This window comes from Cavia porcellus, unplaced genomic scaffold, assembly GCF_034190915.1.
Source record: "Cavia porcellus strain 051 isolate PalLab524CR breed Dunkin Hartley unplaced genomic scaffold, mCavPor4.1 scaffold_29, whole genome shotgun sequence".
Lineage (NCBI taxonomy): Eukaryota > Metazoa > Chordata > Mammalia > Rodentia > Caviidae > Cavia > Cavia porcellus.
In genome coordinates this window covers 26,906,221-26,978,309 of record NW_026947512.1, presented here as the reverse complement: position 1 = coordinate 26,978,309, position 72,089 = coordinate 26,906,221, and the positions used below count along the sequence as shown (strand labels likewise).

At 34.1% G+C, this 72,089-nt stretch overlaps 2 protein-coding genes across 2 annotated transcripts; one reads left to right on the top strand and one right to left on the bottom strand.

Annotated features, from left to right (window-relative positions):
- Positions 1-33,845: 33,845 nt before the first annotated feature.
- LOC100733621 (coagulation factor XIII B chain) lies at positions 33,846-63,766 on the bottom strand. The gene is made up of 12 exons (XM_063239899.1): positions 63,491-63,766; positions 54,671-54,871; positions 52,841-53,026; positions 52,127-52,303; positions 51,593-51,769; positions 49,718-49,897; positions 49,448-49,633; positions 48,080-48,262; positions 47,148-47,348; positions 46,104-46,286; positions 36,282-36,495; positions 33,846-34,685 (listed from the first exon to the last, which is right to left on the bottom strand). Exons 1-12 carry the CDS (start codon positions 63,552-63,554, stop codon positions 34,652-34,654), a joined length of 1,986 nt encoding a protein of 661 aa, XP_063095969.1. The 5' UTR covers positions 63,555-63,766; the 3' UTR covers positions 33,846-34,651.
- A 6,134-nt stretch (positions 63,767-69,900) lies between these two features.
- On the top strand, positions 69,901-71,587 carry LOC100733340 (keratin, type II cytoskeletal 8-like). The gene is given in 2 exon segments (XM_023567194.2): positions 69,901-70,129; positions 70,132-71,587. Coding segments are annotated over 2 exon segments (1,398 nt in total). The 5' UTR covers positions 69,901-69,954; the 3' UTR covers positions 71,355-71,587.
- The last annotated feature ends 502 nt before the right edge of the window (positions 71,588-72,089 follow it).

Sequence of the window (72,089 nt, the reverse complement as noted above, 5' to 3'; positions counted from 1 at the left end):
ATCAATGAAATAGACAAAAGTGGAAGTCAAACACTGGATATTTCTAAAATTATAGTAATAGAAGTGAAAAACCAGTAGAAAAGGCTATAGAGAAAATCTCTCAGCCACAATAAGAAATGTGCTTAAAATAAAAAGTATTAGAGGAGACAGATAAAAGAATAGATTAACTTAAAAAATGATGGAAATTTAAAAACCCAACGCAGGAAAGAAACAGTATCCATGAAACAGATCCAAACAGAAATCCAAGAAGATTGAAACCTTCACTGGAAGTAAATGCAACAGATTTAACAAAGCTGAGGATAGAATATCAGACCCTGAAGAGCGAATTGCAGCTAGTGATGATGCAAAGAAAGATATCTTAAAAATCAATGCAATAGCTATAAGATGAAACAAGTAAGAATAACATTAAGTTTGACTGGGATCAATGAAAAATGGAGACAGCACAAATGCCATTAAAAGTCTCCACAGAAATAAGGGCAGAAAACTTTCCAAGTATACATAAAAAATTGACATACAAATAAATGAAGCATATAGAACTCCAAACAGCCATGGTAAAAATAAACTACATCAAGACATATAATAACCAAGATTCCAGAAATTTATCACAAGAACAAAATAGTAAAAGCTATTAGAGAAAAAAACAGATCACCTATAAAGGAAAGTCCATCAGAATCACAAGAGATTTCTCAACACAAACCCTCAAGTCAAGAAGAGCTTAGAGTGAAGTATTTCAAATCCTGAAAGAAAATAACTTCCAACCCAGATTGATATATGCTGATATATAGAGAAATATATGATGTATGGAGAAATAAGATATTTTCCCAACAAAGAATAACTGAATTCATGATGATGAATTTCTTCAGTTTAAAAGCCATAAAAAGTACTGAAAGCTATTCTAAACAGAGAAAAAATGATCACAATCTCAAAAACAACAGCAGAAAGAAACCACTAGGCAAGACAAGCCATTAAACACAGGAGGGCAAAGCAGGGTACAAGCAGCTGAAAAGTATCATGACAAAAATAAGCCAATGCACATCAGTTATAACCATCAACATAAATAGCCTCAGCTCACCAATTAAAAGAAACAGACTGGCAGAATGGATAAAGAAACAAGATTCAATGATATGCTGTATATAAGAAACACATTTAGCTCAAAAAGAAATTCAGAGATGGAAGGTGAAAATGGAAAACAATCTTCCATACAACAGGAACTCAGAAAAAAATGAGGGGTAGCTCTTCTATTTGCAGACAATGTGAATTTCAAACCAATAATGATCAAAAGAAATAAATAAAAACACCACATAATTGTTAGAGGAAAACTTCAATCATAAATATACCAAATACAGGAACACCCAAGTACATAAGATAATTACTAATAGACATGAAAATTCAAATAAGCAGTAACACAGTTTTAACAGGAGACATCAATGCCCCATTGTCACAAAGAGATAGATCAACTAGACAAAATATCAGAAATGAAATGTCAGAACTGAACCAAACCTGTGAACAAATGGACTTCGTAGATGTTTTCAGAGTATTACACCCAATATCATCAGAATATATGTTCTTCTCAGCTACATATGGGATATTCTCTGAAGTAAACCATACAGCAGCCCACAAACACAATTAAGTAAATGCAAAGGAATTGAAATTATCCCACATATATTACATGACCATAGTGAAATGAAATTAGAAATTAATAGCAAGACAATTACAAAAATTCTATGAATACATGGAAATTAAATAACAACCTCCTAAACAGCCAATGGGTCACAGATAAATTAAGGAAGAAGCTATATAAGAAGGCAGATACAATATACAGAAATTTATGGGCTGCAATCAAGGTAGTCCTAACAGAGAAATTTATAGCAGTGAATTCTCACATTAGGAAAACAGAATGAGCACAATAAACAACCTAATGTTACACCTCAGGCTTCTAGTAAAAGACGACTAAGACAAGTCCATAGGCCATACTAGGGAAGAAATTATAAAGATCAGAATGGAAACTAGTACAGTGGAGATTAAGGAAACAATACAAAGAATTAAGGAATCAAACAGTTGGCCCTTTTGAAGAATAAATAAAATGGATAAACCCTTAGCCAACTTATCAAAAAAGTCAATATATGAAAGTGTCAAATTCATATATTGAGGAATGAAAAGGTTCAAACCTCCACAGATCTTATGGAAATTCAGAAGATCATCAATATCTACTTTGAAAATCTTTACATTCAGAGGAAGGAAAGCACAGAAGAAATGGACAGATTCCTAGATATGCATGCATTACCAAAGCAATATCGAGAATGTATACAAAATTGAATAACTGAGTATTAGTTAACAAGATTGAAACTGTAACTAAAAACACATCACCAAAGAAAAGTCCAGGTCATGATGGATTCACTGATGAATTCTAAAAGAAAGTTATAAAAGATGTAATGCCAATACTCCTCCAAATCTTTAATGAAATTGAAAAGGAACCAGTCTGCTCCTTGACCCAGGACCAGGTACACTGCTGCACCACACTTCCTGCATGCACCATAGATGCCTAGACTGATGCCACCAGCCCACTCTTGGCCCAGGACCACCTACACTGCAGACCATGCTTCCCATGTGCCCAGCAGATGCCCAGACCCAGGATACATGCTGGCCCCCTGGGGACACACCCTATCTGCTGGACCTAATACTGCTGTTGACTTTCTACTACCACCCTTTCTCCCAGAACCTTGGACTACCAGCAGATTAACCATGCTAGCTTGATGGGAGATTCAGTAACTGCCTCACCCAAACAGAGGATCTCAGCAGGCTCCAGTGCATGTGGTGAGTATGCCCCTAAAATAGAGATGTACAGTGGGTAAATAGGGCCAGTAATAAAGCTCCCTCCAACTAACTGTAAGACTTTGGTGATTCAGGCAAGAGTGTGGATGGCTCTGTCCGGCACACAGAACATCAGACAGGGTGAGGAGTGTGCCAATAAGGACTCCCTCAATTTGGAGAAAATCAAAAGGGCTTGTGAGACACACAGGCACACAATAGGGACATAGTAGGGGCTCAGCTGACACAAACACTATAGACAGGGAGATTTGGTGACTTGGAATAACCTGAAGATAAAGTTATAGCAGGAACTAAAAGTTAACCTACATCAATACTCCTAGGCTTGTCAGCCCAAGAAGAATATAGAACTCATCTACATGCCCTAACGGGGGAAGTCAGGTGACTGACTCATCTCTTAATTGTGGGACTCAACAATGGGACAAACATCAACCTTACAGTAGAACCCCAAGATACATACTACCAACAATTGCACTAGTGGGACTGAAGGTCCAAATATTAACCCGAAAGGGAAAAATGGCAAAATGAAAAAGCAAAATGCAATCTCAAACGTCTAGTAGACCAAGAGCAAGTATAGGAGACATTGAAATAGAGGACTTCAAAAGTAACACATCAGAAATTTATTAAAAGATTGCAAGTGCATTTTGAAGAAAACAAGACATTTTAGCAGCCATTGCTGATTTAATATCGTCTGGCTTTAAAGACCTACCATGCTTCTGTTCTTCTGTTTCCATTGGTTCTATCATATTGTGTTTTATTGGATATTAATATGTGTGATAGTATAAACAAATTTTCTATGGAAAATGAGATAATAAAGTAGCCATTGTTCATATTCTGTTGTTTGGTTCTGAATGCCCTGTAATACTTTCATGTTCTTGAATGGTATTATACTATTTTGTTATGTTTGATACTATTGTATGTGAAGATATAATCAACTATTTCAAAGAAAGAGACATTATGGTAGCTACTGTTAATAACCAGTTGTCTTATTGGAAATGCTGTATTGTTTACATTATTCTGTTCTGATCTGCTTTGTTTTGTGATCTTTTGTCTTAATCACTTAAAAATAAAAAATATTTCTCAAAAAAAAGATAGCAAGTGCAATAAGAAAACAACTCTATTAGGCTATAGCAGAAATCAAATTAGAAATAATCTTGCATGTAAAGACAGAAATAACAACCTTAGTAAAGGAGTTACTCAGCACAGCTAAAGAAGAAATAGATTTTTTAAAAAGTACAGGAGCATGGGAAATTGATTGAAACTTTGAATGAACAAGTAGAAAACAAGAAGAATTCATGAGGCAAACTCAAAGAGACATCCAAGAAACAAAAATTTCTATTGAAAGCTGGCAAAACCATTTAAATAAAGCTGAGGATAAGATTTCAGACCTTGAGGACAAGATCGCAATTAGTGACCATGAAAGGACAGAACTTTTATAAATAACAAAGCAGCTTTGAAATGACAATCCCAGAAGCTTCAAGATGATGCCAAGAGCAAAAATATAAGATTAATAGGCATCAGTAAAGATGCAGGAGACAATGCAAATGACATAACTAAAATATTCACAGAAAATTTCCCAAACATGGGTAAAAAATCTGATATGCAGGTAAGTGAGGCATATAGAACACCAAACAATCACAACCCACATAAATCTACACCCACACATAAATAATTAAGATTCCAGACATACAACTAAAAACAGAATACTAAAAACTGTTAGAGAAAAGACACAACTCACTTATCAAGGAAAGCCCATTTGAATCATAGCAGACTTTTCAGAATAAACCCTCAAGTCAAGATGAGCTTGGGGTGAGGTATTTCAAGCCCTGAAAGAAAACAACTTTCAACCAGACTGATGTACCCAGAAAAACTTTCATTCAAATTTAATGGAGAAACAAGGTATTTCCATGACAAAGAACAACTGAAGAAATTCATGTCTACCAAGCCAATCCTAGGCAGAGTATTGAAAGACATACTAGAGAGAGATAAAAATGACCACAATTTCCAGAACAACAGAAAGAAACCATCAGGTAGGACAAGCAATTGCACAAGAGGTAAAAGCAGAAAGCAAACAACTAGAACATAACATGACAAAGTCGAGCCAGTACATATCAGTGATATCCATAAATGTAAATGGCCTCAATTCACCTATCAAAAGAAATAGGTTGACAGAATGGATCAAGAATCATGATCTCACAATATGCTGCATACAAGAGACACATTTGACCCAAAAGGAAACTCATAGATTAAAAGTCAAAGGATGGAAAAGAGTATTCCATGCGACAAGTACCCAAAATAAGCAGGGGTAACTATTCTATTTGGAGACAATGTGAACTTCAAACCTAAAATGATTAAAAGCCATAAAGAAAGTCACTACATACTCCTTAGCAGAAAAATTCAGGAGGAAGAACTAACAATTATAAATATATATGCACCAAATACAGGAGCACCCAGATATATAAGACAAATACTAATGGACATGAAAAACCAAATACACAGGAACACAATAATAACAGGGGATCTTAACAGCCCATTGTCACAAAGAGATAGATCAACTAGATAAAAAGTCAGCAAAGACATAGAACTGAATCATACTTGCAAGCAACTGGACTTAGTAGATGTTTACAGAGTGTTCACCCAACCACATCAGAATACACATTCTTCTCGGTTGCAAATGGGACATTCTCCAAAATAAACCTATATTAAACCATAAAATTAAGTAATTGCAAAGGTTGAAATTATTCCATGTGTAATATCTGACCGTAGCACATTGAAATTGGAAATTAATGGCAAAAGAAATTGCAAAACTTGCATAAATACATGGAAATTAAATAATAATGTTTTGAACAACCAGTGGGCTACAGATGAAATTAAAGAAGTAAAGCAATATCTACAATTCAATGAAAGTGCAGAAACAACATTCTGTAATCTGTGGGATGCAATGACAGCAGTATTAAAAGGGAACTATATAGGAATAAATTGTCACATCAAGAGAACAGAATAAGCACAAATAAACAACCTAGTGTTTCATCTCAAGCATTCAGAAAAAGAAGAGCAAGTTAAACCCAAAGCTGATGGACTTCCAAGAGAACATGGTGGATAGATAACAGCAGCCACACATGCTATCAGAGATAGCCAGCTTAGATTCTGGGAACAGTGCAGTGTGGGGAATCCTAAGCAGGGGGAAATATACCCTGTTGACCCAGGAATGAACTAAGCTGAGAGAAATCAACTGGAAATGCAATCCTCATGCTATGACTAGAACAGCTAAAGTCTCAGTGCTGCAGCTGGAACCCATGCCTCTGAAAATCATGGCTTGAATTTCCTGCATCTGAATCAGCACAGCAGGGATAGAGACACAAAAGCTCTGAGAGTGGGAATCAGCAAATCAAATTGAGAGCAGAGCTGGCAGGGAGCTCTGCACCAATCTTCTGTGAGTGAGAGGAACTGGAACCCTTCCAAAGACTAGGAGGCTCCAACAGAGGACATTCTGGGACCAGGCAGACTAGCCAGAACAGGATGCTGCAGTGACTTCAGTTACATATTCCCCTCTCAAATGGGATTGGTGGGGAGTGCTTGACCTGGGTGATGCCACGGATTAAGACCTAGTAGGCTAGCCCAAACCAGGTCCCTGCACCTGGCAGTGCACCCGAATGCAGTGAAGCATTCAGCAGTTTGACTGACCTGGAGGGGTAGGCCCAGCATAGGCTGCCCAGGTCTGTGTCTCCCTAGTACACTGCAGTGGGCTGGAACACCTAGCCGGCGTGATTTAAACAAACTGTAACCAACAAAGAAAGAAACTGGGCCTCCTGCATACGCTTGTATGGAAGGAACAAAAAGTATGGGAAGAGGGTGCAACAAGAAAGGGTCGTCAGTCCCCAATCCTGAGAACACTGACCCAGGAAAAGTAAATGCAAAGAAGAATGAGGAAAGAAAACATGTAATATCAGGCATGGCACCAATAGACATAAAGCAATATCTCCAGGACCTCATAGACAAGTTCAAAAGTGAAGTATTTAACCAAGTAAAGCAAGATATAAGTAGAATAGTTAGAGAAATGCTAAGCACCTCTCAAGAAAAAACAGATGGTCAAATGGAAGAACAGAAAAAAGGGGAGAATTGTTTTGATGGAGAAAATAGAGAAAATGTAGAATACATGAAGCAGGTTCAAAGAGATTACCATGAAACTAAAAACTCTATTGAAAGCTGGCATAACAGCTTGAAAGAAACTAAGGATAGATTATCTGAACTGGAGGACAGATTTGTAATGTGGGAGCATGAAAGGAAAAACTTCTTAAAAATAACAAGGAAACCAGCAGTAAGAATACAAAGGCTAGAAGATGATAAGAGGATCTATAACTTAAGAATTAAGAATGTAAAGGAACAAGCAAGGATACAAATAAATGAACTGCAAAGGCTATTCACAGAAATGATCAAGAACTTCCCTAATATGGGAAAAGGTAAAGATACTCAGATCTAGGAGGCATACAGAGCCCCAGCCACCTACAACTCAAACAGAACTACACCCAGGCATATAATAATCAAAATTCCAGAAATCCAATATAAGAACAGAACATTAAAAGCTGTCAGAGACAAGAAACAGGTCACTTACAAGGGAACACCCATTAGAATTACAGCAGACTTCTCATTACAAACCATCAAATCATGAAAAGCGTGGAGTGAAATAATTCAAACTTTGAAAGACAATAACCTCCAGCCAAGATTGATATATCCTGCACAACTGTCCCTAGAAATTAATGGAGAAGCAAGGTGCTGCCAGGGTAAAGAGGAACCAGAGGAATTTGAAACCACCAATTCAACTCTACAGAGAATACTGCAGGACATTCTATAAGAGAAAATTACCAAGTTTCCAGAAACAGTGGCAGAGAGGCCACAATGAATGGAGCAGAAAGTGAAATGAAGAAGACAAACTGACAACTAATGACAGAAAAAGAGCTCAACAGAAATGAGGCAGAGAAGGTTGGATGGTATGAAGAGCTATTTTGGAGAAAACAAGACATCATAATAGCTAGTGCTGATTTAATATCATCTAGTTTTGAAGTCCCATCAAGCTTTTGTTCTTCAGTCTCCATCAGTCTTAACATGTTGTATCCTATTGGATTTTATTATCTATGATAATATAAACAAAAACTGAGGAGATAATACAGAAACCATTGTTCATTTTCTGTTAGATGGTTCTAAATACCCTGTAATACTGTCATTTTCTTTAATAGTTTTACATTGTCTTGACATGTTTGATGCTACAGTATACAAAGTTATGCTCAAAGATTTCAAGGAAAGAGACACTATGGTAACTACTTTTATGTCGGGATATCTTGTGGTGAAGCACTATTTTGCTTAAATGGTTATGTTCAGACCTGGGATGTTTTGTTGTTATGTCTTCTTTTATCTCAATCGCCTTTTTTCTATTTTTTTAATTTTTTATCTTTTTAATTAAGGGAAAAAGTAAATAAAAAATAGCAAGATATGTTATAGTAACCCACTTTGATTTCCTATTAACTTGATTTGAAACCCTGTATTGGTCTCACCATCTTGTTTGGACAGATTTTACTGTATTCTGTTTTGCTTAATAGTACCAAGTTTGACAGTATAGGCAACAACTGTGAAGATGATAAGATTCACTATGATGCCCATTCTGGTTTGACTATTATCTTCTTTTGAAGTCCTGTAATGTCTCCAATGTTTTGGTTTTATTGGTTTTGTTCTTTACTGTTTTGTTCAACTTTATTATAACCTTGTATTCTGTTTTTACGTTATATACTATGTCCATCCTTTTGATTTGACTGACTCTGTTTTGTTATGTCACATTTGGTTTTATTCTCTTCAAAAAAAAGTAATAACTGTGGAAGTAATAAACCCAAAATGTGTAGTTGTCACTGTAAAAAACAGAGGAAAAGAAAGTGCTCTAAAGGATGTAACTGCATGTATATTTAAGCTTATAAGATATAAAATCATATTACTGAGTTTTTGTTGGATCATTGAACAGAACTGTTTGCAGTCTCACTGTTTGAATGTACACTTTGTATGCTTTAATTTTGTAACTTGAACAACTATCTCTAAGATGACAACACATAATCTATTAACTAGTGATTTCCTAGTGTTTATTTATTTTTTAAATTCTACATAACTTGTACCCTTTTTTCTGTTTTTTTCTCCTTAAATAAAATTTTTTAAAAACCCAAAGCTGATAGAAGAGATGAAATTGCAAAGATTAGAGCAGAAATCAGTGCAATTGAAACTAAAAAAAAATACAAAGAATTAATGAATCAAGAAGCTGGTTTTTTGAGAGAATAAACAAAATTGACTAACCTCTAGCTAATCTTATAAAGAGAAAGAAAGAAAAAACCCAAATTCATGCAATAAGGACTGAAAAGAGGGGAAATTGCTACAGATCCCATGGATATTCCAAAGACCATGAATACCTAGTTTGAAAATCTCTGCTCATATAGAGCAGAAAACACAGAGGAAATGGATAGATTTCTAGAAATATATGAACTACCAAAGCTCAACCAAGAACATATAGCAATTTTGAATAACCCAATATCAGATATTAAAATTGAAAATGTAATTAAAAACTACCAACAAAGAAAAGCACAGGTCCTGATGGATTCATGGCTGAATTCTACAACAAATTTGGATAAGATTTGATGCCAATACTCTTTAAATTTTTGAGTGCAATTGAAAAGGAAACAATCCTCCCCAAATCATTCCTGGAGGCAAGTATTACTCTGATACCAAAACCAGAGAAAGATGCAACCAAAAAGGAGAACTATAGGCCAATCTCAATAATGAACACTGATGCAAAGATTCTCAATAAAACACTGGCAAATAGAATGCAGCAAATCATCAAGAATATTATACATCACGACCAAGAGGGATTCATTCCAGGAATACAGGGATGGTTTAACATACACAAATCAATAAATGTAATACACCACATCAACAGAGCCCAAAACAAAAACAACATGATCATCTCCATAGATGCAGAAAAAGCTTTCGATAAAGTCCAACACATGTTCACAATAAAAATCCTTCAGAAACTTGGAATACACAGGGTCTACGTCAATCTTATAAAGGCAATCTATGACAAACCAACAGCCAATATTACACTAAATGGACAAAAACTAAAAGCTTTCACTTTAAAATCAGGAACAATACAAGGATGTCCACTATCACCACTCCTATTCAATATAGTTCTGGAAATACTAACCAGAGCAATCAGACAAGAGAGAGATATAGGGGGAGAACTAGCAGTGTCTCCTGAGATCCACGCCATGTTGGAACTTAGGACTCTGGAAAGCCAAGCCAGCACCTCCCCTCCCTGGTAAGCGGCGGTAGTGTGGTCCACTGCAGCCCTTCCAGAGGGAGAACCAGCAGAGTCTCCCGAGATCCACGCCATGCTGGAACTTAGGACTCTGGGAAGCCAAGCAAGCACCTCCCCTCCCTGGTAAGTGGAAGCAGGGTGGCAGACTGCAGCCCTTCCAGGGGGAGACCCAGCAGTGTCTCCTGAGATCCACACCATGTTGGAACTGAGGACACTGTGAAAACAAATGACCATTGTGCCTCCCTGCTTAGCAATAGTGAACCTACTGCTACATGGCCTAGAGTCACATATTCCACTTCCCTTATCCTCCTTCTCCCCCCACCCCGCCCTTAGCAAATGGGAACCAGAAATCTGAGCATCTCCTCAGAGATTGACCAGCAAATAAGGGGGACTTCCTTCCACCATTTCTTTGAAGGCAAATATTTTTATTACTGTTTTGCTCTTTTCTGATTAATGGTACTGCTCTATTCAATATTCTGTTTTGATAAGTTCTATAGTGTTCTATATTTCATCTCATTTTGATATATGGGATTGAAAGAACAACTATTATAGAGATAACAAAATATACTGTGATAACTATTACTGTTATCCCGGTAACCTGCTGTGAAGTTCTGTACCAATTTCACTGTATGATCTTAGTTGGCTTTATTCTGACTTGTTCTGTTGTATACTTTCAAAATAAAAATTTTTTAAAAAGAGAGATATAAAAGGAATAAAAATAGGAAAGGAAGAAGTTAAATCATCACTATTGGCAGATGACATGATACTCTATATAGAAGACCTGAAAAACTCGATTAAAAGACTATTCGAGTTAGTAAACAAATTCAGAGTAGCTGGATACAAAGTCAACAGTCAAAAATCAATAGCATTCCTGTACATGAACAAAAACTCACCAAGACAGAAATTATGGAAATATCAATTGTCACAATAGTATGTAAAGAAATGAAATACTTAGGAATCAATCTAACTAAAAACGTAAAAGATGTATATGCTGAAAATTATGCTATGCTAAAAAAGTAGATTGAAGAGGATATTAGAAGATGGAAGGATATTCCTTGCTCTTGGCTAGGAAGAACCAAACATTATGAAAATGGCCAAAACTGTTATACAGATATAATGCAATCCCAATCAAAATACCATTAACATACCTCACAGATTTGAGAAAACACTCCTAAAATTCATTTAGAATCAAAAGAGACCTGAAGTGAGTTTGTAAGTGATATAAGAATAGCAGCCAAATTGATAAATTTTGGAATTTTATTAGCTGAGCTCAGTGACCACTCATGTAGACCCCTGCTTCAGAGTCCAACCATGTGGCCCTAAACTGGAGAGTTACAGGTCATTTAAAGCAGAAGACAGCAAACAAGACATCCTGTTGGAAACAATTTAGCTAGAATCTTAATTTTGGGTGACACCTGTATCCTGCTTCTTTGCTGAGCAGGTTAGTTTTTTCTCTTATGGGTGTAGCTCATTCTGCTTTTCTCATGGGATTTGTAACCTGAGTAATTTTCCATTTTTCTGGGTCAAATCTACTGTGATAAAATTAGTATGGTACTGACAATAAAACAGACCTGAGGATCAGTGGAACAGATTAGAAGATGCAAACAAAATTACAAACATACTCAGCCATCTTATCTTTGACAAAGGGCCAAATATGTTCACTGGAAGAAACATAGTCTCTTTAATTAATGGTACTGGAAAAACTGGCACTCTATATGCCAAAATAAAAGTATATCCTTCTCTGTCACCATGCACTGAGCTAAAATAAAAATGGATCAAAAATCTAAATATCAAAGTGAAACAATAAATCTACTGGAAGGGAAAGCAGAAAGAAATCTTACACAGGTGTAGGCAGAGAGTTCATGAACCAGACTCAACCTGCCTGGGAAGTACTTCAAAGAATCAACAACTTGGAGTAGCTTATATAAAACATCTTATAATGCTACATCAAATTAATAATTATTTAGTACCATTATATGTTCCTTACATTCAAATATCCTGACTGTCCCTTTTCTCAGTATTTTATAGGTTGTTAATTATAATGAGAATGTTAAATTGTACCCTTGAAGATTTTAAAGTATGTCAAAAGTAAATGGTCAACAAATATGAAGTGTGATATATATATATATATATATATATATATATATATATATTTGAAGGATAATGCTAGATTTCATCAATAACACACCTAAAATAGTTTTAAAGCTATTACATTAAAATGTCATCAGAAGGGGCTGGGGATTTAGCTCAGCAGCATAAGCACCTGCCTTGCAAGCAGGTGGTTGTGAGTTCGATCCCCGGTACCAATAAAAAGAAAAGAAAAAAAAAAGTGTAAAAAAAATGTCATCAGAAATAATCACAAATTATCCTTGCTTTCTATTGAATAATTAATATTTAATGACCTTTTTATTTACTCAACTATTTAATTTAATAAAAAACAATTGGTTTGTAAAATATTGTTAAAATGCATATTTTTATTAAGGGTAAAGAACCCTGACATTTCTCAATACCAAAAACTATCTTGAGTTTTAAGATCCCATTGTGCATTTCGTAACACAGAGGCAAAGTTATTCTTTCTTTAAGGCAATTTAAATAATTTATGCAATTCAATGCTATAGACCAGCATCCCTCTTCTTCCTTGATTAAAATACTACTTTTGCCATTTTCCCACTTTTTCAGATTATAATTATAATATAAGCTTTAACAAAACACATAGACATTAATATAATATCAAGTCATGATTTCATCATTTTTATAAAATAAATATTACCTTTTCACGTTGGGAAATTAGCTGATCACCCAAACGGTATTACTGACCTGCATCTGACCTAACTCATGAGTCTTTATTTCCAGGAAAATATCCAACTTTGTTTTGGATAAGCATCCACATTGGCTTCTAAAACTGGCAGAAAACATTGTCTTTCTAAAACTAAAGTGAAATTAAATGAACATTTATTACAAAACTAAATGAAGTGTTCATGCAATATAAAAATAGAGCTCCAAAGGGGCATAATGTATGTTTTTGCCTTCAAAAAAACATAGAGTAATGATTTACACCCAACAAATATGTCCAAGACCTATTGGACAAATTAGGAAAACTAAGACACAAAGAAAACTTTTGCATAAGAATCTCTTCAGGATTATAGTAGTAAAGTTCTGGGAACTAACTTACAAAGTAAATTATTTAGTTTATGTAAAATTATAATATATTATGTCATATATTACTATGTATGCATGTTGTTTATTAAATAGTTTATTTTTGCATATAATATAAAATGTGAATAATTTTCACATTCAAGTCACAAGAAAATTCTCTAAAATTATAAAAATTAAGATATAACAATTCTTGGGGCTGGAGATTTAGCCCAGCGGCATACGCAAAGCAGGTGGTCATGAGTTCAATTCCCGGTACCGAAAAAAGAAAAAAATATATATAACAATTCTTTCAAAAAATAATTATGTTCAAAAGTGGATTTTAAACAAACAAATACTGTTTGCATAGTAATAGGAGTTCGAAAGGCTGAGGCAAGAGGAACACACATCTAAAACCTGGGGCAAGATGGTATTACATTATAATTTTGACCTACATTTCCATGATAATTGATGATTTTGAGTATTTTTTCATATGTTTGTAGGCATTTGTATTTTTTCTTTTAAAAATGTCTATTCAAAAAAATTTAAAATGTCCAGTCAGATTATTTGTCCATTTAAAAACTAGATTAATTATTTTGTTACATTTTGAAATTTTTATGTATTCTAGATATTAACCCTTTGTCGGGTGAATAGTTGGCAAATACTTCCTCTCCCATTTTGTGCAGTCTCTTCGTTCTGTTGATTAATTCTTCTGTTGTGCAGAAGCTTTTTTAGTGTGACAAACACATTTGTATATTTTTGCTTTTGATTCTTGTGCTTTTAGGATAATATAAAAAATTATTGCCTGAACCAAAGCCTTAAAGAGTTTTTTTTTTATTTTCTTGTAGGCAGGGGTTTCATAGTTTCATGTCTTTTCATTTAGGTACTTGGTTTATTTTAGGTAGATTTTGTACAGAGTGAGATATCAGAGTTGAGTCTTCATTTAGATACTCAGTTTTGCCAGTACCATTACTACAGAGACTCCCCTTTTTCCAGGGTGTTTTTTTGGTACTTTTTTTTTTTTTTTAGAATCAGTGGACTGACTATACGGGTTTTCTCCTGGTGTGTCTATTAAATTCTGTTCGTCTATGTGTCTGCTTTTGTTTTAGTAACACATTGTTTTGGTTCTCAGGAGTTTTTCTGTTTTCATATAATTTTAGAACTGGTTACCTACTTCTGTGAAGAATGTCTTGCTGTTTAGATAGAGTTTTGAAAATCACTGATTCTGAAAATAACTGATCTTGGTTAATGGAGGGGTTTCGCATTTCTTTATCTATGGACAGTTGTTACACGGCGTTGCAATAGAATAATGCCCCCTAGAGACGCCTCCCCTCATCCCTGAAAGTTATGATATTTTACCATACATGACAAAGGACTTTTGCAGACATAGTTAAACATCTTGACGCTGAAAGATTACCCTGGATTATCTGGGTGACAAGACAAATGTAGTCAGAGGATCCTTAAAAGGCAGAGGAAGGAATGTCTGAGTTGTGGCAGAAGCAAAGATTGGAGTGATTTGAAGAAGGGCCATGAACCAAGTAGTACCATGACTTTTTAATGTTTTAAAGTACAAGGATATGGAATCTGTCCTTGGATTTATAGCAGGTACTACTTGACACATCCAATTGAGGAGTTACTGATTTCCAGAACTATAAGATAATAAGTCTGCATTTTAAAGAAATTAAAGTCTGTAGTTAAAATTCAATAACAGCTAATGAAAATTAATACATGACTATTGTTTAAGGAAGGGTAAGACTTGGCATAACTTGAAAGCACCATGTTTAAAACTGCTGATCCCAGGCATTACCAGGAAGGGAAGAAGTTCAAGGAGAAAAACATTGAGGGTGGCCAAAAGAGTAAGTTATGTTGGTAATGTGCATCTAAGTTCGAAATAATTGGTAGTTTGAGTTGAAGACATCTTGAAAATAACTTTTACTTTAAGTCACTAGTATGATGATGTGTATGACATACACACAACTATATTTTGAAGAGAAGTGCTTTTCAGAGATATGTTATTATGCTGGTATATAATTTGGCTTCTTAAAGGTCCACAGAGACACCTTGAATTTTACTGTCATTTTTAGAAAATCTCTCCGAGAGCACTCACAAAAAATAAACACATAACTTCAAAACAAGAAAATAGGAAATTAACAAGAGCTGTCACCTTCCCTTTTTAGATATTCCCCCCCCCCCTTTCACTTTCACAGTATCTGTTGTACATTTTGGATCCCACTAAGATTGGCTCTATTCTGTTTTATTTTCTGTTTTTATTTTCTATTTTCTGTTTTAAAATAAGAAAAATACATTCAGCATTGTTTTTATTTTCCAGGGGGGAAAAATTGTACTTCCCATAGTACCCAGACAGCCATCCTCACCACACACTGTGGAACCTGCAGTGCTCCAAGCTCCCCTTTCACAGCCATCACTGTAGTCATTTTCTAGCTTCTAACTGAGCTTGAGCCAGGTGCCATTGCCTCTGCTTCTGGCATTCATCAACATTGGCCTTTCATAAGACTCTAAGGCACATTAAAGTCATAACTTTATTTATAAAATATATATTTATAGATAGATGTGACCTGACAGAAGCTATTGGTTCTATAGATCAGAGACAAGATAGCTTGTACTCACAGGCAGGTTTAGCGCCTGACCCTGAGTTCAAGTCCATCAAGCCCCAATTCATTGGGTGTAGCAAAGCTCTCAATTCTCCTCATACACTGGCTTCGTACCATAGGAAAGGACTCTCAGATTTACGAGATTTGGAGCAGTTGGCACATTGGTGCATGCTTCTTTAAGTAGAGAGAAAAAACCTTTTGCATATAGAAAATCTTTTCTGGAGAAGGTAAAAGAAGACTCCTAGGTTTTTAATACTTTAGATTATAGTTTTAGATTATAGGCAAGTGACTTCAGAAAGGTATCTCTGAATCTTACTGGAATTATGCACTCTTTGTGACCGCTCCAAGATGTATTGTATACTGGATCTTAAATGTTTTCCAAAGGCTCATATACTAAAATACTTGGTGATTGCAGGGAAGCGATGGAAACTTTAGGGGGTAGAGTCTAATGGAAGGAACTTAGATCCTTGGGAGCCTTAGAAGGTAATATTGAGATCCAGGCTCCTTCTTTACTCTGCCTCTGGCAAGATGAGCAGAGGAAGTGCCACACATTCCCTCCCTTGATGTTCTACCTCACCACAAACCCAAGGAAGCATTGCCAAGTGACCATGGACTGAAACCTCTGAAACCATAAGCCAAAATACATCTTTCTCCATCTTAAATTGCTTTTCAAGGTGTTTTGTCATCTGACAGTTGAGTAGCCCAGTATGATTCCTATTCAATCATTTTTTTAATCAAGAGTACATAGGGCTTTGTGTTCAGAAAGCTTGAAATACCCAGAAATGTAAGAATATTAGTGGAGAATTTTCATCTAATGTTATGATGTAACAAACTTATTGAAGTATTAAATGTATGTAACAGAGTGTACAAATCCTAAAAGTACTATTCAGTAAAGTAGCATAAAATAAGATTTCTATAACCACTATCTGGTAAGAAAGAAAATACTGCCTACATTTCTGAAAGCTTCCTTTGCACAGTAACAGCCATTACTCCTGTCTCCTAACTTCAAGTATCATAGAATGATTTTGACTACTTTTAAATTGGTGTTCTCTTTTTCAATCTCATTTTTATATTTCTGTCAGTCATGTTTTTATGATTAGCTGTACTTTATATTATTTCATTATATAAATCTATCAAAAATTATTTAAATTAAGTAGATATTTAAAAATCATCCAATAGCCAGTGGTAACTTATTATTGATATAATTGCTAAAACACTAATGAAGCCAGATATACAGATCAGTAACACAGCACCTGCCTGGCAAGCATGAAGTTCTGATTTCAATTCCTGGTACCAAAAAAAAAAATGAGGCTAAAACATTAAAAACTGTATTGTACATTACCTTCCCTAGATAGCACAGTCTCTGAAACTTTTACATAAATCACCTAAAATAATCTGTATAGTTTTTACTGCTTCACAATTGCCTAATCATTGATTCAAAACATGCTGATGCAAAACTCAGTCTTACAGATCCATTTGCTCTAAATGCATTTCCGATAAGTATATTTTAGTCTTCCTGCTCACCATATCCTGATATCTTTAGATAAAACAAATTCTGTGAATGTACAAGGCCCCAAGACTTCTGAAGCTCTCTGACTCAAAAGAGTCCTATCTGTGGTGCTTATCAACATCACCAAGACATGTAAATTTCTGCTCTGAAGGTTACTTTGACCCCTTCTGCTTTCCAGTGTGACCTTCTCTGGGAGGTTTGCTGTGAGAGCTCTCCCCTTATTGTAATCTGTCCAAGTGCTCCCACATAAATCTTGTTGTATGCTACTGAAAATTCATGTTGATATCTTTCTTGAGAAGCCCCAAATCCTTCAGATCAATGCAATTATATAACCAGTGATCTAAGATTGCTATTGCTATCTCTGAACAAATCAATAGATGGAAAGACAACAAAAGAAAAAAGATTGTTGTTTTCTAGGTCTCAGATTAAATTTTAAAATTATTAATATACATTCTCAGTTATAGTTACTAATAGTAGTGTCATAAATACTGAAAATAATCGCATTTAATTACACAAATTACCTCGAAGAATTTCTCTTTTATAGTCATACTGCTTGTGATGGATTATTTATTTATTTATTTATTTTTATTTAAGAGGAAAAAGAGAAAAACACAAAACAAACCAAAGCGGTGTAAGGGTACACGTAATACAGAACTACAAAATGATGGATTATTTATTATAATTTTATTAAAAGTGAAGAGTTCTTGGTTTTTAGAACTCTACAAACTGTATATTATGAAAAAATATTTTATAGTTCTTATTTACTAAGATAAGAACAAAAATTAAAAGAAAAGATGAAAATGGGACTGTATATTTTTCTTTCTGGAACCAATAATTAACAAGCATATTATATTAATTTTAGGAAAGCTATCAAGAAAGGAGAAAATAAATCCTCCTACATAATTTTAAATTCTATCCAGGGTAAGGTTTTTCCACAAGCCCTTTAACTTAATTTCCTAATATTAAAAAGTAGATTCAATAGTATTTCATCTGAGAATTATAAATGTGATAAATCAATTTCTAGTCTATCATTTCGAACCCAGGCCTGCTACTCTGACATAGCTCTCAAATACTCACAAATCTCATGAATTTTCAAAATTATTTCCCCTCCACAACATCTAATCATGTCAAAGTTATAGTACAATTTTCTCTTGAATACTGCACCATGGATGTAGTTTATCCACCATGATGACTTTTATTAAAAGGAAGAAGAGATCAAATTCAAGACACTGATAATTTGAAAATGGTGAAAGGAAGGTTTACATATGCCTTATTCATGAAGTTGTGCTTGATGACACAGAATTCTCTAATTAGCTTATTTACTTATTTCCACCTTAATTTTCTTCCTTCTTTTCCTGCTTTTTTAAAAATAGGAACATTTATTTCAGAAAAAAATGGACTTGAGTCATTTCCTTTGAAATAGTGGAAAGAAAGTAGAAAGTTTAGCACATTTTGACATAGGAATATTTATATATTTTTATATTTTTTTAAAAATGTGTTTTATTTATTTCGAATAGTACCATACAAGCATAGAAGAGAGAAAAACAATAGTTAAATTTGTGGGTTACCTCATTTAGAAAAATGAACTAAAAATAAAAACTATTTAATGATACAAATGGGTTGAAAAGACCATGTCTTGCAAGCATAACTGTGCCCAGTGATTTTCCATCTGCTGTTGCATATCCTGGCTTACACTTATATTCTGTTTCTTTATGTAAAAGGTAATTATATACTATGTCAGACAAAAATCCATTGTCAAATACAGTATTTGATTTTATACAGCTTGATTTTATACATTTTTCTTGAAGAAACACAATGAAAATATAAATATTTGGTATTACAAACATGCCAAGCTACTGGCTTGAAAGATAGAGGAAGGGTCCAGAAGCCTGAGGATATATCCACCCCCTAGAAGCTGGAAAAGGAAGGCAAATGGGTTTTCCCAGGTTTAGGCGAAAAAAGATATTACAGAATATTTCATCCAACAGTTGCAGAAAACACTTTCATATAGCAGCACATGAAACATTCCCTGTGATAGACCATATTTAAGGCATAAATCAATCCTAACAAATTATTTTAAATTTAATTTTTTAATATATCTTTTCTTATGACAATGGAATAAAATTAGAAATCAATAAAAAATAAACTTTAGAAACTATACAAATACAGGAAACAATAAAATATTTTTGAATGAACAATGGGTCTTTGAAGAAATTAAAAGTGAAATTAAAACTTTTCTCAAACTAAATGGAAGAGAAAATACAACACATCAAAATGCACTGGATACCACAAAAGTACTGCCAATAAGGAAGATTTTTTGGCAATAAGCACCTACATAAAGAGGAAAATAAAATTTTAAATAAATAACTTAATGATACATCTCAAGGTTTTAGAAAAACAAGAATGAACCAAAACCCAAATTAGTAGAAGGAAATAAATAACAAAGATCAGAGATGAAATAAACAAAATAAAGACCAAAGATAAAAATTATTTTTTAAAAATAAATGAAAAAATTAGTTGAATATTTAGAAGATAAAATTTACACTCCTTTAGCTAGACTAATCAATGAAAAAAGAGCACAGACCCAAATAAATAAAGAGAAGAAAATGAAACATTTTAAGTGACACTATAGAAATTTAAAAGTCAACAGAAACTATTATAAAAACTATATGTTAGGCTGGACATGGTGGCTCACACCTGTAATTCCAGCACTCGGGAGGCTGAGGCAGGAGGATTATTGCAAGTTCGAGACTAGCCTGGGCTACAAAGTGAGCTCAAGGCCAGCCTGAACTGCATAGCGAGTCCTTACCTCAAAAAGACAAAAAAAAAAAAATTGGAAAACCTAGAGGGAATGGAAAAACAGCTAGACACATATGACCTTTCAAAATTGAAATGCAAGGACATTAGAAAAAAATGAATGGACAAATGACACTTAGTGAGTTTAAGTCAGTAATAAAAGTCTCTCCACAAAGAAAATCCCAGCACCACATGGTATCACTTCTAAAATTTTCCAAATGTTGAAAGAGGAGTATCATATATTTTCAAACTATTTCAAAGAATTGAAAGGGAAAGCATTCTTCTAGCCTTATTCAATAAATGTGACATTAACTATCTAGTACCAAAGCCAGATAAGGATATAAAAAAATTAAGAGGAGAGAGAGAGAGAGAGAGAGAGAAACAGAGGGGAAAGAGGGAGAGAAACTGTAGATCAATAATGCTGATGAGCATAAATGTAAAACTTATCAAAAATACTAACAAATCAAGTCCAATGGTTTGATTTGCATTTTCATGATGACTTTCAACTTTGAGAATTTTCATATATTTAGTGGATATTTGTATTTCTTTTTTGAAAAATATCATTTCAGATCATTTGCCTGATTTTAAATTGACTTACTCATTATTTTCACTGCAGCTTTTAAAGTTCTTTCTGTAGTTTGGATATTAATCCTTTTCCAACTGAATTGTTTGCAAATATTTTCTCTTGTTCTTTATCTAATTCTTGATTCCATTGCTGTTTCTTTTGCCATGTTCAAAATGATAATTCACCATGTTCAAGTAGGACTAATTTCAGGGATGCAAAAAATGAGATGGCATATTCAAATCAATAAACATAATACATTACATTAGCAGAATAAGGGATCAAAATGTGACTATTTCAATAGTTGCAGACAAAGTATTTCATATAATTCAGTCTCTCTCATTCAAAAATGAAATATGTTCCATGTTCCTTGATCGGAAAAATTCACATTGTTAAAATGCCCCTATTAGCCAAAGTGATTTATAGACTCAGTGAAATCCCTATTTAACTATAAATGACTTTCTTCAAAAAACTAGAGAAACAATTCTAAAATTCATATTGAAGCACAAAAGATTCTAAACAGCTGAAGAAATCTTAAAAATTATAAAGCTGTAGGTACCACGGTGTCTGATTTCAATATTTACTGTTAAGACATCAAGTGAGCAGCAAATTGACAGGTAGAATTCTGTCAACTGAAAAGCTTCTACATGGCAAAAGAAACAGCCATGAAAATAATCTGCAGCCCAGATTGATATACACTGCAAAACTGTCTTAGAAATTAATGGAGAAACAAGATCCTTCCAAGACAAAGAGGAACTGGGGAAATAGGCGACCACCAATCCAACTCTACAGAGAATACTGCAGGGCATTCTAGAGAGAGAGAGAAAAGTACTAGGATTCCAGGAACAGTGGCAGAGAGGCCTCAATGAATGGAGCAGAAAACAGAATGAAGAAGATAAGACTACTGATGGCAAAACGAGCATAACAGAAATGAGGCAGAGAAGGTTGGTTATAAACGCTAATATAGATGGCCTTGATACACTAAATTAAAAAAAAGAGAGAATCACAGGTAGAGTAGATCAGGAGGTAGGGTCCACTGAGATGCTCTATATAGAAAATATAATTAACCTGAAAAAGGGTACATGAGCTGAGAATCAAATATGGGAAAACAATGCTCTATGGGACAGGGAGCCAGAGAGTAATAGGGGCAACTAGACCAGTATTTGTGGATAGGTTGGAAAGACAACCTTTAATAGGTAAAGGAATAAAATTACAGATCGAGTCCAGGAGGGAGAAGATTTGGAACCACTTAGGTAAATAGCAAGTTGCCCCTCCCAATTTAAAACCGAGGATCTAGGTGAGACCTAAAAATGCACAGTGCACCCTGGGAAAGTGAAAGGGGAGGAATGTGTTTAAAGGAATATATTTTGTTTTGTCTTGCTTTGTTTTGTTCTTCCTTCTAATATAGAAAGGATAGAAATACATGTTAAGACTCATGCATGTGTAGAACCAATAAACAGTTTATGAGAACTGATCTTATGACACATGACGAAATGAACAAATACTTTGAAGAAAAAGAGACACTACAGTACCCATTGTTGAGCCAGGAGTATTATATTGTAAAACTCAGCAATACTATTATTCTTTGCTCAGGGTCATTTTAGCCTGCTTGCATTTGTTCAATCTCAACATAAATGAAGATATGGATAACTGCATATATAAGTGTATAGCATTGATAACCATATTATTAAGTTTTTGTTGAACAGAACTGGTTGCAGTCTCACTGTCTGAAACCCTACTTCATATGCTCCACTTTTGTATCTTGAATAACTATTTGTAAGAAGGCAATATGTAAATATCAACTAGTGATTTCTTACTGTTTATTCTTTCTTTGAAAGTATGTATTATTTCTACCCATTTTCTGTTTTGTTTAGTCTCCTTTTAAATAAAATTTTTTTAAAAAGAGCAAAGGGAGGGAAAGGTGGAAACTACTGTCAATTTCTTACTGTCTTATCTTGAACTCTTGCATTGTTTACACAATTTTATTAGGTTTGGCTTTGTTCTGTCTTTTGTTAGATTTTATGCTTTCAGATGGTAAGGGCAGCTATTTTGAATAGAATGGGAAATACTATGGTAAGCATGGTTTCCTATTATATTGTTTTGAAATCATGTTTTTATTCATTGGTCTGATTTTATTTTGTTTGATTTTATTATGTGAGATGGTATGAATGCTATTTTGAAGAAAACAAGACATTATGGTAGCTATTGCTGATTTACTATCATCTTGGTTTGAAGTCCTGCCATGCTTTTTACTTCTGTTTTGATTGGTTCTATCCTGTTATGTTTTATTTGATTTTATTATGTGTGATGTTATAGACAAATTTTTTGAGGAAAATGAGGTATTATAGCAGCCATTGTTCATTTCCTGTTATTTGGTTTTGAAGTCCTGTAATGCTTTCATTCTTTTGAATGTTTTTTTAACTATATTGTTATGTTTCATATTATTGTGTGTGAAGGTATGCTCAACTATTTCAAAGAAAAGAGACATTATGTTAGCTACTGTTGATGTCCAGTTGTTTTGTTGTGAAGTGCTGTGTTGCTTGTATTTTCTGTTCTGATTTTCTTTGTTTCATTGTTTTCTTTTGTTCTCTTTAAAATAAAAAAATTAAAAAACACAAAGTGGTGTTCTGATTATTTTGAAGATTGTAGTCTATATTGCAAATGATTTGTGCATTATCACCTTGCAGGGTGTCTGTCTGGAAGATGCACAATGACCATTTTTCACAAAAAGAAAAAAATACGTCCTAAGGACCAAAAAGTGATTGATATGAAAGCAGTAAAATTTCTTTTTATATGTTTTTAAAGAACAACATCCTTCAAAAACTGAAATCAAGCTTAAAAATAAGACTTTAAAATAATTTAAACCATGCTAAGATATAGGATAAAGTGTATTTTCCTATGTTAGAAAGATTAATACTTTATGCTACTATTCTATAGTTTTTATAATATTTGTATAAATTTTTCTAGGTATGAAAATATATTTATCTTATGTTTCTTTTTCTTTTCTTACAGAAGGAAAACAATTCTTATCTCCTTGTTTCCTCTATACTGACTCCTACTGATTTCTCTTTGAATCCTCCTGTTATCATGAGGGCTATTCCCTGTTTTCATTGAAGGATTAATATAAATAACAATTTAAAGATAAAAAAGTGAATTATGGAAACAAAATTTACCTTTCTTGCAATAGTTGAAAAAGTAGTTAATCTGAGAAAACATAGAAATATATAAAATGACTTTTTAAATGAAAAATATGACCAGGTCACCTAATGAATGTTTGGAGAACAATAATAGTAGTCGAATATATTAACCATCAGTTTTATAAAGTCACGTGTTTCAATATGTAGAGCACTTCTGGATAGTACAGAAAGTTGAAATATTTATTTTCCATTTGACTAATACACTGTATTTCAGTATGGAGAGTACTTCTAGGTAATACAAGAACATTGAAATATTTATTCTCCATTTGATTTTTCTAAAAGATACTTTAGAAAACAGGAGCAGCATCTTCCATTTTTCTGGTTCTTCTATTCCTTGCCAGGTATGACCAAGACCCCTGGCTCCATCTACACATCATTTTCTTTGCACTGAATCAGTCTATCGGGAATTTGCTCATGAGACAGTTCGGTGTCCTTCTTCTGCACAACTTTTATGAGTTCAAAAGTTTTTTGAAGGAAACACAAAATTATATTCACGTGCCCACAGAAACTGGAAAGAACATTTTATACTTCTTTTCATCATATAGAACTTCATGGTTTATTTTGGGAAAATTACAAAGTCCCACTGAAGAAAAATAAAGCATAACTAAAGAATTAAACACTAGGTTTCTCCAGCCCCTTCTAGGTCGTAGGTGCCTCAGCGATGCACAAAGGATGCACGATGAGCAGGACGCGGTCACCTGTGCCAGGGACCAGGTGGAGAGCAGACACAGACCTCCGAGTAGATATTACAGTGGACGTGTGCTAAGTAAGGGGCTCTAGGGGAGGTAACAGGAGCTGCAGGGTGGCTGCCCTGGATAGCTCCTCAGGGGTGGCCTGCAGTCAGTCAGGGTGACAGAAGTCGCGGCAGGAAGGAAAGAACCGTCTGGACTTTGCTTGGCTAGTCACCCGGGAATCAAGTGGCCTGCCATGTGCACTGCGACTTGCGCTGGGACTCTGCGCAGGTGCACAGAGATGCAGGAGGCCAAAGAAGCGGCGTGAAGTGGCCAGAAGCTGGCCATCGTGTGTCGCGTTTCCTGTAGTTTACTTGGTCTTTCTTTCTCTCTTTCTTTTCTTTTCTTTTCTTTTCTTTTCTTTTCTTTCTTTCTTTCTTTCTTTTCTTTTCTTTCTTTCATTTTTTTCCTTCTTCTTCTTCTTCTTCTTCTTCTTCTTCTTCTTCTTCTTCTTCTTCTTCTTCTCTCTCTCTCTCTCTCTCTCTCTCTCTCTCTCTCTCTCTCTCTCTCTCGCAAATCCAGGGTTTCATGTATACCAGTTATACTGAGTTACACCTTCATCTTGTTGCAGATATTTTTTTTAAAAGTAGCCAATATTAAAATTTGATTATTTCACCTTACAAACATACCAGTCTGGGGATTTTTTAAAAAACTAATTAAATGCTAATATATATTAGTGAATCATTACATTATCTTTTAATTACTTCATTGAAGATTTTTTCTTCTCTTTTGCAATGACAGATATCTCCACCAAAAGTTGATAGACTATTTTTTCTAACACCTTAACAATATTGAGGAGGTAGTTTTATTTATTATTCTTTAATATCACCACTTAGAATTTTTGGTTATAAAGTTAATATAGCTGCAACGGAAATAGTTTATAATACCAAGAATTATTAAGAACAATCCAACTGAGATAAAATTACAGTTAAATTTTGTATTTTTTTTTTTTGAGACGGATTTCACTATGTAGTCCAGGCTGACCTTGAACTCACAGCAATCCTTCTACCTCAGCCTCCTGAGTACTGTTACAGGTATGCTCCCACATGCCTGCACTTACTATTACATTCTGATGAATATTGTATGTATAAATACAACTGTTCCATATACAGCTAAATATGATATATGTGTATGCAATATTAATACATAGATTTATATATACTATGGAGTAAGAGATATTAAAACAATTTAGAAAATATGTGACATGGTTACAACTTTGTAATCTAGTTTCTATATATTCACATATGCATGTATATGTATTATTAGACTTAATCTTTTAGAAAGGCACAGCAAGACTGAGTAGAAAGTCAGCCACTTCCCATGCTCCACTCACACATACACCTTCTCACAGCTTCCCCCATCATTAGTGTGATGTAATAATTTAAAATAGGCATTATATATTCTGTGACTTTAACATAATGTGTTTTTAAGAACGCCAAGATGTGCCTCCAATCTAGTACTACTGGTTAAGAAGCACTATTCCTTACTTGAAAAAAGACTCCTGAATTTCTGTTCAGTCATAGATCATTTTTTTTTTTACTTTTCTAAAGGCAATATTCAATGTTACAGAACATTTGAAACTATTCATTTCTGTCATACTTACCTTTTGTGAAATGTGAACTTGGTTATCTGTTTGTATTTGACATAAGATAGTTTTGGAAAAGATACTGGGGGAGAGATTTCTCTACTATGCTGACAGTATTACCTACTACAGCTATTTTTCAGATACTTTTTGTCCTCTTCCAAAATTATAGTACTTCAGCTCCTATGCATTTACACCTAGGTACTCTTCACAAATCAGAACAACATTTTTTCTGTCCTTCAATTGCATCAACTGATCCTTCAAGACTCGCTCTACAATACAGTATGCATTAAATGTGTGTTGTGCACTTCAGAGATAGGTCTACCTATGAAAGCTAAGTTTTCTTGGCAGGTCTCCTACCCAAACATCCACTCCAAAAGGAGAACATAATTCTCTCTTCTGATAGAATATTATTTCCTATGAATATTACTTCTTTTGGAACACACACACACACACATTACCACCACCATAACCATCACTATCACCATCACCACCAGACATACTGCCTTGTAACCAATTTGCCTAGTTTCGCTTTAGGACACTGCAAGTTATAGTTGGAATTGGTTTTCTCAACTTCTTTGCTGCAGCATGACGTATAATACTGAAATATTTTGCTTCTAAAAGCATGTAGAGTTCATGGAAAAAACAATTGTATATGCTGTTTTTGCTATTTGGCCAATCTTAATAGTCATTGAAACAAAAGTTAGCATATAACCAAGACATTTGTCACTCAGGTAACTAGAGAGAAGTTGGTGGTGTTTCTTTCAGGACATTGATTAAAGCTTGAGTATCTTTTTGTGGGCCAGAGGTTGTCAAAATTCTAAATATTGTGTTCACATTTTTCATTTATCTTCCTCTACAGTTTTTGCATTTAGAAATCTCTTGATGCCGTGTCTTCTCCATGTTTAAACCATTTAATATATACCAGAAAAACAAATTTAAAAGCTCACACTCATACATACAGTTCGTTAGTGAGGGTCTGTGATGATCTGACTCATCTCTACAGGATGACCAAAGTATTCAGAAGAGAGCTCATCAGATGAATGAGCATTCACCTGAGTTTATAACTCAATTGATAAGAGTAGCAGTGGAACAAACTAAGTTTCACATATATAGAAATAATGTTTTAATGTGTTATAAAGATTGATGAGTGATATCTTCATTTTCAACATTGTGTGAAGAACTCAGAAGAAAACATTTTATTGGAATTTTACTATTTATGTGCAAAATAGTGGTGTATTCTTTTAAAGATATTTCTTTTTATTAGATGGGAATTAATTGAATCTCTTATGTTTAAACTCTTAAGTAACAAATTTAATGAAATAAAATGCCTCAGGGCTGGGGATATAGCTAAGCAGCCCAGCACCTGCTGGTAGGTGTGAGGTCCTCAGTTCAACTCCAAGTATCAAAAACAAAATAAAATAAAATAAAATGTCTCGAACATTTTATTTAAATGTCTTTATCATTAGAGGAGGTTTCTATTGAGGATCACTGGCATAGCACAGTTCATGTAGTATTATGGTGGTACCCTATGATGTCAGTTTCATTATTTACAGATTTTAAATAATTTTATTTCCTTCCAAATTCCACTTTCATTATTTACAGATTTTACAGAATTTTATTTCCTTCCAAATTCTGTATTTGGTGGATATTCACACTTTGAAGTTAAGAAAACTTCTGTTCTATTTTTAATTATGTATTAAAAACATTTTATTCTATTTGTATTAATGTATTCTATTTTTAATAATGTTAGAAATATTTTCATAAAATAAATATTATGAATCCTCAGTGTTCTCTTCATTTTTTGTCTCAAACCATAGTTACAGAGGCACATACACACATACACAGACACACACACACACGTACACATTTGAGAAAAAAAACTAAATATTCAGATCTTCTTTCAATGAACATTTTCATCCATCTGTGGAAACCCACAGAACTAAAACAATTTGATAGGGTGAGCCAGGAAGAGAACGAGTCAGTGTCTCCTGAGATCCAGCGTGTTGGAACTTAGAAAGCAACATGCCCACCTTCCTGGTAAAGCAGCTGTGGCTGGAGTGAGGAGCAGGCGAGCCAGGAAGAGAACCGGTCAGTGTCTCCCATCACCCCTGGGCCTGTGGGCTGAGAATCAAATGTTCCAAACCACCCCCCATTAACAACTGGATGGCTTTGAGGTCAGCCAGAATTGATAGCAACTGAGGCACATAGAGCAACTAAATGCTTGCATTGTTGGGTTGATTATGCTGACATGGAGCCAGAGGTCTGAGCATCTCTTGGGAGGATGACCTGATGCACTATAGCACATATGGGGGATTAACTTCTGTCTTCTCTTTGAAGGCAAGTATAGTTTTCACTGTTTTGCTTTGCTCTGATTGTTTTGCTCTATTCAATATTCTGTTTTGATAGGTTTTATAATGTTCTGTTTTTGGTTTGATCTTACTATACCTGAAGGAATAGACAACTATTGTGAAGATAATGAGATACACTATGGTACCTATTAGTTATCCTGGTATCCTGCTCTGAAGTTCTGTACCAATTTCAACTGCATTGTCTTGATTGGCTTTGTTCTGTCTTGTTTTGTTGTATTTTACTATCTTCAAAATAAAACGAAATGATATTGATTAACAATACCTTGTGAGATTAGTACCAATTATATATAACTGTAAATTCTCTGGCAATGACAGTGTTGAGCTGAATCCTGCTGTCATTCAGTGCAATGCGCACAATTTTGAATTTTAATGCACTACTGGGAAACTAGGTTAGTGACATCGTTTTTTTTAACGTCAAGTTCATGAGGGACAAGTGAAATAACGAGTGTTTAATTAGTGTTTTCACAAGAATGCTATGAATTCATCCCCTACATTTATTTATGCAGGACAATATGCATTCATTTACCTTGTGCTAGGCTTTAAATCTCTAAGATCTGAGTATTCAGTAACGGGGCACTGAGAAGGAGAGAGACAGCCTCTCCTTTCCATTTTCCCAACCAGAAGGTCAGCAGTTTCAAAATCAAGTGAGTGTAGATTGGGGTAGATGGGGGTCCTCATGTTAACACAACAACACTTTTATACTTATAAAATCTTTTTAAAATTGGCACTAAAAACTAGGCTCCTCTTTAACAGTTTTGTGTTTTGTTTGATATTTTAAAGCCTCACGCAAGGTATGTAAATATTTTACAATAATAAAAAATAAATAAATATAGTAAATAATGAATGAAAAGAATCTACTAAAGAATAGATTCACTAAGTGATACTGCCTAAACTTTTTTTAAAAAACAAATTTTATTCTAAATGAACTTTATTTAGCTGGGACTTAAATTCTTTTTACTGCCTCATTTCCTTTGTGAGGAAACTGATATATTCCATTTTGCCAAAAGTTAACAATAAAAAGATTTATTTTCGAAACAACCATTTATTGTCTCTAGAAACTGACTAAAAAGCATGGTGCTGAGAAGCATTATTCAGAAAGTCTCCATATGTTTCAGTAAAAAAGGAGAGACTGCTTTCACCTACATTCACACTGTTGTGTAACTATCACCAATACCTATGTCCTGAACTCTTTTCATGTTGCAAGAAGATGTCTTGTACCTATTAAGCAAAAATTTCACTATTTTCTTTCCTACCCAACCACTGTAAGCCACCCTTTTCTTTTCCTATATGTTTTTTTTTTAGCTGTAGCTTTCTCATAAGTAGAGTAACACAGTACTTTTTTCTCTATGTTTAGCTTGTTCTATTTACAGTGTCTTGCTTGCCATCATTTGACTTCACACCTTCAAGTTGTTTCTTATTTTCTGTTGTAATCGATGGTCTAAATTCAAGTTTATCTATTTGCATAATTTTTCAAGGTTTCTCAGTATATTATCTGTTTTCTCAGTTCCTTCTGTTATTTTAATTGTTGCAGTGTTGTTTTTATATTTTTTTAGCTTTTAAAGAGAATTTTTTTTTTTTGTACCAGAGATTGAACTCACAACCTCGCACTTGCCAGGCAGACGCTTATGCTGCTGAACTAAATCCCCTGCCCCAAAAGAATTTATTTTTTGTACAGTTATATTTGTGCAAATATTTTAAGAAGACCTAATTCCTATATGTTTCAGCAATACTTATTTTTGCTTAACAGAAAAATTAAACAATAAAAGTTGCTCAAAATTTTTTCTTCTTTCCCTTCCAATCTTCGTCTTTTAATTTTATTCAGTGTAAAGCTCTTTCTTAATATTTGCTCTTTCAATGGTTAGAGTTCTTCTACTTTATTTTCACTTTGAATTTTAGGATGTGACTTACATGGGCAATCTATTGAGGAAAGAATGAAGGAAAAGAGGAAGAAAACAAGAAAATGTTTAAAATAAAACAATTGAAAAGGCTATCAATCAAAAAATAATAAAATTATGTTACCTCGGGCTTTTGAAATATTATTCAATTGTTACATAGAAGGAAATTAGTCCACATGTATGAATATGGTGACAACCCTACGTATTTTAAGTAAAAGCATAAATTCTAGAGCAATATAAATATATGTAATGTATCTTATTTGTGAATTAAATAAATATTGAAACAAATATATTTTATTTGTGGGAGACACAGAACAAATTTTCATAGCTCTAACATCCAGCCTGAGGAAACAGATCTGTGATTTTGGAGAATAAAGGGAACTTCATGCTTTATGCTAAATACATAGATGTTGTTTCAATTCTTTTATAATGCTAGAGTAGCTGTTACATCTTATAAAAACAACAAATATTTAAATTATAATTTTAAAAATATCTTGTCATAGAATAACGTACTTGATTCTAAGAAAATTTATTAACTATATCTTTATATTCTAATATCTTGAGAGTATATAAAAACAAACTGTCAAATTGAACCTTGGATATTTCCTAATAATTAGCCTTCCATTTAGATTTTAGGAGAAACGTATTAGGCAAACTGCTTCTCAGTTTTGGTTGGATTTTTTAAACTTCTGTTTTCTGCACTTTCCCTGAAAGGAAGCATGCTGGGTTCCCCTGAACTCAGGTTTAATGTATAATGTTTGCTAGTGTTTTGATCTTTCTTTTTTATAAAGAAAAAGACAGATATCTATAAATTCTTAACTTCCCTTTGAAAAATTAAAGTTTCCCCGTGCAGATCCAGGCAGCGCCCTTCTAAGCTTTGGAATCCCTAAGAGTGATCATTATGCTAGTGATACTTTGATCTTGACTTAGTGTTCCTGTACTACAAGGACGGCAAATTAACTAAGCAAACTTTACTTTCAAATCCACCATGATTGAAACTATCTTACAACATGAAATTCTTCCAAAAATTATTTAACATTTTCCTCAACATCTCACACATTCACTCGAAGCAATAATTCAAAGACACTTTTATCGCAGATTTGGCACACCAGCTTGCTAGATTTGGGTTCATTTTTCAACCTCTCTCCCAACTATCTAGCCATCCTATATTCTCAGCAAGTGACTTTTTATCCTTCGCAGAGGAAACAGAAACCACAGGACATCACTGCAGACATAAATTTAGTCCCTTCTTTCACCAAGGGTCAGCCCCTTACTTATGCCTTTGTTCTCGTCTTTTCTCATTTTTTCAGGACTCCTCTGCAATCTACGGTATCGTGCAATACTTGCCCAGAATCTTCCTGGCTTTCTGCACTAATTCCTTTTCATTTGAACTTGCTCAAATGTCTTTCAATGTATGTAAAAAGATTCCCTATCACTATCTCCTTATTCACTGTCCACTTATTGACAAGACCACTGCATTTATGTTGGTATCTTTGACACTCTTCATTTATTTTTCAAACTACTACAGTCTCAATTTTTTTCTTTTGATTAATTAATGATGCCCAGCTGGTACATTTAGCCTCATATCTTCTGGTTTTGATCAACCTCTTCAGCCTATTCCTTTCAGTTGCCTTAGTTGCAGCTGGTTCTATCCCATCACTAAACTTTGTGTGCCCTCTTTAATGCCACCACTCTGCCTTGTACTATACACTTACATTATTTCACTTTTCATATTTCTATTTTTAGACATTTGACATGAGCCATGGTCAAAAATACAGAAAATGTTCAAATCACTTAAAGTGTATTCCAGTAGATGACACGCTGTACTTAATCCTCCTCAAAATATTCTCCTCCAATACACTTAGCCCATGATTCCTGCCATTTTTTCAGCAGCTCGGGGAGTCTTCTTGTATGTCCTTAGTTGTGCTCTTATGGTTTTCTCATGTCCTGGAGTGATTCAAAATATTTAACCTTCATATTTGCTTTAACTCTGGGGAAGAGCCAAAGCTCAGAGTCAGAACCGGTGAATGAAGACACACCATGGAGTTTTTAATGAGCTTGCCTTTTGGTTGAATGGTAGTGGACAGAAACATTTCTGGAACTTCTTACCACACCTCCTAGACTCATTCATGAAATAGAATATCCAGAAGTTTTTCAGAAAGAAAAACAATGGGATACGTGTGTTTGAAGCAATGGGGACTATTTTGAGAGGATTAAATAGCAAAATCTTAAAAAAAAAAAAAAAAAGCTAGTACATTTTAAACAATCTAAATATTCACTGTATATTTTGATCACCTCTCTGAATTTACAAAGAGACAGCTTTAGCCATATTGGCCCCCGATTATGTTTTATCTCCTCCCAACATAAAAATCTGTACATCAGGTAATAATCAGCAGACAAGACAATACCGGGTACATACTGCCACTTGACAATGCTCCACCTTGAGGAAAGAAACAGTAGTGCAAATTAAACAAGGCTTGCCAACTCGAGGTCAGCAGAAAAGCCATGGACAAGCCACACTTTGTGTTCATGTTTTGTACCTGGTATCCTGTATGTCTCTCTGATTTTACTAGCACACGTGTGTCACTTTTGCTGAGTATTTCATTGTTTTGAGAGTTCCTTAAAACAACAAGGTGAATTTTATTGATCTCTGAATCCTGCATTCCCTAAAATACTTGGGATAGTTGCTCGGTCATGTTCATTGACTGATGAACAGAATTTATATTTTGCTATAGATACTAAATTTGAATCAAATTTCAATATACTGAAATCACTATGAAAACTTGCCATAGAAAATTAAATAAAATAATGATTATGAACTTGAGGACAATTCTAAAATGTACATGATTAACATCAAATGCATTAATAGTTGATCCATAAAGTTAGGTTGTTCTGGCTTCTTTCTCAGAAGCTATGTCATGGATGAATGTTGTGTTAGGGCACTGAAGTATACTATCACAATCTTGAGTTATATGAACAGGATAGCTTCTACAGAGGAAACATGTGCTCTTCTAGTGCCAGCAGTCAGCCCCATAGGGATCCTAGGATCTAGAGAGCCCTACTGCTAGGTCTTTGAATGAACTGAAATGAGACATGTAGCATAGCTGTTCCTTCAAACAAGAAGGTGACAGTGATCTCTTCCAGATCTCAACAGACTTCAGTATCAGTAAGACTGTCATCTGGCTCGCAGGACCCACTGACTTAAGATTTTTTTTAAGTTGGTGAGGAAAGGGGATGAAAAAAGGAATTGAGATGTGTTATGGTCATACACCAACTCCACACAAGGAATTAAGACAGTATTTATTACAGACAGAAACTCATAAAAAGTAAAATGAAATGAAAGAAAATATTTTGTAAGATGCATGATTCCAACAATGATCTAACCTAAGAAATCACTTGGAAAATATAAGACATAAAAACAGCAACAGTCATTCGTTTTTTAACAGTGTTCTTTTAACAATATTTGAATGTGAGGTAATTCATTAAACCTCCAAAATTGGGGCTGGGGATTTCGTTCAGCAGCACAAGTGCCTGCCTTGCAAGCAGGCAGTCGTGAGTTCGATCCCCGGTACCAATAAAAAAGAAAAAGACAAAAACCTCCAAAATTTATTATTAATCTTGTGGCAAATATTTTCATTCATTTTTTAGGTTTGCTAAATTTAGAAAGTCCTAAGAGTAAATCTCTTGTATTGAATTGCTATGTTTGTTGACATAGTAATTGACATAATTATTGTATTAAAATAGCAGAATCATAATATTAATAAAGAAGATAATGACAAATGTTTTTCACATATATTCAAGACAATCTTAGAAACATTATGAAACAGAAATAAATTAATGTGATCAGTTTTTCACAGATGAAGGCTATATAGTGACAGTTAGATTAACTTTTCAATCATCCAAGCTGGAAAGGAAATGGTATTTTGGGCTTTTAGTTATAAATAAAGAGAATGTCCAATAGAAGCAGTTCAGATTCAAATCTTTAAGGAAGTAAATACCTAGAGGTTTTAACAACATATTTCTTCTAAAAATTATGTTTCATAGGGATTTTATGATGTGTTGAGATACTGTTCTTTCTTCTGATACTCATTTTATGTCCTTAAAGGTTCTTGAAAATATGGAATCCTTGATGAGAAAGAGAAACAGATAATGTTTTCAAATAAGCATCAGTTCTAGTTTAGTATTAATCATAAGCTCTTAACTTCAGTATTTCACATAGTGAATCAGTTTAAGTGAGACACTAATAAATTCAAGTAACAATACTTGGTAAATAATGCCATTGGTTCACTTTTGAAAACTCAGTGTCATTTATTAAACTAATTCACAAATTTTTCCTGTTTTTACTCATTTTTTTCTCTTTGAAATAGGAATCCAAAATACACCAAACACTTAAATATTACACAAACTTTTTACAAATTTTACTTGGATAAAAAATGTTCCCACTCGTGTGTACTAAGTTTTTCTAGTGTGACAAGTATCTAAAAATTTATCTTGAGATACTTCATGTCTTTGATTGTTTGTACTTTCCCATTAGTTGAACTGAACTATTTTATATTGTATCTACAAAAAGATAAAAATTCTGGTTACATTTTCTTGAATTCTTTTAGTATTTTCTAAGAGCAGGATTATTCTTCACTTATCAGAAAGTAGAAAATACATATTTAATTTATCTTTTGGGAAAACACTGCAGAAAGTGATTCCAAATCCTTATACAAAAATACGGTTGTGCCAAGCATGGTGGCACATGCCTGTAATGCCAGAGCTACAGAGACAAAAGCTGGAGCATCGCTATGTTCAAGGCCAGCCTGTCCTTCGCAGTGAGTTCCAGACTACGTAGTGAGACCCCATTTAAAAAAAAATTGCAATCCTGAAAATAAATGCCACAATTTTTTAGTACTTATAAATATGGTCTTGTCTCAGGAGAAAGATTCGTAAATTTGTCTCCCAACCTCAATTTGTTATACATGAACTACGAACTGACATGGAGACTTAAGAGAAATATTATTTTCTTTTTTACACAGAATGCAAGCCTTAATTTTTAAAAATTTTTAATTAGCTCATGTTTGCAGCACATGACATACCTCAATTCTATTTTAATTCCCTGCCTTCCCCCATCTCCAACTCTTAGTAGTCTTTTCCTTTTGCAAGTGATCCATCTCCCTATTACCTATTATCTATAGTTTACTTTGCTCTTTATATTTTGGGCTTCTCACAGAAGGGAAACCATGTGATATTTAAGCTATGTGTCTGACTTGTTTTGCTTCATAGTAGAACTTTAAGATGCATTCATTTTCCTACCAATGATTCAAGCTTATGACAGAGCAGTATACCACTGGATATAGTAACATTTAAATATTGCACATACAAATTGGATTATTTTTCCAATTGTCCAAGGGTCACAAATATTAAATGGCAAGTAGCACTTTGTACAGGCAAGTGACAAAGTTTGCTGAAACAATACTTCCAAGAGTGTGCTCTGTTTTTTGGCAGGAGAGGGGGTACCAGGCATCGAACTTGTGCCCTCACACTTGCCAAGCAGGTGCTTATGCCACTAAGCTAAACCTCTGGCTCTGCTCTGTTTTTTAAAAAATGAGCAAAAAAATAATTCTTTTTCATTTTTGGTAACTTAAGAGTGCTATAGAAATAATATTTCTGAATTTCGTAACAGTGAGTTTTTTGAATAAAAATTTGACATAAAGTCGCGCTGTAGGTGCTTCTTACCTTTCCCTTGAGATACATGTTGGGTACTTCAACTGTCCTCTGTCACACTGTACTCTAAGCTCCGATCCAAAAGTAGATGAGTTCACTGTGTAAGTATCTCTACTACAGAGAAACTCAACATACTCGCCATGGAGAATATATGGTCTATTGTCAAAATGCCATTTCAAGAGTAAGTTATTCTTTTGCATTTCATCAGAAGACAATGTACAAGGCTCTAAAGATTTAAAAAAAGGAAGATATATCTTGGTAATGAAAGGAATCATTATGCTGTCTTTCATGATTACCTTAAAATTCCAGAGAATGGCAATTAAGTTACAATTAATATTCTAATATTAGAATTAATATTCTAGTCAGAAAATATGTGGAAATACTATGCAATTTACATGTTTGTGCCTGGGGTTAAGGAAAATATATCCTCTCAGTCACTTAGTTATATGCCGTTAGGTTTTATAAAAACAGCAAACAGAATAAAAAGTGTTTCTGCAAGCATTTAAAGTCACTAATGTTCATTAAAATTGTGCTATGCTTCCATTTGTCTTCCTCAAAAAGTTCAAAAAAACACTCATGAGCGAAACCACAGGTGACTGGGTGTGTAATATTTTGTGGAAACATAGAAACAAGCTAGAGTCTCAAAGCTGAAGCACACTTTATTGACCTGATACTATCCAAAACAGCTGACAGTTTTCTCTACTAAATTTCCAGATAAAAATATAAACATTGGATTATATTTTAAAGTATAAACACTAAAAGTTTATTGTGTTCTTTTCTGAATATATTAGAACAAAACAGAAGAAAAATTTCTAAGTGTTAGGATATTCAAAAAAATTCTTTTATTTTTCCCATTGTGGGAAACCCTGCAATTGGCCGTCATCTTAGGTTAATAAGATAACAGACATCTTTTTTTTTTTTTTTTTTTTTTGTCTTTTTCATTTTTATCGGTACCAGGGATCGAACTCATGACTGCCTGCTTACAAGGCAGGCGCTTATGCCACTGAGCTAAATCCCCAGCCCCCGATAACAGACATCTTAATGTTAAGTTTCTATTTAGTAGTTAAGCTTCCATCTCTCCTCACCTAGCCTGTCACATGTCCCTGTGGTTCGTCCTGTACAGAGAGATTATGCTAATTAGCCTGCCTTATTGGCCCATGGGAGATTCAAATTATCCTATAGCCCCTGTTCTCGCTAGAACTTCCTGCTGTTGCTAAGTTACCTGCTGATGTGTCTGAACCCAGCCCCTTCCCCAATACCCTATATATTCGTTACTCTTTCTTTGAATACACGAGACTTGATCAGAGCACTGTCTTGTCTCCATTCTTCACATTTCTTGTCTCTTTTCTCATCCCCACTCCTCCTGTATGGTCTCCATTGACTTACTCGTGGGTCAGGACATCCCATGATAAAATACTGAGTTTTAAAATTTTCAAACAAAAAAATATTTCATGAATATTGTGTTTGTGTGTGTGTGTGTGTGTGTGTGTGTGTGTGTGTCTTTGCCTCTTGAATGATCTGGCATTAAGGAGTAACTTCTGAGACAGAAAAAAGATTCAAGATTCCTAATACAATGTATCATTCATATTCCTGTAAAAAATAGACACACTGACTTATTCAGATATTTCAGATATTTTTTCCAAGTACATATTGAATGCCTATGAGTCTAGCATTATGATTTAGACTTATAGACAATAATATGAGTAGCAATTATTGAAAAGACTGTTTAGAACCTTTGGGCTTATTGTAAAATAGTTTTTAAAATGAGATTAAATAGAACAATAATAGTTGCACATACCTTTAATTCAAGCACTCTGAGAAACTTAGTCCAAAAGATTGCAAGTTTGAGATCAGACTGGACAATTTAGTAACTTACACAATGTCTTAAAATCAGAAAAAATAAATGAGAGCTGAAAATGAGGCTCAGAAAAAAGGCCCTGGGTTCAAAGCTCCCCCGCCACGGCTGAAGTAACACACAGAGGGCAATGCAAGGCTCTCGTGTAGAATGCCAATGGTTTATGAAACAACAGTGATCATACAATTTTAATTAAACTTCATTCAGAGATTGTCTGCATTCAGCTATGATAGTGACTTACATCAAACCAACATCCCACCACAGTCTAGAAAATCTGGAAAACAGACAATAAAAAGTATTCCAAGGAATAAAAGAATCTCCAAGTAAGTCAAAGAGCTAAAGTTCTAGAAAACAGTTCATTTAGATGAGCTCAACAATCTACATGATATTTTCTTGCTAATGTGTTTGGTGATTCTCAGCTGAGCTAAAAGACTAGAAACGTTGGTAATATGCATAAAGCCAGCAAAACTTGTGAAAATCTCATAGGGCTGGAAATATAAACATAGGAGTTTGGGTTTGCCAAGGCAGCCAAGACTCGATGATTTGAAGACTCAGAGGAATAAGTATGTAAAAATGAGCTTGTTACTCTGCACTGTCTTTCCTTTGAATTATTTGCTGATCCTTAATTGGTGCAGAAGGGGATAAATAGCCATGCAAATGAAATAAAAAGCTACACCCGGCATTTGGCAGTCTCCAAGTTGTTACATTGATCAAGAAGGAGGCATACAAACCAAACTACGGAACCATGAAAGGTTACATTCCATGATTATGTGCAAACACATTTTTGAAAATAAAGACTAGAAAGTTCATTTTCAATTAGATTGAGACTAAGGTTTTGTCAGTAGTCCAATCTTTAGCCAGAGGATGAGATGAGTAGTATGTGGAGTACAATAACATAGCCTTAAACTCCTAAAATTTTCGGCATATTTGATTATCAACCAATTATTAATAGAAATATCAAATGAGGCTAGAAAATAGAAATATGCCTAAAAGATAACACTAATATTGGACTGTCCATACAAGATTTAAAGATAATTGCAATTTATATAGTCAAAAACTTGGCATCAAAAAGGAATCCTTCATCAGGCATGTGAAATTTAAAAAAAAAGTATGAAGCGCAAATTCTAGAAAGCAAAAACGTAATCTATTGAGACCTCACATAAATTTAAAGGAGACTGAGCATATCTAAAAGGAAGATTATTAAACTGGAAAAAATACAGATTAAAACAAAGAGATGATTTTTAAAAAGAAAATTTCCAAAATCAATATAAAATTGCAAAAGTTAAATAGAAAGTAAAAGAGAAAAATACGGGTTTAAAAAGATGATTACAGCAAAATGATGTGATATATGCTATGGAATCACAGAAACAATGAAGATGGAATATATAATAACAGTAGTTTTTGAAGAGATACTAGCCAAATGTTTCTAAAACCTACAAAAGACATCAAGTACTTCAAGATTCAAAAGTACTAACAACTTGAAGAATAACCCATATTTAGTCCAATAATCTGATGAAAATAAGGGAAAAACCTCAAAGTCAGCACAAAAGGATACATAGCTTTCAAGAACTTCAGTTAAAAATGATATTTAATTATCTAACAAACACTATAAAACTTGAATCAGAGTATGATATATACAGGCTTGAATATGCCACAACAAAGCTATTATTCTCTATAATTTTACCAATAAAAAAGTTTTGAGTGATACTGAACAAAAATACTTATTTTCTTTTTAAAAAGAATAAAAAACATTTTAAAAGCATAAAAATAAATTAAGAATCAAGCTAGAATCCACATCAGAAAAAATATTCACCAATGATACGGCCCTTTTCAAGAACTCCGCCAACCCATGAAATTGGTGGTCTTTCCAGCTTTAAGTGTCTTTGTTATGGTTTGGGGATAGAATGTCCCTGTAAACCCTTCTGTGTTCAGAGCTGAGGTTTTGGTTAAGTAATTGGCACAGAGGGGCTGACTACGCTATTATGAGGTGAAGCTTAGTCAAAGAGGCAAGTCACTTGCAGGTGTGACCTAGAAGGGTTGTATTCCTGCCCAGCTCCTCCGTTCTCTCAGCATCCTAGTTGCCATGGAACAAGTACTATCCTCTACTCAGCTCCTTTCTTTAGGTTGTTTTTGCCTTGGACCCAGCAAGCATGAGTTGAAAGCAGTAGCCAAAATAAACCTCTAGTCTTTTAAATTGTAGTTATTGGTTATTTTTTCCCAGCAACAAGAAAGTGACCAACACAGTTTTCTTCAATTTCTTTCTTCCATGTTTTATAATTTTGCTCGTAGTGGCCTTTCACCTCTTTGGTAACTCTTTTCCTGATTTCTTTCTCAATGGATTCTTTACTGGTATACATAAGCTATTGACTTCTGTATGTTGGTTTTGCACCCTGTTAGTTGCTGCATTTGTAAATATTAGTTTTAATAGTCTTTTGGTTGAGACTTCAAAGTTTTGTAAATAGAGAATCATATCATCCACAAACAATAACAATTTGACTTCCTCCTTTCCTATTTGTTTCTCCTTTTTATTTTTCTTTTGCCTGATGGCTCTGATTAAAATTTCAAGTACCATATTGAATAAAATTGGTGAGAGTAGACACTGTTGTATTGCTCCCAATTGTAGAGGAACTGCTCACAATTTTCCCTTAGTGGGTATGACTCTGAGTTTGCATTTCTCATGTATAATTTTTATTATGTTGAACTAAGATCCTTCTACACCTCATTCTGTCAGAACTTTTATCATAAAGTAATGCTGGATTTTATCACAGGTTCTGCTTCTATTGAAATGATCATGTGATTTTCTTTATCCATTTATGTACTGTATTACACTGGATTTGTGTTTTTGAACCATTCTTGCATTATCTAAAATGAAACCAACTTGATCACAATGTATGATCTTTTCAGGGTGTTGTTGAATTCAACTTGCAAGAATTTCTATGTTTACCAAGGAGAGCCATCTATGGCTTATTTGTTGTGTTCTTATCTGATGTTGGTATCAAAATGATGCTGGCTTTAGTGAATTACTTTGAAAGTATTCTTTTTCTTTTTTTTTTTTTATTTTCTTGAAATGGCTTGAGGAGCCTTGGTTTTAGTTTTGTTTTAAAAGTTTCATAAAAGACAGCAGTAAATTTGTCTAATCTTTGGTTTTTCTTTCATGGGAGATGATTACTTCTTAAACCTCATTGCTTATTATTGATCTATTTAGGGTTTATCTATCCTTTTGGTTTGTTTTGGGGAGGCCCTATGTGTCTAGAAATTTATTAATTTCTTCTATATTCCCAAATGATTAGAATGTAAGTTTTCAAAATAGTCCCTAAGGAGCCTCCAGATTTCAATGCTATCTGTTGTAACATCTCCTTTTTCACTTCTGATTCTTTTAATTTCACTAATTTACCTCTTTATTTTGGTTAGCTGTATAAAGATGTATCCATCTTGTTTCTCTTTTTAAACTAACAATGTTTTATTTCACTGAACTTTTATATTGTTCTTTAAATCTGTTTTATTGATTACAGCTTTGATTCATTGTGGGTTTTTTTTTTTTTTTCTTTACTGGCTTTAGGTTGAACTTCTTGATTTCCTAAGACCTTTACCTATATTATTAAGTTATTTATTTGAGTTCCTCAGAATTTTTAATTTATTAGAGATCCTCAGCATTATGCACCAATAGTCCTAAATTTCTTTCTTAGAATTATTTTGCTGTATCCCAAATTCCAGTATGCTGTTTTTAAATTTTTATTTGGTCTAGGAATTTTTATATTTTCCTTTGATTTCATCAAAAATGTATTGTTCAGTCTATGTAGGCTTTCTCTTACCAGCGATTTCTAATTTTATCCCATTCTGATCTGATGTTGCAAGAAACAATGATTTTTTTGTCCTTGCTAAGACTTGCTTTATAACTTAAAATATGATTTATGTGAAAGATGTTTTATGATCTGAATAGTATGTGAATTTTGCAATTTTTCAGTGAAATGATCTTTACATGACTTTTAATCCATTTGTCTATACTGTAGTTTAACTTTGAAATTTCTTTCGTGAGTTCGATCCCTGGTACCGATAAAAAGGAAAAAGACAAAAAAGAAAAGAAATTTCTTTGCGGTTATTTTTGTCTGGATGATGTCTGGGGTATTAAAGTCACTCACTATTATTCTTTGATGACTGTCCTTTTATGACTATTAGTGCTTGTTTTATGAGATCAAATGCACCAATGTTCAGTACATATGTATTTACAATTGTTATCTTTGGGCTGGAGTGTTCCCTGTACCAATATATAGTGATCTTCTTTGTCTCCTATAATTAGTTTGTCTTGCAATTTGCTTTGTCAGATGTGAGTCTGGGTACCCCTCCGTACTTTTGGGTCCTATTTCTTTGGAACATCATGTTCCATTCTTTCTTAGACTGAAATATGAAATAAAATCATGTCATTTGTAGCAAAACAGAACTGGAGATCATCATGTGAAGGAAAGTAAGACAGACTTAAACAGACATGGATTGTGTATTTCCTCATATGTGAAATAAAAAAAATAACATGAAAGCAGAAGGGATGCTGTTAAGCAAAAAGAAGGAGATCAAAAAGAGGAGAGAAGGGAAGGTAGTAATGGATAAAAAACAAATCCACACGCAGTTCCGATTGCATTCAAATTTGTAATGATAATTACCCTTTCTATATATACCAAAAAAGGCAAGAAAAAAATTTTAAAAATATTTTTATGAGATTACACTTTTGATCAAGACAAGGTTTAACTAAGTAAGTAATTAGCACTGGAAAAAAGAGAAACAAAGACCCATTGAAACTGAAGAAGAACAAAGATATTTACAAGCAAGCTAAAGCCACAAAATAATAATTACATAATTTTGGGGCCAAGTGAAATAATCATAGGGATTAAAAGAAAAAAAAAACTAGAAAGGATGAGGGCAACTTCATTGATACATATATAGGTAAACCTAAGAATATTATTGACCCAATAAGAAGGTTAAAAAATCTCTGGAACTTCAATTATATGTAGAATTAGAATACATCTCACAGAGATATAAAAATGGAAAACATCACAAAACTGGAACTTTTAAATAAAGGTGAAACATCTTAGTATCCTAGATAAGTGATAAAAGAACTAATTTATACTGGATTGTAAAACTTGAGGTTGTATATATAATCTTGGTGAGAACAATTAAGGGAACACTGGAATAAAGTATAATTAAGCTTATGAGGACAAAATAATATAACAAAAATTAATTTTAAGAAGAGAAAGAAGGAATTGTGTCTAGTATAATAAAATGGTAGTGCTAATGTCAAATATATCAGTAAATGAACTTAAAACCTCATTTTAAAGAAAATATTGTCAGATTAAATAAATATATTTTTAAATAAACCTGAAATAAATTCCTTTTAAGAAATGAACACTTAAAAGTAAAAATTCTTAAGGTTAGCCAAGGAGTGGTAGTACATGCCTGTAATCCCAGGATTTAGGAGGCTAAGGCAGGATGATTGTTGCAAGTTCAAAACTAAACTGGGCTACAAAGTGAGCTCAAGGCCAGCCTGAACTGCATAGGGAGACCCTGTCCCAAAAAGACCAAAAAAAATCTAAGATTGAAGGTAAAAAGAAGGGAAGTGTATACTAGGAAAATACTTGTCAAAGCTCTGTGATTCAGGGAATGCAAACTCCAAGACAATAAAACAAAGCAAAAACATTTCTGTAGATAAAAAGGTCTTTTAAATTATACAAGTCCAATATATCAAAATTTAACATATTTCAATTTCTGTATACCTACTAAAATAGCATTAAAATATAAAATCAAAAGCTAGTAAAAATGAAAGGAGAAATGTTTTTTAAAAGCATAGAGAGAATCAAAGTACTCCTTTTAGTAATTGACAAGAAAATAACAAATCACAAATCAGTATCTCTATGAACTTATTAAAAAAGAAAAATCAAACCCAACACCATTAACATATATGAAACAATAAATCCAACACCAAGAGAGTCAAAGGCAAAAGTATAGCCCGGAGTGGTGACACATGCCTATAATTCTAGCACTTGGGAGGCTGAGGCAGGAGAATTTCTCAGAGTTTGAAGCTAGCCTGGGCTATACATTGAGTTCAAGGCCATCCTGGACTAAAAAGCTAAACTCTGTCTCAACCGACACAAACAAAAGTATACTGACCTAATAAAACACAAATGCTTGTAAAGTTAATTACCAAAAATATAGAAACCTCGAAAATCCCCCTAATGAGTAAAGCTTTATTCAGAGCACACAGAAGGCATTAAAATGGATATTATAAAAGTTTTTGAAGTAGACAATAGTCCATATACAAAGTACCAAAATACTCGTGAAAACTGGACTGATGGCATATACCTGCAATCCTAGCACTCTGGGAGGTCAAGGTAGGAAGCCCACAAGCTTGAGCCCAGCCTAGGAAACTTGGTGACTTGGGGAGACACTGTCTCAAAGTAAAAAAATCAAAAGGGCTGGAAATTTATAGCTCAGTGTGAAGGTCCTATGTTTAATCCTCAGTACTACAGAAACAAAACACAAACAAAAATTTGTGGGATGAAATTAAAGTTGTACTCAGAATGAAATTTAATTTCGTATATTTAAAAAACTATGAAAACCAAATTGAAACCTAGATATCCATTTAAACAAGAAAATGTGTAATAAGATAACACTAATTAAAGAGGAAATAATAAAACAAAGAGCAAAATGTCATTGAAATAAAAACATTTGAATGATTATCAAAGTACATAGACAACTTTCATTAGATGTTGACTAACAAGACTGATAGAAAGTCTGCCAAGAAAAAAAATACAGTAAAAAGAGATACATTGATAAAAACATTTAAAGTGTGTATAAAAATATCAAAAATCAATATATTCAAGTATTTTTGACAACCTAGATGTAAGGGACAAATTTTAAAGGGAAAAAATAGCCTCCCTCCCAAAACTGACAAAAGAAACAACTTAATACATACATACATGCGATCATTGAAATCTTTCCACAAAGAAAATTCAGAGGCAACCTTACTTTTTTGTAAATTATTAACAATTATTAACAAAGAAATACACCTATCAGAATATCTCAGATTCCAGATAATTGAAAAAGAGAAAAAACACTTCTCAATTCATTGTATAAGTGTAGAAATTTCACACCAAAACTGAAAAGAAACAACAGACCAATTTCTCTCATGAAAATTGATAGCAAAACTCCCAAATAGGATATAAGCAAGTAAAACCTGCCATCTTGTACTGAGCCTAATTCATCACAATCATGCAGAATTTCTTGAGAATATAATAATGCTTTAAAAGAGCAATAAAATTCACTTAACATATAGAACAAAAGTAATAATCATCTGATTATTCCAACAGATATTGCTAAAATTAAATATCCACTGGAGGTAATTTAAAAATACTTTTGTGAACTAGTAATAGAATGTTTCTTTATATTTAATATAACTTTTTAAAAGTACACATAATACCAGACTTAAAGATGCATTATTGAAATAAATCAGAATTGGAAACAAAGAGCCAGTTTCTTGTTATTCACAGATATGTTCTTTATGTTCTGAGAATACTGGTAAATGTGGTTGGTAGTTTCTAGTAGACATCCTTGCTATGAAGGCATTGTATTGCTTCATCTTTCCATATTGGGGAAGCCATTTCTTTGTTCCCCTAGTGTACTCATGTTTTCTACTGTAGTCCCACTTACACTGAACAATAATTGCTAACATGCTTTTCCACACTTCTTCCATTTACACATCTGATAACTTAAACAACAAACTAGTACCTGATGCATGGCTTGCACTTAACAAGGATTTATTGAAGTAAATTGGACTACAGTTATTCATAATCTAGAGGAAAGAATAGGAGCCAGTGACAACATAGGAATAGTAATAAAATTAAAAATACAACAAATTAAACATTAGTGTCATATTAACTCCAATGACATTTTACCTCATTACACAGAAGAATATTTAGTAATATCATACATACCTAAACACGATGGTGGTGTAGTCCATGCTCCCTCTATGCAATAGGCCTCCTTAGATCCTTGTAGAAAATAGTGATCAAAGCATCTGTATTCAACAGAGGAGCCATTCTCATAGGTGTCTACTTTTGAACTAACCATGACTCCATTTTTTATAACTGGAGGAAGTATACATAATCCTTTATATTCTGAAAAATGATTTTAAAGCCAAAATGAATTGCACACAGTCCTTTAATAATTGTTAAAGAAATAAAATGAGCAGTTCACTGTATTAAAGTCATTTGAAGCAGTTCTCCAATATTTTATATATTGGAAATAATTCTGCAATTATGTCATGCTATAAATTTATTATATTTAGAATCCCATGTTAAAAATTTAAGTACACATTTACAGCTATCAAATACTATCACTGCTTTAACTTTCTGTTTCTATATATATGAAAGTGAAAGTGTATGAGATCTTTCTTGGCTCTTGCTTACTGTAGTATTACCTACCTCTCTTCAAGTTAAAAGTAATAAATAGTTCAAGACCATCCTGAACTAACTAGTGAACCCCTGCCATAAAATAAGAAAAAGAAAAAAAAAAGAGTGCAACTTCTGAGAACGATGGCCTCAGAGTTGGATCTGTTGAATTCCCCTTCATTTGACCTTGCAACTAATAAAGACTCCTGGTGCAAGCAAAAAAAATTACAAGGAAGAATCTCTGTAACCAAGGAAGATCTCCGTAACCAGGATCACATTCTATATCAAAATACTTTCTGAGAAAATAGTGCCTAGCAACCCTAAGTAGTGATGTTTTGCAGAGTTGCTGAGTAGTGATATGAGGATAACCAATCCTGGTGATATTTATAAAATGTCTTCACCTTTCGCCTTCATAAAACTGATATTTTTAAATTAATATATATCACCTTAGTCTTCTCATTTAAGTGAAGTTTCTTGTTGGAAATTGGAAGTTGGATTACTCCCAATTTATAGACATGAGAAAAGAAGATGAAAAACTACCGGTTAAAATCTATGAATAGATAGTTGCTATAAGAATTATCATTTTACCTTTTCTAACACATAACGGATACTTCACTTCTCCTCTATTGCATTGCACAGATAACGCTGACGGTGGGCTCGACGGAGACAAGTCATATCCTTGTTTACAGACAAAATCAATTAAATCTCCATGTAAGACCTTTCCTTCATATTTCCATTTCATCTCTATGTTATTTCTGTCCATAGAATCCACAGCAATGGTGCATGGCTCTGAAAAACAAATGTTCTAAATTCTTTACTCATATGACAAATATGGAAGTGACATTTGTAAAATAAAGATTATAGCAAGCATCAAAAAATGATATTTTACATTTGACATCATTATTAAAGCTCCGAGCACATACAAACAATAAAGTAATACTTCATTACTATCAAATGGATCAATTTATACATTTTTACTATTGTCATTATGTCATACATTAAAATAAATTAACTTGAAACATTAAAAATAATGTTTCAGTCCATCAGCCAGTTAGGTTAACCATGATTTACTTTTGATGAAATAATAAACTTGAAGTACAAATAGTATAGACAACTGTCCACTCAATCCCTGTCAATGGATAAACAAATACCTGTGACCTCACAGAGTTTACTCTGTAATTGAAATTCCACAAAAACTAATAATAAAATAAATACACGAATTTTATAACTTGAGAACATCTTTAAGCTATAGCATATAAAATATGCTATAAAATATATAAAATATGCTATAGCTTAATAGAGACTAGAGAAGAGGGACTATCAACAGGATTTGGGGAAGGGACAATTGCCCTTCAAATTAAGATGATTGTGATAGCCCCAGGAACTAAGATACTAGAGATTTTCTACTTAAATAAATGAGAAGTGAAACATTTGAGAAAATAAAAGAACTATATTATAAGAAAATCACATACAAACACAAGTGTAATAATAAAAGACATTCAATGTACTCTCTTTCTTACCCAAGCAAACAGGTGGGGAAGACCATTTTCCTTGTTCACACTGAGATGTTTTTGATCCTTTCAATAAATAATATTCATTGCATTTATATTCCACCGAGGATCCTGTTGTATAACTTGACAATAACCCATCAATAATAGCCGCATTTGTTACTTCAGGTGGGGGCTTACAATTCTCATTATTTTCTAAGGGAAGAGATTATTTTCAAATTAATAAAATCTATAATGATGTAACGATAGTAACCCAAAGTAGCTTAATATGTATACTATATAACTTAGGCAATTGACTTCTATTCTAAATTCATCAGTAATGAAAGAAAGCTCCTATATTTTCAAAAAATTTACTAAACAAGAATACACAGTAAACCGGGTGTGGTGATGCATGCCTGTAATCCCAGCACTCTGAGGCTGAGGCAGGAGGATTGGCATGAGCTTGAGGCCAGACTGAACTGCAAGACTCTGCCTTAGTGAAAAAAAAGAAAACACAGTAAGGGCATATATTTATATTTTTACCATCTCTTGATTGTGAAGGAATTATGATAAAGATATCCTTAAAATGTACAGAAAGGAAATTATGTTCTTCAATTTAAAGATTTTGATCAATTCTAAAATTTTCCTTCGGTATTATCTATTCAAGAGCAAGACCTCAATTCTCATTTAACTCATTGTTTAAAATGTCAATATTTTCCTCTAGGATCTTCTTCATCTTTGCTAATTTAGTTGGCACACTTTACAGCTTCTATCTTATAAAATTTTTATCCGAGGTAAACATATTTGTGGAACCCTCTTCAATATCGGATCGAAGGTGAGAAGGGTAGGAAGGTATATTGCTCAGGAGTGTAGTCTGGTGGTACTTTTCAGCAAAACCGAAGAACTGGAAAGTGTTTCAGAGGGGATTAAGTTCAGAAAGGCGAGGTGCCCAAGTGACATCAGCGGGAATTACTCAAACATTACCACAACATCATAGTGTTCTATACTAAGTGTGGGACCTCCAGGGAAAGGAAGTCAGTCGTGCACATGACCAGTCATTCAGCTCAACCTGCCTTTACTTGCTTCTCTAATGAAGTTCATATTCAATTAATGCAACCATTAAAACTCATCGGCTATGGTGCTTACACATGTCAAACAGCAGTGCTTTTCACAAAGCTATTTATTTTTACCTTCCTATTTATTGACATTCACTTGAATTCTACAGATAGCTCCATACATCCAAACAAGTAGCAGAATATAAATCAATAGCAAAGTGCTTCTAACTTAAATAAGCAGTGGCCTCTATGTAGATAAAATAAACAATAAAAAAATTGTAGATAAACAATAAAAAATTGCCCTAGAGGGTTATGTGTGTATTGATGTTATCTGTAGTGCACTTACCAACACACTCAGGGGGAGGTGTCCATTTTCCCCGATTACAAGTTATCTCATTTGATCCACGCAGGCGGAAGCCCCTGTCACATCTGTATGTCACTTTATCCCCATTGTAATAAACTGTAGAGTGCACATTTGCTGTACCATTCTCAATGAAGGGTGGCTCCTCACAAGCAACCTTCTCCTTCTCTTCTGAAAAAGTTTTAAAGAGAAGAGACCACTTGGATATATATGCAGATTTCATTTCAGGAAAAGTTTATTCAATATGTTACCAACCAATGCATTTGGGAGGTTCTGTCCATTTTCCATTTTCACAACGTATTTCTTCTGAGCCCTGGATCACAAAATTAAGTTCACATTTTATGTGAACTATTTCACCATGGCGGTAACTTGTTGAATATGTTTGAATTTTGGAATTGAGAGGCAGAGGTGGAGGAGGGCATCTATTTCTTCTTCCTTATGGAAAAGTATCAGCAGGTTTAGACAATGCAAAAAGCAAAGATTTAATTAGATCACAACGTCAAGCAACATAGAATGTATGTCTGACAGATTCTAGAACACCTCTGTGACATCCATGCCCCAGAATTCACTTCCTTGAATAACATCTCTCTCCACGTGTGAGACTTTGACTTGCTTCTTGTTAATAGTATACAATCAACATGAAGAATTCATGATTTTATATATACATGATTATGCAACATCAATTTGCAAGGCCATTCTTACTAAAACACAGTCTCTTCCTAATGGTTTTGAAGCAGCAAATGATCACATTGTAAACTTTCAAATAGAGAAAGCTACTTTACAAGGGGCAGGAGGCTGCCACCGAGTGACAGCCAACAAGAAACTAGGGCTCTCAAATTCAGTGGCCTGCCAATCACTAAATACTACCAAGAGCCATAGTGAGTTTGGACGATTATTCACAACCAAGCGCTAGGTGAGACTTCTGGTCTATCTTGATTGCAGTCATTAGACTATGATGCCGATGAGCCAACAGACTACAGCCAGACTCCTCACCTACAGAAACTGAAATATGCACTCGTATGATTTGAACCTGCTGAGTTTGTGGCAGCAATGCTATTCACTGATGAAATGATAAAGTGGATAATAAAGCAGCGAGCATTTCACAGTAATCATATTTAGTCTTAGATAGTAGGCACTATTATTTCTTATATATTAAAAAGAAACTCAAGCTTCCAAAGTAAATTCATAACAGGTGATAAATCTGTTCTTGAGCCCATATGTATCTGAATTACAATCCATTTTCACTATAAAATGCTGATTATATTAGTTTCCTTTTGTCACTGTAATAATTTGCTGGTATTTGATGGCTTGAAGGAGTACAAATTAATTCTCTTATAGTTCTGGAGTCCAAAAATCCAGAATCAGTTTCACTGAGCTAAAATTAAGGGGTCAGGAATGCTATATTCCTTTTGGAAATTTTAAAGGAAAGTCAGTTTTTTACTTTTCTATCCAGCACTTCTGTGAATTCTCTCTTTCTCTCTCTGTCTCTCTGTCTCTCTCTCTCTCCCGCTCTTTCTATCTCTTTCTGTCTCTTTGTCTCTCTTTCTTACAAACACACACACACACACACACACACACACACACACACTTAGAATCACTGATGTCTAAGCAATGTTCCTAATTTTATTGAACACACCAGTGATAAAAATACAGCCTTTACTCTTACATTTTGAATCGTTCTTGTTAGCTGGCCTTATTTTCCATTTTGTTACTGTAATATTCTGCTCCTGATACTCCTTAATTCATTATTTTGGAATTTGAATTTTTGCTTCAAGAAATATGTGGCCAATAAGAAAGCATTCTCACAAAGCTGCTCACTTGGGGTAGTTTGATCTAATTATTCCAAATTTAAAAAACTATTCACTATAATAAGAGATTTTAAGTTTAAGACAAAATTTCAAAATACTAAATCTAGAAGATATGTCTAGTATACTAATTAATACAAATGTTAAAGATTTTCAGATGGGATAAAGATTGCTGACACTGTTGATCAAAAAACATTTATTTTAAATGTAGTACTCAAGGCTAGGATTAGGTAACACTCCACAGACATTTCTCAAATCTCATAGAAATTAAAGTTGATGAAGATATGAGATGTTATTGGTCTGGGCATGAAATTTAAAAATTTACCTTCACATACAGGAGATTCTGGGTACCAGCCAAAGTTATAGCACTGAATTAAGTCAGACCCACTCAGATGATAATTTTGATGACAGAAGAACTGAACTACATCTCCTTCCTCATAGGTTTGCTTTACAGGATGAAAATATCCATTTTCTATTAATCTTAAAGAAGAGCACTTTAATCCTAAAAATGAAAGAATGAATGAAAATACAAAGAAGTATTTATTTTTCTAGCTGGAACAAAATTCACTATTTAAATGTCATATCTGGAAGAGAAACAAATAAATTTGTCAGTTAACTAGTAAAAGCCTATGAATTAATTTTATATATTTTTCAAATAGCATTAGGCTTATTTTAATTCTGTTAGCTAAAATGTACTTTTTTATTTGAAAACTTAAAACAACCAAAGCCTACGTAGTCAACGTAATTGAAACTAAGAACAAAATATTTGAAAAGGAATTAGCATGACAACTTATAAACACTACTTAATGAGAGACATTTTTCAGAGTGAAAATAAATTTTACTCCAAGTGAGAACCTACTGGTACATTTTGGTGTTAGAGACCAACCGGACGCACGACATTCAACCTCCTCTGATTGCTTTCCTCCAGCTGTGGAGTAGCCGGCAGCACACTCGTATTGCAAGGTGTCCTTCACTTTGAATGTTTTCTGTGTTGTGGAATAATTTCCATTATGTAATTCAGGAGCTAAGCATATTTCTAAAAAAATTAAAGTCACTTATTTTATGAACTTCATCAATTACCTAAAATATTGTAATACATTTTTACTGAATCATAACAATAAAATTTTATAATTGTCAAAAGTTCTCTTTTGCCTCTATTACTCTATTCCTGGGAGTTCTGGTTCATTCACTGTAGTTGACCAATGATTACAATTCAAAAAATCTTATGAAATAATGATATTATGTCATCTGTGTATTTGTACAATTCAAGCAGTTTAAAATGTTCTAGGTAGTTATCCTGTAAACAATGACATATGTACTTAAGATTGTTTCATTTTATTCTATTTCAATCCGTTTTTATTAATTCAAAGCAGAAGCTACAGGAGTAGTTATAGCAGTTGAGAACCCATGGATTAAGAAAATACTAAGCATTTGAGAAAAACATTTTAACTTCCCACATTTTCAGACAAAATGGAAATAAATTATGTTGAATAGAAGTGCTTAGCCAAAGAAGAAATTACTAGCCCCACAAGCTCTTAAGTTCAGATATAGGAAATGATTCTTATACACATACCGTGTTCCTTTGTACAGGATGGTTGAGAAGACCATCCATCAGAAAGGCACTGAATCATTTCTTCATCCTTTCCTCCAGTGGTTTTGTATCCTGAGGCACAACTGTAACTCATATTCTCTTGAAATTTGTACAATAACTTTTCATCAGCAATGTAACCATTTGTCAGGTAAGGCTTAGTACATTTTTCTATGACGGAGAAAATTTCTTCGTTTAACATTATGATGAAATTAAGCTTATCTTTATATAAAGGTAAAATTAAGGCAAAATATAATATTGTTCTGTTAGATTTTGAAGGAGAGACACAAATAATTCTTACTCCACAATTCCATGGTCTAATTTTGAAAATATCTTTCATATCCTGCATAAAATTTCTTTGGAAATAGATTATTTTCATTTGCTTTCTTTATACTCTCTTCCCTTAGCACATCTACTTTTTTTAACACATCTATTTTTATAAAACACATCCCAATTCCTTCTACTAATTGTCTTTTTGGTAGATAGAAATAATTTCTTTTAGATCTATTTCTTAAGATTTTAATATGTTTGATAATATAAGAAAACACTTCTATTTAATAGATCCTTAAATTATTTTACAAACATATACTTTAATACGAAGACTTAGTTCACTTTTTTCAGCAAATAATTCAGGTGTACCTAGCCTCACAAAACTCAATAGTCCATGCAGTATGTGAGTAAATCACAGATATGTTCTGAAAAACCTTTGAGTTTACAGATTTTTTAGAAAATTCTTGCAACAGTAATGCATGAAATAAAATTTTTAGCTTCATGTGGAATTCTGTCATTTCTTATAAAACCAGTGCAGAAGGGTTATGAGACTTATTCAAGCCTAAAACTAATATATTAATTTAACCCTGCTTTATACATGAGAAACTTCGAGTCAGAATGTTTGAATCATCTCTGTAGCAGCAGAGCTGGATTCACAAGAAGTTGCCCTGATTTCCCACATTATATCTTAAGCATCACACTATCTCCCATGTTAATCTCTTCTGGATCCTATTTAATGGTTCTATCTTCCAAACAAAAATAATTTTTAATAATAAACTTTAAGGTTATTTTCATACTTATAAATGAGATTCATTTATTAGTGTTAATCTGTTTTATGTTAATACAAAAAATGCAATGCCAATGTTACAGCCTGTCCTAAAGTCAGGGTATGGGTAGTTATCCCAAAAGGATGAGCTTACTAGATATTTTAATGATATCCAACTTTTACAAATGAAACTTACTCACGGTCTCTTATTCTGGTAGTGAGATCTTAGAAAATTCTTAGCAAAAGAGAATTTATACAGCCAATTAATAATTTGACTGTAGCAAAACATAATATAATGAACCCATCATAACACTGTCTCACAAAATAGAGTGCAAAATTTAGACAAACATGCACTTTAATGCATATTACAAGAAAAGCTGCATGCAAAACAGTGAGAAGTTTGCAAATAATAAAGCAATTATATCTTACTGATGCCAGAGTCTTAAGCATATTTCTGGCTTCCTATGAAAAATAATGCATATAATAGATTCTTCATTACTTAAAGTAACTCAGTTGCATCTCCATCACATGCAATGTGACAAATGATAATTTCACTTATCCTTTCCCCTTCATAAGGTCTTATTAAAAATAAACAAAATATTTTAATATAAAACATTATTTACAGAATTTCAGGTATAGAACTTCATAAAAAGATAGTTTTGTTCTTGTCTAATGAAAGAATTAAGCACTTTACATATCTTAAATGAATTATCTTCTTATGAGCTAGTTTACTGCAGTGCAGCCCTGAATCACTGTGGGAATACAACGTGCTGACTTACTGAAGCACCTGGGTTCTGGAGACCAGCCTTCTGCTGTACATTTGGCTCGCCCTTCTTGTTTTCCATTTTCAGTTGTATAACCAGCCAAGCAAAAGAATGGCAACTTTGCATCTATTCTCATTGGAAAGTAAAAACTTTTAAAAGTATAGTAATATTGGGCAATCCTTCCATTTTGCACAGTTGGAAAATCGCAGGGTTTCTCTGAAATGAGTAAAACTTAAGCTGAAAATGGAAAAATCACATCTAAAATGAAATTTCTGATGAAGTAACAATACATTAGCACATTAAAAATTTGAAAACACTTCAACTTGTTTATTATCTAAAATGTTTAAGGTAGTTTTGTGACAACCAAGCATTCCTTCACTTTTGCCATTTTAACCATTCTGCTGTTAACTCTAAACAGCCCTGACAATCAGGGTAAAATGGCAGGTTACTTCCTCAAGAAAGATTTCCTTAACTTCGTAGACTAGCATTTTCTAATAGATATATAAGCAATTTATATGTGTAATTTTAGATTTTTTAATACCAACATAATCAAAAGGAAATAAATGAGATTAGCTTTAATAGGTCTTATTTGATTCAACACACTAAAAGATTTTCCATTCTTTTTATCTTACTCTCCAAAATCCAGAGCAGTTTTAAATTGCATATCTCAACTGGAACTAACCATATTTCAAGTACTCAATATTCACAGAGTTGTCCCCCAATATGGGTAGAGTATTGACTCTAAGACTTCCCTGACCCTAAGACTGAAACCTATGGATGCTTAAGTTTCTTATAAAAAATGGTGGCATATTTGCATATAATACTACTTTTCATATACTTGAGATATTTAGAATACCCAATAATATGACTACATCTCACTTTATCTGCATGGACTCAGTATAGTACTTGGCATGTGACAACAGAAAGTTTCAACTTATGGAACTTTCTGCAATGTTTTTCCAAATCTCTTCTATATCCATTTGGTTGAATCTATACTATGGAAACTGTGAATATAGAAGACCAGCTCTTTGTGGGTCATGTCCCCTATATTGAGGAACACATATTTAGAAAAGATGAGGTCCTCCTTAAGATGTGCAAACCCACAGATTGTGAAATAAATGTCTTTTGTTCTTTTTTCTAAGGAAAAGGAGACAACCAATTAATATGAACTGCTTAAGTGAGAACTTAACAAATAAGATAAGGTGTTCAGCCTTACTAATCATGTGGGAAATACACATTTAAACCACCATGAGGTAGTACTGCAAATATACAAAAATTGCTGAAATAAAAAGACAACTGTCTCAATGATTAGTGAAGATATGAAAAATACTCTCTTGCTACCATAGGCAGCTAAGTTAGACAGAAATTAATATATAGTCAGAGAAGGACTGTACTGTTGAAGTCAGTAGAAAAATAAAGTCATTATAACTGTGATAAAGGAACCTCTGTCATAGGTCAGGGCTCAAAACAAAGATAAAATGGCCAGGCCTACATGCCTTGCTGAGGGAAAACAAACAACTTGGAATTTGTTATGAATTAAAAACTGATGGTCCACATAACACCAGCTGGATTAAATCAGCATGGTGCTGAGTGTAGATGTTCCACCTGAGGAAAGTTGCCAGTATAAACAGAGTTGAGGAGAAGATAAGTGGGGCATTGTGTGTTCTCCCAAGTGTTGCTGTGTGAGCCCTTGGTTCTCCTGGAGGAGCTCATCATGACTAGCTTCCCCAGGGTTAGTTCAACCATTGTCACTGGAGGAGCTCAGGACCTTGTTGGTAAGAGTGGCTGTGGTTCACTTTCAGGGAGCTCTGGTCCTTACATTGAGCATCACTTCCTGGTTCCCGAAGAGGAAGACATGTGCCCTTTGATTTCCAGGACAATTTCATCATTCTGGCTTTCTGGCATATACTGGACTGTTCTTATCATCGGAGGAGCTCCATGTTGCTGAAGATGGCTGTGGTATTTTTCAGGACAGCCCTGGTTCTTGTGTTAAGCATGACTTCTTGGCACAATGTAGAACCTTCAACCTACCAGAACAGCTCTTTCACCTCCAGTGGTATATTTGGTTGCATCTCCCTGCCTATCCTGGCCACCACTGGAGACCCTTGCTTCCTTTGAGCAGCCAGCACCCACCAGAAGAGTCAGGCAAACACACATTGTGTGCCTGCCACCATTGGGGGAGTGCTGGTGTACACACACAGGCTGAGAGAACAAGCAGCCACCATGCATCCCAGAGCATTAGGGAATCTCAGTGCAGCTTTACAAGTCTGGACAAGCCCGCCCTATGCCTTGCTGCCTCCATGGGAACCTAGGGATCAGAGAAACCAAGGTGTCTGTCTCATTCTCCTACTTCGTGGAGGAGCAGCCAATGTGGCAAGTGCCTGAGGCCCCATGATCAGCTTGTTGGGAGGAACCCAGGAGAACGTCAAGACAAAGGAGCAAAAAGCAATCTCAGAACCCCAGCTCACACAGAACAAGTCTTGGAGATATAGTCATGGAAGAAAATGGAAGTAGCACACCTGAAATCCCTGAGAGGATAGCAATTGAAGTAAAGAAACCACTTTATGAGACTGTAAAAGTAATCAGATCAGAAATAATGTCTCAGGCAAAAGAAGAAATCACAAACATAATGAAAGAATTGCTGAGCATATCTCAAGAATTCATAGATAAAAAAGAGGAGCATAGGAAAATGATGCAAACCTTGAATGAACAAATATAGGAAGGATTTACAGTGCATGAAATAAATTCAAAGAGATATCAGGAAATTAAAGTCAATCAAAACCTAGCAATACCACTTGAAAGAGACTCAAGACCTTGAAAATAGGATTACAGTTAGCAAACATGCAAGGAAAAATCTCTTAAAAATAACAAGTTACAAGGAAAAAATATTTCAATGGCTGCAAGATGATGTAATGAGGCATAATTTAAGACTGATAGGTATCAGTGAAGAGGCTGGGGTCACCACAAATGAAATAAAATGGCTATTTACAGAACTAATAGTAAAAAACTTCCAAACACAGAGAAAGGATCTGGCATACAGATAAATAAGGCATACAGAACTCCAACTGGCTATAACCAAAATAAATCTATACCCAGATATATAATAATCAAGATTCCAGAAATTCAGCACAAGAACAGAATCTTAAAAGCTGTTAGAGAAAAGAAACATCACCTATAAAGGAAAGCCAATCAGAATCACAGCAGACATCTCGACACAAACCATCAAGTTAAGAAGAGTTTGGAGTAAAGTATTTCAAATCCTGAAAGAAAACAACTTCCAACACATATTGATGTATCCTGCCAAACTAACTTTCAGAATTGATGGGAAAATAAGATACTTCCATGGTAAAGAATAACTGAAGGAATTCACGACCACAAAACCTACAGACAGTGCTAAAGGATATTCTAGAGAAAGATAAAGATGACCATAGTTCCAGGAACAGCAGCAGAGGAGGATCATCATACAGGACAGGCAACTAAATGAAAGGGAAAAGTGGAGGGCAAGATAGCATGGCAGAGATGAACCAGTGCATGCCAGTTGTAACCAATCATGTAGATAGCCTCAATTCACCAATAAAAAGAAACAAAGGGAGAGTAGATCGAAAAACAAGATCCATCAATGCACTGTACACAAGAAATAAGTCAAAAGGAAATTTATAGACTGAAAAATCAAAGAAGATAAAACAATTGTTCTACATGACAAAAGACCAGAAAAAATCAAGGGTTAACTTGCTCATCAACCACAGAATGGTTAAGAAAGATACGTCTCGTGCAATGGAAAGCTACCCCACTATGAAGTAGGATAGTATTAAGTCTCTTGTAAGCAAATAGACACAACTGGAGATCATGTTCATAAGTAAAATGGATTGGACTCATACAGGTGAACACCAAGTTATTTCCCTATCATAAAAAACTGAAGGAGTTAGTGGGATCCAAAAGCACAATAGACATCATGAAGGTGATTGGGAGGAAACAGTTTAAAAAGGAAAGTAGTAACTACTGTTAATTTCCTATTATCTTGCTTTGAATTCTTGTATTTTTTTCATAATTTTGTTAGGTTTGATTTTATGCTGTCCTGTTTTGTTAGATTTTACTGTGTGATGGCATAGGCACCTATTTTGAAGATAATAGAATGTACTGTGGTAACCACTGTTAATTTCTTATTATATTGTTTTTAAGTCTTCTAATACTTTCATTCTTCCATTTTGATTGGTTTCATTCTGTTTTGTTTTATTTGATTTCATTATGTGTGATAGTATGGACAGCTATTTTGAAGAAAAAAAGACACTCTAGTAGCCATTGTTCACTTTCTATTGTCTTGTTATGAAGTCCTGTAATGCTTTCATTTTTTTGGTTTGATTGGTTTTAGCCTATTTGTATTGTTTGATTTTATTACGTGTGAAAATATGGACAGCTACTTTGAAGAAAACTAAGAGATTATGGTAGCCATTGTTGATTTCCTGTTATCTTATTTTGAAGTTCTGTAACACATTTATTCTTTCATTTTGTTTGGTTTTGTTCTATTTTGTTGCTTGATTTTATTGTGTGCAATGGTGCGGACAGCAATTTTGAAGACAACAAGAGACATTATGGTCACCACTGTTGATTTTCTGTTGTCTTGTTTTGAAGTTCTGTGTTGCTTGAATTGTTCTGTTCTAATTTGCTTTATTCTGTTTTGTTTTATTCTCTTTAAAATAAAAAATACTACTTCCATTTGACAGTACAAATGGGTGTCATTGGGGAAATGTAATGGCAATGTTTATTAAAGCAGAGTATGCTCCATATTAGACAACAGAAAAGAATACATTTGTTAATCCAAAAACACTTAAAATATTGTCCATTCCATACTATTCATATAATCCCAAGTTATAAAACATAAAAATGCCCATTAATGACTCAAAGGGTAACTATGTTTAAGACTGTGAATACAATAGATTATATGGCATGCAAATACATGAGTTTCACAAATATCATATGGAAAGAAATGAGTTACATATAAGTTATCACATGCATTTAAGTACCTTTTCAAAAAAGGACTAACCAATAGTAAAATAAAGTCAGAATAGTTAATTTGGGGGCTTAGCTCCTTGGAATGTCTATTTAGGTGGCTGAGATATTAAGATAGTCTCTATCTTGATCTAGGTGGTAAAAATTTGTGTTAAGTTTATAGAAATTTGGGGCTGGGGATTTGGTTCAGCAGCATAAGCACCTGCCTTACAAGCAGGCAGTCTTGAGTTCAATCCTTGGTACCGATTTAAAAAAAAAAAACTGGATAAAAAAGTTTATAGAAATTTAACTTCTTGCATTTTGAGTATTATATCTAAAATTAAATTTTTATTTTAAAAAATCTATATTTTGGTGGTCTTAAAATAATAAAAATACTTAAGACAAAACAAAACTTGGACAATCCTTAGTCACAAGCTATGGAATGGTGGTGTTACTCTGGTTTCAATGCCTTGAGCATTGCCTACTCAAATGCTAATCTCAGGAATAAAATAATAATAATAAAATAATAATAGTATCAGGCCAGGACTGAAGAAAATGGGCACAGAAAGATGAGTAAAATCATAACTATAAGCACCTAATAGATAAAAATAGGAAAACAGATAAAAATAGGTACAGGATGTTCCCAATGTATTGAGAATCCTCCTGTTTTCCTTATTCAAGGACCAGAAATTCACAATGAGAAGGGATTCTCCAAAAGTATAAATGCTGTAGTGAATACACAAGAATGCTCCTTGAGGGTCTCTTGATGGAGGCAGAAGGGAAACAAAACGTGTCTCCAAACATGCACTGTCCTAGGACTTGTCCCTTCACCATCACCAGGAGAGACATGGTACTTGTTAAGGTAGATGATATATCTTGCAGAACATGAGCTCATGAGAAAAAAATAGTAAGTGTGAGGAGCTCAGCTACAATAAAAGAAAATTTAAAAATTGCAATACATCTCACAATTATAGCAAATGATAAATAGGTGAAAATTTCGTGTTCACATAATGAATATCTTTGAACAGATAATAGAAGACTCTGGAATACAGACTCAAAATACAGAAGTAAAAGAATAAACAAATAAATATTTTGAGTATAAAAATATACATCTAAAAATATGGAAATAGAATGATTTTAGCCAAAGATCTTATTAGAAAAAAAACCCAAAAACTTAATTTTTGATATTGATAAGTGAAATAAATCAAACTCATATTTATAAATATCATATTGTCTCCCTAGTACAAAAATAATAAAATCTAAAAGTCTGACAGAGTAATAATATCCAAAATATTCAAAAGGTATTGTAACAATAAAAGAGAAAGAAAGTGCTCAAAAGGACAAAACTAGTGGGATAGGGGTAAGGAAAACAGGAAGAAAGGAAAAGATTACAAGATTGCTGGTAAACATATATAAATGTACGTAAGTATATGTATGCTAGATAGATAATTATATTACTAATCTCTTAGTTCATTAAAAGAAGAGTTCGTGCTGTCATTGATCACTTTTGTATCTAGATTTTGTAACTTGAACAACTAGTTCTGAGATAACAACGTGCAATATATTAACTAGTGTTAATTCCCTACTTTTTTCTTTTTTGAAATTCTATATCATTTCTATTCTTTTTTTCTTTTTTGAAATTCTATATCATTTCTAATTCTTTTTTTTCTGTTTTGCTTTTTAAAATAAAAAAAAGTTTTTCTGAAAAAAACCTTAAGTTTTGATTTATGACCTTAATTTTTAGTTTTGGTTCCTGATGTAACAGTCACGCTGTGTGATTCAGAAGTGCATAACAAAAGTTGAAATTTATATGTCAAAATTTGATTATATCAAAATTAATAATTTCTTTCAATGAAAGACTCAGTCAACAAACATAATTGAATTTTAAATTTAAAAATCTGCGCTATCCATTGACAAGAAATTAAAACTCAAAGTTTACAAAGAGTTCTCACAAATCAGCTATAAAAATACATAAAGAAAAGGAAAACACTATTCAGCTATAAAACAAGAAATCACAGATGTCTGGGCATCTAAAAACGTATATGAAGAGATGTACAAACTTACTAAGAAGCAGAGATTTGCAAATAAATAAAAATAAGATACCATTTTAGGAACAGTGAATTAGCAAATAGTGCTGGCAAGGCTAATTGGAAGCAGTAACTTACACACTGCTTTAGAGGTTACATACTTTAAATAATCATTCTGCAAAGTAATCTGCCATTGTGTAGCGAGAGAAATACATACAAAATTTTGCCCAAAAATTCCTCACAGAGAAATTAATTTCAGAGACAAGAGACAGAAGGAATCACAGTGTACATTATTAGAGCAATAGAAGTGAGTGTAATTAGAACAGATACATGAGTGAAATAGTATACAGTATTTAAAACAACAAAGCAGATCTAAAAGTAGAAATATAGTTGAAAAATATCAAGTAAAATAAAATAGGAAGACAAAATCTAGTGCAAGTTCCTATTAATGTGACTGTAAAACACACACAAAACATGTTATAATTAATTGTATTCAATTATTTAATTCAATTATTGTATTCAATTATTTAATAACATATCCAACATTATAGTAGGTCATAGAGAAAATGTAATTCAAGATCAGAGATAAAAAGAGAAAGCATAAAAATAAAACAAAAGTTAGATCTTTCAAAGCACAGTAATGATTGCATACCATGAAATGAAAAGAATAAGTAACTTAATTTCTCACTCTGAGGTCCACAACAGGGATTGGGGAAAACATAGAATATGGGATCCTGGCCCTTTTATTTATGGAGCTTACATTTTTTGTTTGTGTAAAGCAAGATTATAATCACATAATAGAAACTTAATAAGCATGTAAAGGAGTAATGTATATTAGCTGGGATATCTATTTACAGAAAATCAGGGGAAACTTCATAAAAATTATCCTACTATAGAATTAAATATATCATATAAAATAAATTGCATTTATTTCATTTGCATAATTTTAATTGAATCCTTTTTGTTAGAAAATTTGTAACAAACTATTCAACTAAAAGGCAACTATAATCTATAGGACACTTATTTCAGCAAATTTTGTAGTGTTCATTTTAAGAAAGATTTGTAGCAGTGGTTTCCCATTTTTAATATTCACAGTTGTTGGTAGTTAACTAACATGCATAAGTCTTAACTCTACATTCTAATTACGCTGAGAACTATTCTTAAATATCACAAACCATAATTGTGCCTACCTTTTATTCTCACACTCATTTTATACACTATGGGTAAAAACATTTCTAATAGGAAATCAATAGATAACAATTTGGAGAGTTCAGGTTATACCTGTTGTCCAGACATAATTATTAATAAGGACTCTTTGAAAAGTATCTTTCTTTACACAGTCAATCATATGTTCCTTTTATTAATGACTGAGTTCCAACCATGAGAGTAAATCACTGCTACAAAAATCAAAGTAAAAGAGTAGAAAAAGAGGCTGCTGATTTATGATGATTTGATTTTCAAATTACTCACATTAAGATTTTACCATATAAATACAGAATTAAAACTGCACAAGTAATATGAAAAAATTAGGATTAAATTTTTATGTGACATTTAAACTGTCATATTGTTAGCCAGAAAAACCTTTAAACTAAACACTTCAATCCCAGTCTTCTATGTCATAAAAACAGCAGATTTTGTTTTGCTTTTTTAGTCACTCTACTAGAATAATAACATAATAATTTTCCCAAAGGCCAACATTATTATATTTATAAAAATCATGTTATTTAAATTGATAAACCAAAATGTCTTATGTTAGAACTCACATGAATACTGGTATATCAACTTATATTTTTAATAGAATAAAGAATATTAAGAACTTTACCTTCTGCATAGAGTTCTCCTGAGATTATTACTATAATAATAAAGGCCAATTCTTTCAACCTCATCTTCAGTGGTGTGCTTTATAAAGATTTTGACAATTCTAAAATGCTTGAGGTTTGTCATTAGGTACACAACGCTTTCTTTAAGAAAAAGTTAATAATTTACAACATCCATTTAAGTCTCTGAGAATAAATCTGTATTTCAATTAAAATATTTTCAAATAATGTTAAAATCACACAACTATATTAATTAATATTACATTTCTGACTAGAGACCAATAAGAACATAACAAATAAGAACAATAGCCACAGCATAATTAATACAGGCTTTACAAACTGGGTAAATTTTCAACTTTGATTACCAATTTTAAGTTCATAGAGTAAAGTTCACCTGGCCACTATGTTTACTGATGTTGACCAAGTGAAGAGATGAACTTAGGAAACAGATAACAGAGACATGATGTTAAAAGGAGTGATGAAAGCATATAGTAAATGCTTAAATGTTTAAAACTTTCTTACAATAAATAAACTTGCCATTAATCACCACTCACAATACTCTGCTTACTTCAAACACAATTATTTTATTTTCTTGCCACCTTCTGAAGTGCTTCTGGGAATCCTCTTTCATGAATGTCTTTATGATGTGTGATAAAAAATAAAGTGAATGCTGCTACCAAGTGCCATCCGGTGGGCAGACAGGCTCATAAAAATATCACAGTGTGTCCTCATCCATCTTGTTACCTGAATTTGTCACAGTGCCACTTCTGACTCTTCCTCTAAGTCAAAATTACTATTCAGAGAAAATATTTTGATTCATTCAGGGCATGGAAGCAGCCAAAACAGTATGACTAAAAAAAATCACAAAATAGAACTACCAGAAAAACTTCAGAAAATGGCAAGATGAATGGGTTAAGTATGCGGTATGTTTTGTGTCTAGATGTTCTTCCAAAGTCCCATGCGGTCATGGAAGGCAGGTTTTTGAGAAATGGCTGAATCAAGACTGTGTGATGCTGGGATTAATAGTGTGTGATAAGTACACAGATTTATTTAGCACCACTCTAAGCCAAGCAGCTTAGATAAGAGTATAAATGGGCAAGAAATTTCTGTTAAAGCTCAGTTGTTGATTTTGTTGTCTCTATCAACCATGAACTGTTTTCCTCTGCAAATCCACTCTGCCTTGGAGCCAGTGAATTATGGACTGGAACATCTATAAACTGTCAGATAAATGCACCTTTCCTAACTTTGAGTGTTAGGAATTCTGTATCAGCAATGAGAGAAAATTAAGACAGAATTTGGTACCAGGAGTGGGATCCTTGTGTTACTATACCTGACCATACGGTTTAGGAGAGTTTTGAAATGGCTCGTGGGAAGTTTGGAAATGTTCAGAGATGACTGCTGGAAAAGTAGAGATGGAACACCTCAGGCTGTATAGGAGATTCTGATCACAGCTCAGAAGACTGAAAGAAATCCTGAAGGTAAAGATGATGCTTGGAATGTTTCTGCTGTGAAGGAAGGAAGGAACTGGACATTGGACTCCAGACAATGTGTGTTATGACTTGGAAGAAAAATCATCTGAATTTTGCTTGTGTTTAGACACAATTTTCCTGAGACTAAGATTAAGGGTGGCAGACTAGTTAATCTTGCAGAAGTAATTTCAAATATTGAGTAATGGAATGGCTGCTGTTGGGGGCTTTTAGCTAATTTATGTTGAGAATCAAGATCAGAGAACCAAGTAGAATGATATAAAATGATATGTTTGTGCAGAAAGGAAGCTCTAGGAAAGCCATGGACTGTAAGGATAGAGTTGAGGAGATATGGATTTCCAAGGAGGAATGGGAGAAAAGTTTATCTAAGGGCATCCCAAGAAGCAGCACTACTCTACCCTTTGCAGCCAAAAAATTGAAAAGTGAAAGACTTTGCTTTGAGAAGAAAGTCCCAAAGCACCATGTTCCAGAATAGCAACAGGTTAGAGAATTTGTTCCTTGAAATAGGTTTCAGAGTGCTCAGTCCAGACACTTGACCTCTACAGTCAAGAGAGACACAGGCCTGGCTACTGCTCCAATTGGCAGCAAATCTTGGCATCAGCCATGTGTTGCTGGTTTTAGATTTATGAAGAATGGAAGAATTGTGGGGTCAGGAAGGCTTTTGAACAGATTTCAGAAGAAGGTCTGAGAGGCCAGGCAGTGCTCCCCTGAGAGGGAAGTGCGTGAAGCTGTGAGAATGAAGCCAAACTGCAGTGGAGTCAACCAGAAATTTGGAGAAGCCGGGAACATGCATCATCTAAGGAAAACTGCGAGGACGGGGAAGAGAAAGTCCAAAACAGAAGCCATGGGGGCTACAACCATCAGAAGTGCCATGGGGCAAAGCCACCAAAGCCCTTTGGAATTCATATCTTTCCACAGATTGCCTCAATGCTGCACATGGAACTAAAGGATTTAATACTTGCCCTGATGGATTTTGGACTTGCTTTGGTCCTAGTTCTTTGCATTACCATTTAAACTTTTAGAAGGGAAATGTCTACTTTGTGCCACTGAATGCTGAAAGTGTTCAACTTTCTTTTCATTTGTCCAAGTGCTCACAGCTAAGTTTGCCTTAAATCTCAGAGAAGATAAGATTTGGACTTTTCAGCAATGCTAAAATGTTTAGACTTGAGCAACTCTTGGAGATGGGTTAAATGCCTTTTACATAAAGGGATGTTCATGAGAACAGTGAAAGAAAAGTGACTAAGTTTGTTCACAGGGAGGAGTATTTTGAGGAAGGTTAATGGCAGTATGATATTTACTATAATAACTTTTTAAAATTAAACATTCATTATATTTTTGAATCACACTTCATGTATTGATTACTAAATTGCACTCTTTAAAGGCATAAAAGATTTTATCTCAATAAATGGTAGAAAGATGTTAAAAATAGTAAAGTCTAATATTTACAGAGTTTGAATTCTGTGACAAGTGGTGAAATAAACACTGTACTATTTCATCATTCTTCATAAAAAATGTTTTGAAGGTCCATTATATGCTAGGCCTTACTATAGTTTTGGAACAGACAGTAATAAAAACAAATGATTAAAATCATTATTTTAATGGGGTTCACATTTTAATGAATTTTGACTTTACAAATAACACTAATACTATAGTATGTGGGCAACTATTTCAATTGTGTAATATTTCATGAAAATGTTTAAGTGCACATACCATAAGTCTACATAGTAATGAATTCTCACAAAGTGAACACAACCATGAATACAGCACCCAGAACAACAAACCCCATATAAGCCCCCTAGACTCCTTTACAAGTCACTATGTGCAGCCACATCAATGTTAAACAGTATCTTTCCTTTTAACTATTTTAGTTTTGCCTGCTTTTGCCTGTTTTTACATACATCGACCAATTAGTATATATTTTCTGTCTAATTCTTTTTTTAACATACTGAGAGATATTTTTTCAGATCTAGTAGGTAGTTGTTTTTCTGTATAATATGCCATACTGTGATATGCCACAAATTATCCATTCTACTATTCACAGAAATTTGAATGTTGAACAGCTTCATGGTATATGTTATTTTCTTATTTTCAAAAATACAAGATTTTTAAACAGAATCTTTACCTGAGTTCTATCATTAATGTCTTAATTTTCTCAATTCTTAAAAAAAACTTCTATTAATTCTCTTAATAGTAGATATCCAAAATGTATTTATTTTGCATAACTACAACCTTTTTTAGACTTTGATCAACACATCATTTTCCCTTCTCCATACTCCCTGATAACTATCACTCAACATGTTGCTTCTATATATTTGACTATTTTTATATGTAATTGGGAATGTGAACTATTCATTTATCAAATTTCTATCATTCAGAATAATACCATCTGAGCATCCATGATGTCACAATTGGTCGGATGTTTGATTCAAGGCTGTGTAACATGGTCATTACATGTGTATACTACTTTTATCTATTCATACTACAATGGACATTTAGTGTATTTCCATATCTTGACTATTGTGAATAATGTTGTGATGAATATACTGCTGCAAATATCTTGAGATTTCTATTTCAGTTTCCTTAAACATGCATTCAGGAGTAAGACTGCTGAATCACATAATTGTCTTTTTGCTGTTGTTAGAAATGTCCACATTATTTTCCAAAGATTGATCCAATGTACCATCCCACTGATAGTGAACAAAGGTCCCTATTTCTTCACTTTCTCAGCAGATGTTTTCTAGTTTTTCACTTGTATTAGCTACTCTAACTGGTATTATTATCAGTGTGATTTTCTCTTTCCTTTCCCTAACAATTAGTCATGTTAAATGGATTTTCATGTGCCTATTAGTATGTTTATCTTCTTTGGAGAAATATTTATTTAAGGATTTTACCTGTTTTTAAAGGTTATTTCTTTTGTTATTGAGCTTGGAAGCTTTTTGTGTACTTTGGCTATCAACACATTATCTGTCTTAGTTACTTTTTACTCTTCACTGAGACAAAATATCTGATGACCAAAGTTGGGAAGGAAAGGTTTATTTCTTGCAGTTTTTGGAGGTTTCAGTCCATACTCAGTTGGCTTCAAGGCAGGGTGGCAAGGCAGGGCTGCAGTTCATGGTGGCTGCAAACAGCAAGGCAGAAACTGGCAAGAGACACACCTTCTTCCTGCCATTACATTGTATGCTAGCTCCACCCCTATGTGGATGTAGCACTGACATCATCAATCCAAGCTCCAGACAATGAACCAACCACAAATGCATAATGCAATTGCATGAGGCCTGGGGCCCATAGATATAAACCATGACATTATCAAATATAGTCTGCAAACATCTCCAACTTCATAGTTTATCTCAAGGTTTGGTTGATTTCTTTGCAGTGCAGATGATTCTCTGTATTTTTCCTGTAGTTCGATGATTCTCTGTATTTTTCCTGTAGTTTCCAATAACATTTTCCTCATTCACATCTGTACTTCATCAGTGTATTTTTCATGTTAATGTAATACAAGTATGTATTAATAAAGAAAACATTAAAAACACTTTTTACTTCTGTGAAAAAACAAAATGTCTTAACAAAACTACTAGAGACTAACAAGAGTCAATATACTATGCATCATGATTTTAAAATAATGACCAAAATGTTACTCTAAATCATAAACAAAAAACAAATCTCTTACAAAGAGAAACAAATAAAAAGATAAAGCTCTCTTTTTCAATGAACAAGAGACTAGTAGTATAAATGAAACATCTTGGAAATGGTGTGAATGTCCATTGGCAGATGAATGCATCAATAAAATGTGATATTTATACATAATAGAATTCTACTCTGCCAAAAATAAGAGGTATTCATAGGCAAACAGATGCAACTTGAGAATATGTTAAGTAAATGAGACATACAAGCCTAAGTATCACATGGTTTCTCTTACATAATGTTCATATTTCTATTAACATTCTGCTCACAACCACACAGTGTGGTTGATCTTAGGAAAACCATAGCTTTCTCACCAAATGTCCTCTAATGTGCCACACCAAAATTGCATTTAATGCCCTGTTCATTTGTGCTGGGTAATACTTTCCAATATTTTATTATTGGTAAAACTACTGCAATGCACTTGTCACTTTGTAGAAAGTATACATATCAAAGTAGAATAAATCACAAATGTGAAATGAGCCACTACATACATATATTGCTGTATCTAGAAAAATTACACTGATTTTTTCTATTCCACTTTTAGTTAATTCCTTATTTATATTGAATATTTTTCTGCTGAACTCCTTTTTTTAAAATACATTTAAGACCCTAACCAGGTCAATGGAACGGCTCTGTGATTTCAGTTCTATATAAACTTTCCTGGTGTGTTTATTTTTTGAATTTATGGTGGTAGATTTTGCAAGTTAATGTTTTCATAAAAAATTTTGGGATGTACATTGTACTTGAAATCACTATCATATTGTTTTTTAAAATCACCAGTTTCTTATAATAGTTTTTTAAATTGATAAACAGAAAACTTTTATAGCATCAGAGAAGTATCTCCCTGCCCAAATTGCCTACCTGTTTTAATTACTTATCAGATAATTCACCCTTTTGCAAGTAACTTGAATTTCTATCAGTCTTATACTAAATTCCTATGAACATTTTAGATGTCTTTTACGATTTATTGGTTTATTTTAGTACCAGAGTTCAACTGTGTTTACTGTAAGATATCTAGCAAGTAGATTTCAGTTTAAATTGTCCTAGCTGTTATGGTTTGTGCCTTGATGCTTCCCCCACCACACGCCCACATCATGTAGTCATGGGGGGTGGGCTTTTCGGAGGTGGCTGAATCTAGAGATCCGGTTTGATTCAGGGTCCAATGCTGGGATTAAGGGTGTGAGTGTTCCACCTACCCTAGGGCAGGTAAACCGAATACAAGACCTTACAGAAGCAGCTGCCTGGCTCCTTCTTGAGACTCTGTCTTCAGCTTGCCTACCTTCACTCCAGCCTCCACCATGTCCATAAGGGTGACCCAGAAGTCCTACAAGGTGTCCACCTCTGGTCCCCGGGCCTTCAGCAGCCGCTCCTACACCAGCGGGCCCGTCTCCCGCATCAGCTCCTCCAGCTTCTCCCGAGTGGGCAGCAGCAGCAGTTTCCGGGGCGGCCTGGGGCTGGGTGGCTATGGCGGGGCGGTGGTGTGGGTGGCATCACAGCCGTCCAGGTGAACCAGAGCCTGCTGAACCCCCTGAATCTGGAGGTGGACCCCAACATCCAGGCTGTGCGCATTCAGGAGAAGGAGCAGATCAAGAACCTCAACAATAAGTTCGCCTCCTTCATCGACAAGGTTCGGTTTCTGGAGCAGCAGAATAAGATGCTAGAGACCAAATGGAGTCTCCTGCAACAACAGAAGACGTCCCGGAGCAACATGGACAACATGTTCGAAAGCTACATCAACAACCTCCGAAGGCAGCTGGACACACTGGGTCAGGAGAAGCTTAAGCTGGAGGCGGAACTTGGCAACATGCAGGGGATGGTGGAGGACTTCAAGAATAAGTACGAAGATGAGATCAACAAGCGTACGGAGATGGAGAATGAATTTGTCCTCATCAAGAAGGATGTGGATGAAGCTTACATGAACAAGGTGGAGCTTGAGTCTCGCCTGGAAGGACTGACTGACGAGATCAACTTCCTCAGGCAGCTGTATGAAGAGGAGATACGTGAGCTGCAGTCGCAGATCTCAGATACATCTGTGGTGCTGTCCATGGACAACAGCCGCTCCCTGGACCTGGATGGTATCATCGCTGAGGTCAAGGCCCAGTACGAGGAGATTGCTAACCGCACCCGGGCCGAGGCTGAGAGCATGTACCAGATCAAGTATGAAGAGCTGCAGACTCTGGCTGGGAAGCACGGGGATGATCTCCGCCGCACAAAGTCTGAGATCTCTGAGATGACCCGCAGCATCAGCCGCCTCCAGGCGGAGATTGAAGCTCTCAAAGGCCAGAGAGCAGCCCTGGAAGCTGCCATCGCCGATGCTGAGCAGCGTGGGGAGATGGCCATTAAGGATGCCAATGCCAAGCTGGCCCAGCTGGAGAGCGCCCTGCAGAAGGCCAAGCAGGACATGGCGCGGCAGCTGCGCGAGTACCAGGAGCTCATGAATGTCAAGCTGGCGCTGGACATCGAGATTGCCACTTACTGCAAGCTGCTGGAGGGCGAGGAGAATAGGCTGGAGGCTGGGATGCAGAACTTGAGTATCCACACGAAGACCACCAGTGGCTATGCAGGAATGGTGAGCTCACCCTATGGGGGCCTCACAAGCCCTGGCTTCACCCGCACCAAGTCTGCTGTGGTTGTGAAGAAGATCGAGACCCGTGATGGGAAGCTGGTGTCTGAGACCTCCGATGTCCTGCCCAAGTGAATGAACCACAGAAGCCTTTCCCAGCCCGCAGCCCTCCCGAGGCTGCCCCAGAGCCTGGGAGGGAGACAGCCGCACATGGGAGCAAGAGACCCACCTGAGGCTCAGCCCTCGCCCTCAGCCCACCCTCGGGGGGAATCTACTGCCTTCTTTCCCATGCCCTCCACCAAAAACCAATTCACTTGTTTTTTTCCAAAATAAAGCTTGGTTTTGCCACCAAAAAAAAAATAAATAAATAAAATAAATAAATAAATAAATAAATAAATAAATAAACCGAATACAATATAAGGGACAAAATGAGGTTTGTCTCCTCTCTCTTGCTTTGGTTGTCTTCCACAGCCATGTGCCACCCCTGCCTTGGAAACAGCTGATTATGGATTAAAATCTCTTCTGTGAGCTAAATAACACTTTTCTTCTTTTAACTTTTGATGCTAGGTATTTTGTCCCAGTAATGAGAAAAAAGTAACTAGACAACAGCCAGCCTGCATTACGAATCACAATAATGGAAGCCCTTCAGGCAAAAAGAAAATGATACTAGATGAAAATCTGCATCTACATAAAGATTGAAGAGTCCAAAAATAGCACCCATGTAAATAAATTTAAAGCTTAAAAATATAAAAAGCATTCTAAAATTGAATTTTTAAAGCAAAAATAATTAAAATGGCAATTTATTGTGAGTTTACAAGTAAACTGTTAACAATATCACAAAGACAAGGAAGAGAATTTAAACTGAAAGAT

What these genes read in the sequence shown, in the direction of transcription:
- LOC100733621 (XM_063239899.1), bottom strand. Translation starts at nt 63,554, where the DNA reads ATGAGGTTGAAAGAATTGGCCTTTATTATTATAGTAATAATCTCAGGA. An exon ending in TACACCACCATCGTGTTTAG is followed by an intron (nt 36,496 to 46,103) that starts GTATGTATGATA and finishes TTAAATCTTTAG; the next exon opens with AGCCTTGTACATTGTCTTCT. An exon ending in ACATGTATCTCAAGGGAAAG is followed by an intron (nt 34,686 to 36,281) that starts GTAAGAAGCACC and finishes TTTCTCATCAAG; the next exon opens with GATTCCATATTTTCAAGAAC.